The following is a 72,089-nucleotide window of genomic DNA, read 5'->3' on the forward strand; positions in this document are numbered from 1 at the left end:
TTTTATACAAGACATAATGAACGCATTCAATTATTTAATAGCTAGAATGAAATAACTTTTATGGGAATAGTTTATATTTTGGTACAATATGAAATTTTCTTTCATGGTATCATTGATGTAAGTTATATGACAATTCGTGGCTGAGTGAAAATATGTTAATAAGCAAAAATGAAAAATCGATTTCTTTAACTTTATACAAGCAATATTTCTCATTATTAAGTAGGGTCTATAGCAATTTTTATCCAAGCTTTTCTCTCAAACAAAACTTTTAAACGCAAAAAGAAGAACGAGGCTCGATGCATTGCTCTATAATCTAGCAACATACGTTTTCATTTTTCAAAAATATGCTTTTGTTTAAGAGAAAAACGTGGACAAAGTTTCCATTTACTGCGCAAGTGCAACAGAGATAGTACCGTTTGTCGATTTGAGTGTGACAGAGAAAAAAGTTCAGACCCCTCTTAACAGATTATATCATTAAACAGTTATTTCCTATGAATACATGTAAAAGGAGCTCGTAATTATTCCGTAGTCAATATAAACGACTAAATATTCCCTAAGAAAAAAATTTATCAAAAAAATATATATTAAAATATAAAAAAAATATAAGCGGCTGAGGCAACTATTCGGCACGCGCGTGGCTCGGGCGATCACCGAAGTTGAGTAGCATCGAGCAGAATCACTACTTGGCTGGGTGACCGTTTAGCCACGCGTCGGGTTCGAACGAAGGTCTCTGATCGTTAGGCGCGGGATGAAAATCCAGTGATCGGTAAAATAAGAATTTTATCAATCACTGGAGCTTCACCCAAACCGAAACTGTACTGGCTAGGTTTTCTCTGTGGTTCTCCTAGCCACTGCACCTCCATTGCACAAGGGAAATTGCAGGGCATCACCGTTATGATGCAGTACAGTATAAGCATAAGTCGGGCCACAGTACAAAAATTAAAGAGAATAAGAGCGTAGGGCGTATGTAAAGGGGGAAAAAGAGCTTAGGGCGTTAGAAGGTAAACATTGTAAAAAACTGTAGAAGTTGTACAATTAAAGGACTCTATAAAAATATAAAAACAATATATTGAAAATACATAAAAAATATATGAATGCAAATAAAATATGTATAAAAAATATATTTTAAATAACTAACTTTTGGCCGATTTTCGTATATATTTTATATATTTTCAGTATATTAAAAAAATATATTTTTAATCCAACCAGGAACCTAGGTAAAAAAAACAATAAAAAATTATATAAAAAATATATTTTTTATATAAACTTTTTATATTTATTTTTCTATGTTGTTGATTAACTTAAAAATTTATTTTTTATATAATTTTTTTATATCTTTGCAATTCTATTTTTTATAGATTTAAAATATATGGCTAATATATTTTTTTATATTACCATACCTATATTTTTTTTATATTTTTAGACATGTATTTTTTGTATATTCTAAGGTATATTTTTAATATATTTGAAGTATATAAAATATATACAAAAATCGGCCGAAAGTTAGCTATTTAAAATATATATTTTTTTTATATTTTAAAATATATTTTTTTTATAAATTTTCTTTATGGGGGATAAAAGACCTAACTTAACTATGTATTAGTAATTTTTTTTATAATTAATATGTTCTTCAACTCCTCTTCGGAATGAAATTCACTCCGGGGGATTAAAGAAATGGAAAATCATTCACTCCACGGTCACTCTGTATTCATTCCGCGTTTACTCCGCAAATTTTTTTACAATGGAAGCATAGTAGTTTATCATATAGGAAAAACGAGTTACATATGACCATATATAGAGACTATATACTTTTAAAACAATTTTATCCATAACTATACAACCAAAATTATATACATCACAATTATTACTTACATACCAGATTTTATAGCACCCGAAAAAAAAAGAAATTTTTTTGTTATTACTAATAATAGATTTTCAATTATATTTTGCTCTTTTAAAAGAGATGTATTCTTTCAATCTCATATAGCATAAGTAAACTTAGTAGTCACTGTTGGTAGCGTAGCCTAGTATTTCTACTTATAATTAACATGTAATGACTGAATAAAATAAACTTTATTTAAAAAATAAAAGTAGCGTAGCCTAGTTGTTAATGCGTTGGTCTTTCGTTCGTCAGATACCGGGTTCGAATCCCACAAAAGCGTGTGCGGTTAGTTGATAATTCTAGCGTTTTTTTTCGAAATAAAACATTTTTACTAGACTAGAAATTAAATTAACCACATATCTGATGATTGTCGCATAAACAAAATGATTGAACAAAAAAAAAAAAAAAAAAAAAAAAAATAGTATAGAAATCGAATGAGTCTTTTTTCTTTAATCTAGTTGAAATTTCTTTACATAGCTATCTATATATTGGAAACTTATATATATGGCCAAATATAATCCACTTTTCCCGGACAATTAAATACTTATTTGATGACTACAATTATTTCTATTCTATGCAATCAAATTGAATAATAATAATGTTAATAATAGTTTAAATCCTCGTCTATAACGTTAGCCATTATTAAGCTTCATCGTCGGCCTTTTTTCGGCCTAACGAGTTTCGACCTCGTATTAACTACCTAGGCCTTTTTTCGGCCAATTTTCGGCCGAGGAAAAAAATTATTTTTTTTTTCAGTTTGAAAGATTTCCGAAAATTGTTAAACACCTACAAATAGTCATTGATACTGCAGAAAGAGCTGCCAAATTGACAGAAGAATATATTAATACTTTAGCAAAGAACGAAGATCGAAACCTTATGCTACCCGGGTCAAAAATAAAACTTGATTTAGACTTGGTTTACCCAATGAAAATTTGGAGCTGTTTTTCACAAAACAAACTCAATTTTTTTTTGAGAAATTTTGTAATTAACTCAACACGTCACTCACATTATTCTTCAGTTATCTGAATTTTTGACAGTAATTTTTTTAATAACATAGTTAAAATTGAAAATTTTTCGCAATAAACAATTTACTTCCACAGAAATAATGATAATTATGCGGTCAAAGTAAAAAAATCAAAAATTAACTATAAGTTTATCTTTAACTTTGAATACCTTTTAAACCAATAAATTTATTGAAAATCCATAAGAGACCTTTTTTGTAGAGTGTTCAATTTCCTACAAATTATGTATCTCTGATATCCGTAGATTAACTAGCTTAGGAGAAAAAAAATTAAATGTATAACGCGCCGAAACCCCATGTTATTTAAATGGGAAATGTATTGTCTTTGAGGCACGGTTTAATATGAATATTATAGGGCTTATATGGGTCTGATAATTTTTTTTAGGCCATAAACAAAAAATTTAGGAGGCGTCGCTAAAAAAAAAATCAGTTTGGTATATAACGGACACCCTAATTTCCATGTTAGGGTGCTTTGTTTCCGGCGAAAGTTTGTTTTCCGCGGCTCATCAAGCAAAATATTGTTCTTTGTGCTAAAACAAAAATTCCTGCCTAGTTTGAGTTCTTAATTTCAGTCCTAACTACTTTCCATTTAATTTCAAAGATTTCCTATTAAAAATACACGTAAATTAAATTAATTTTTTTTTAACTGTCTAATACTCAGTTGCATTTAATGATATCAAAGCAACATTTGTCGCAATTTGTAGGGAACTTAGTGTTCTTCAAAAGTGCCTACAGTAACTTAACAGTTATTCAAGCTGTTTCACTTGTATCCTTGAATCATTTTTCCTATGAAATAGACCTTTATCGGTTTGCAAACCGTAAACCAATGAAAGTACACTATAAGTGGCTCCGGGAATTTTATAGAAAAGTTTAATCCCTTCAAAAAAAAGTTCTGAGTCAAGTCGCTAAATTCCATAGTTTCTGAGTTATACAGTAATTTCAATTTCGCTATCACTTGGTGAGCTCCCTCAACGAAATTGAAAACATTGAAGTAATTTTTGTCCTGCCAGAGTTGATATAACTTCGATAAGAATACAGTCTGTTATTCAAAGTAGTAATAAGCTTTGATTAGATATTCCGATCATCAAGAACAATAAATATCGATTATTTTCTGATTGAAGTGAACCAAATTGAACTGGGGAATAATCGATTTTTCATTATTCTCAATTGAGTTCAATCAGAATTCTGAAGTGAGAAGAGGAGCATTCGAATCATGACGACTACGGATGCTGAACAATAATATTCCGTTGAGAAAAGTGATCCATTTCTTCAAGTTCGCTTACTGTTTGAAACACTTTTCAATAAGTTTTAAACTATTTTATCTAAACAAACACCTGATGCCAATCCCCAGGGAATCGTGAGCTTTGTTTTAATCGGCCACAATTGCTGCTGCTAATGTTGTTCCAACTGCAATTATTCAATGATTTTGAATGTTAAAAGTTTTCGTTAAAAATAAGTCGAGATCTAAGATTGAAAATTTTTTGAGCGATTCACGCAGAATAACAGAATATATTATAGATTATTATGTGTCAACACAGTTGAAAGGTCATCGTGGAATTCGTCATGTATACAATTAACAAGATTTGTATTATGAAAGTCCGTCATTATAGCAAAAATATCAATTATAGGCCACGGATATCCGTGACTACAAGCCGTTGATATCCATGGATACCAGCCACGGATATCCGTAACCAAAAATATCAATCCCGAGCCACGGATATTCGTAGCTTACTGTTACGAATATTCAAATCGAAAAAACTACTGCACATAACTACAAGCAATGTATTTTTGGTGCTCAAATTCAAATGTAAACTGAAATATGTTATGTAATGTAAAAGTGTAATCATTAATGACCTTTATATAAGCTGAAGACTCACATAAGTACTATAATCAGAAGAAAATCAAAATATTTTAGTCCATGTCAATAGTTTTTCTATGTTATTTATCTGCATTTAATTTTACTTTTCCTTATCGACGATAATTTTGATTTTGTTTTGACTTCCCAGATTGGTCTTTAAATCAAATTGATTTTTATTTTAACTCTGTAACAACATTTCCAACTTCTAATTGATTTTAATAATGTTTTTTTCGATCATTATCACATATAAACAATTGAGAAATGGTACGTTGATAATTTTTTGAAGCTAAATCCATCAGGTAAAACTAAAGCCATTATTTTTGGCAGTGCACAGCATGTGAACAGCTCTGCCTGTATTAATGTTCCAAAGATCACAATTAATGAAGTTAATATAAACTATGTTAAATTATTTAAATATCTTGGAGTTTTAACCCTTAAGGCTACATGGGGTGACTAGTCACCCCAGGTTTAAAAAAAGTAGAATTAGAAGTCTTAAACCTTTCAAATAAATTGGTCAAAAAACTTTCAAAAAAAAGCAGTTACCCCATGTGGCCGTTATGTGGCCTGGGTGAGGTGTGGCCGTTAAGGGTTAATTGACAATACGTTATCTTGGCATGAGCAGATCACTTCGGCAGGTATACAACTCAGCCATAAGCGACCCTACCAAAAATAAAACTCTACCCAATTGAAGTCAGCCGAATCATACCTACCTAGAAAATTCCCACTCCAATAAAAAAATCTACTATCTCAAAATCTCTACCAATGAAAATATCTACCATGATATAATTACTACCAGAAGAAAACACCACCAAGTTGCATTCATGGATAATACTCTACCGTTGGAAATCTCTACCTTTAACTTTAGAATGTATATTTTACAGACAATAAATTTATTTCTAATCGATTGGGAATTATTTGAGAAGATTGAGGAATATGACTCTATTATTTAGGACTAATTAATTAATGAGCAATTAGCATTTGGGATTTTTAAACTAAAAAAATGCATAACTTTCTTCTCATATAGTTTACTATTAGCTAATGAAAAAGCCGTGTTAATTATATTTTCTGAAATGCGCACTAAACGCTCAAACAATATAAAATAATTACCCATTAATTAAGTAGTGCTGAATTATAAAACTATAATCCTAAATCGTCCCAAATGATTCCCAATTAATTGAAAATAAATTTATTGTCTGTAAAATATACATTCTAAAGTTGATGATAGGAATTTCAAGCGGTTAGAGTTTATTCATAAATGCAACTTGGTAGTGTCTTTTTTCTGGTAGTGATTATATCATGATAGATGTTTTCATTGGTAGAGATTTTGAGATAGTAGATTTTTTTATTGGAGTGGGAATTTTCTAGGTAGGTATGATTCGGCTGACTTCAATTGGGTAGAGTTTTATTTTTGGTAGGGTCGCTTATGGCTGAGTCGTATACCTGCCGATCACTTCTGCTAACAATCAAGCTATGAGTAGTAGGGTGGGCCAAAAAAAAGAACTAATTTTTATTTCTTTAGTTACTGTGAAAATATCGTTAAAGATGGTGAAAAAAAATTCTGGTACAGTTTGAGCTCTTAATATTAAGAGGTGACGCTTCGTGGTTTTTGATTTACCATTTAACTAACATAGAAAAAAAAATTTTTTTTAGTTTGAAATTTTTTACCTCGGCAATGGCTCATTGTACGAATAATCCCAGAATAAAATTTTGTAGATGATTACCACTCTATAAAAAAAAAGTTTCTTATCAGTTTTTGATAAATTTATCTGTTCAAAAATGAAGAGATCTCGAAATTTATTCTAACTTGACATCGAGCTCCAATAACTTTTGAACAGATAAATTTATCAAAAAATGATAAGAGACTTTTTTTGTAGAGCGTTAAATCATCTACAAAATTTTATGCTGGGCTTTTTCGTATAATGAGCCATTGTCGAGGTAAAAAATTTTAAACTAAAAAAAATTTTTTTTTTCTATGTTAGTTAAATGGGAAATCTAAAATTACGAAGCACCACCTCTTAATATTAATATTAAGAACTCAAACTTGATCAGATTTTTTTTTTTTTCATCAACTTTAACGATATTTTCACGATAACTAGAGAAAAAAAAATTAGTTTTTTTTTTTTTTGGCCCACCCTAATGAGCAATCTTGCTCGCCTATAAGTTGATAGTAAAACTCTAAATACTATAATACGTAAAAAGAGCGGTATTAAAATTGGACCCAATTGAACATCGCGCGGTGTTAAAATGAAATAGCATCATCGTGAGCAGTATAATTTAGCAATGTTAAAATACCGGTGTTTAATCGATGTAAAAAAAAATCCACGCATAGAAATTAGAAAATAAAATGAATTCCATATAAAATATAAATTTTAATGAATATTATCTGGAGGAAATTTCAATTTTACTGGGTAATTATTTAAATAATTATTTAAATTATACGTAATTTATTTAAAAATTACACAATTTTACGTCCATCATTCAAATCACCGACAATTTTATTATTAATAAAAAAAACTGTCTAAGTGTATAGCGATCGAATATCCTGATTAAAAGAAACGATTTGTATTGTTAAATGCCCATTAGACGGATGATTCAAAAGAATTCAAAGTATAAAAACATTAAAAAGTATTTAAAATTTTTTTTTCAAATCGTTTCTTTTAATAAGGGTAAGTAAAGAGATTCACAAAATAAAATATTTTCAACACTGAAAAAATATCACTAATTAAATAACAAAAAATTAAAAACGATAATTATACGCAAAAAAAATTTTTTTTTTTTCGAACTTTGGAGGCTCGTAACTTTTTTTGTATTGTAGTTACGAGTATGACTATTTTATACATTTTTGTAGCAAATTTGATTTTTGATAAGAATCTAAAAGTCTTGATTGAAAAAAAATATTTATTCTTTGACTTTTTCTCAAAAAAACTAAAAAAAAGTTTTATAACGTGTATATTAAATTGAAAAATAAAGTTGTAAACCACCAGCTCAATTTTTGAGATATCGAGCTGATTTTTTAGGAGGATTTTTTTTACCTCCCAAAGAAACTTGTAAGACTATGAGACTCTTTTTTTTTGACCCACCGTAATGTACACACGTATTCCACTTATATTTTAGATATATTCTAAATGTACGAAAAACGGCCAAAAGTGATTTAATCCAAATGTATTTTTATATCTTTTTAATACATTTTACATACATATTTATGTATTTTTTATATATTTTCTTCTATTTTAAAAATACTTTTAATTTATTCATAAATATATTTTTTTGTATTTGAAATATATATTTTTTCCATAGAGGTACTTCGAGAGAATTTTCGAATACTACTGTCTGTTCGAGATCGAGCTGTAAAACATAATGATGTACGTGTTTTTTCAACCTACATGTAGAAATGCTTAATCATTTTTATTAACGGCTATCAGAATTTGGAATCAATTATACCTTCAGATGTTCTTGCATTAAATACACATATCAAGAATTTAAATCTGCCTGTTACTCATTATTTTTAGAAATTGATTATGTATAGATGTAGATTTACTATCTTTATTACTATTAATATTAACCAAAATCTTTAAAATTTTAATTTGTATAGAGTCAATATAAATTACGTACCCGGGAAAAAATGATCAGACCTGACCATGCCTGTTCATGTCTAAAGCGTTAAATACGCCCAGACCTGATCATATATGTCCATCCCGAGTCAAAAAACAAATTCTAGTTTGGACGTCAAAAAATTCAATTCCTTTGATCTTTTATTTACCGGACAAAAAATGATACGATATTGGCACTCTAAATCCTCAGGAATAATTATGAGGTTTGAATCCAAAGTCTTCATCGGTTTTAAATTCTAACGAAGCTCTCAAAATCCTCCTAAAATAAATTATCGTTTTCTGGACTTAAAAAATTTTCAAGTTGAAAAAAAAATCTGAGTACTTACAAAAATTTATGTCAAATAAAATAAATTCGTTAATTTATTATTATTATTATTCGTTTTTATATATTCACGGAGAGAAGAGAATGATAATAGTTACCATTCTACATGGTAAACAGTCCTATTTTTTAAAGCATAGGAATCATTACTATGTAGCATGGGAATGATTACCATTTTTCTGGTAATATTTACCATACTAAATAGTAATCATGCTACTGGTAAATATTACTTTTTAGCATGGTAATCAAAGCCATGCTAGAATAATACTCAGTCCCATGCTGAATAGCGTGAAAGTAGTTTCAATATTAAGCGCTGCTATATAGTATATACATCCAATATAATCTGTACATATATTAATCTTAATTACTACTTATATCAATGAATATTATTTTAATGAACATTATCAATCATACGAAACTTAAGTATCAGTCACTGCTGCAGACGGAAAAATGTATATTCCAAAGCGTTGGATTTAATATTTTTAATTTAGATAATTGTTAACTTCCTCTACATTAATAATTCATAATTAATCATTTTACTTACAATAAACTGTTAATTAAATGTATTTTCAATAAATAATTGAATTATTATAATATTTTTCTAATAAAAACTCATAAAAATTAGACGAGAATAATAGAAATTTTTTGTAGCAAATTTTTGAAGGGGTAAAATATATCAAATATCTTAAACGATGGACCACCACATTTGAAATTTTTACTGACACAATTAAGTTCACAAAATTTTAAAATATTTACAGTGTATACTTAAGAAAAGCATTTATTTTATAGCATATTATGTGGTTTAATAATGATTAACTGAAAAGAATATTTTTTTTAAACCAAAGAGAAAACCGGAAGAGTGATCACGGAATGTAAGCATACAAGACATTGTAATCGAATATAGCGTCGAAAATGTCATTTTATTTGTTACCGACTGAAAATATTGTGGTATACAGACCTTAAAAGATTAGTTTCTTTTTATGTCATTGGACATAGATGCTTCTATCTACATTGCGTATAATTAAAGTCTAGATAGTTACTTATGTCCGGGATATTCGATACGTTTAATCTGCGAAGAAAGAACAAAGGACACTATCTACTGCGTAATAAAATTATACTTTACTGATATTAAAATATAAAAAAACTGTGTGTCTGTTTTAAAAAAAGGTAAGGTTTTGAACATCATAATTTTAGAATTAATAAAAATTCATGAATCCTTGTAGTAAGTACAATAATTTAAAAATCACGATATACTTTTTTTTTTTAATCAAATGGTGGACTTTATTCACATCGAACATAAATTGGCTTAAAATTTATATGTTAAGTTCATTCAAAATGGCACTTGAATATGTCTATTTGAAAATTTAAAAATATATATGTATTTACATTATTTATAAATAAATTAAGCTTTAAAAATTATAAAAAAAATTTTTTTTTTCTTTTTTTTTTAATTACAGATTTCTAAATATGGCAGATATTTTTAGTGTTGGAGAAGAGTTCCCCAATTGTGAGCAATTTTTGTTAAAAATTGATACGTATATGGAACAAACAAAATTTATATTAAGCAAAAGAGATTCACACAAAATGGGACAATTTTGTGAGAAAAGAGGTATCACGAATAATTTTCCGGATTTTACGTTTTACGATTTACATTTTGTATGTCCGAAGAGTGGGAAATTCGTAACGAAGGGAAAAGGAAAACGGAAAGCCCAGTAAGTATTATTTTCATTGATACATTTTTCCTTACTTTCTCAAACTGCTTCATGTTCTTAAACTTAGCCAATGGTTTTCTTAATTCGTGATTAATTGATGTTATCTTATAACCACTTATTTTTTGGATACTTTTTTCTTTCTACTGAACTAAGTTCTGAGAAAATAATACTTAAAAATAAATTTTGACATGTTTCTATTTAGTGTATACATATATGCATATACTTGTTTTCAGGTCGCAAAAAACTAACTGCCCCGTAGTATTAATTGGGCGTTTCGATTTAAACAAGAAACTTTTTATTGTAAGAACCTGGATACCCCACCACAACCACGGACCAGACAGTGAGAATTTGGATGATGACAAATTGGGTGCTGATGACAAGCTGGTTGCTGTTGACAAATTAGATAGTAGTGATTCATCTGACTCGTCTCATTTTGCAAAACCCATTGATTGTGGGATACAAAAAACCAAAGGACGTCCTAAAGATAAAAAAAGACCACCAATAGGGCCACGTTGTAGTAAATCTATTCAGACATCAAAAAATTCTCGCACAGAAAACACCACATCAGCTTTAATGCTTCAGTCTACAACTGCTGGTCCATCTAATATTGTACCCAATACATATGCTATTCCTGCTTCTGAAATTTTTTTGATTACTGACTCTACACCAGTTGATATTATATTCACTCCAGCTGATGAGACTGAATTTCCTACTGCTTCTGGTCCTCCTATTTTACACAATAACAACAATATTCCGATTCCCCAAAGTCATTCAATTACTAATACCACTCCAGCTAGCGAGACTGAATTTCCTACTGCTTCTGCTCCTTCCATTTCAAACAGTAACAATAATATTCCGATTCCCCAAAGTCATTCAATTACTAATACCTCTCCAGATAGCGAGACTGAATTTCCTACTGCTTCTGGTCCTCCTATTTTACACAATAACAACAATATTCCGATTCCCCAAAGTCATTCAATTACTAATACCACTCCAGCTAGCGAGACTGAATTTCCTACTGCTTCTGCTCCTTCCATTTCAAACAGTAACAATAATATTCCGATTCCCCAAAGTCATTCAATTACTAATACCACTCCAGCTAGCGAGACTGAATTTCCTACTGCTTCTGGTCCTCCTATTTTACACAATAACAACAATATTCCGATTCCCCAAAGTCATTCAATTTCTAATATTACTCCAGCTAGCGAGACTGAATTTTCTACTGCTTCTGGTCCTCCTATTTTACACAGTAACAACGATATTCCTATTCCCCAAAGTCATTCAGTCACTATTACCACTTCAGCTGGTGAGACTGAGTCTCCTACTGCTTCTGCTTATTCCATTTCACACAGTAACAATGATATTTCTACTCCCGCCGCTCCGAACTCACAAATATCTGATGAAAATAAAAAACTTGAACAATTATTAAAGCATTTGATATCACCAGAAATAGTTGAGTCCGTAATAAATGGAAATAGGAAAATAAGAAAAAGTGATCTGATTGATCAAATCAAAAATGTTTCTGATGCGGTGCCTTATCAAATTGAGAAATTCAATGATGTACAAAAGTACTTCCAACGTACGGCTTTCCAGGCTTTGCTTAATGCAATAAAAATCAAAGAAAAGAATAGATCATGGACTTGTCACAAGTGTTTTAGAAGAATTGATGAAGATAATGAGAACAGTATCGAATGTGACAAGTGCTGGTATTGGTACCATTTTAAATGTGTAAAAATACGTCGCAAACCTTCGAAGTCTCGTGAATGGGTTTGTCCATCTTGTACGCAAACGGGATGATGAAATTGCATTTTTAAAATGCAATATTTGATAACTTACAGCATATTAAAGTATATTTTAATAAACAGAATATTTTGATAAACTTTTTAAATTTTTTATCATGTATTTTCTAATACACATTCAATCCATCCCTTTTCCTTTTATCAATTTATGTTAAATATATTTTCTATTGACTAATTAATTTGTGGGATAAAAATTTATTCTAGTATATTAAGTGTTCAAATAATATTTAAGATAAAATTTAGTTACATGAAAATTTTAAAGTTCGAATAAATTTCATAAAATTTAAATGCACTATCGAATATAATAATTTTATAGTTTTGTAAATTTGCGTGATATTTTGTAAAATTTACGTTGCATGTTGATATTAAAACAGAAAATTTATATCACACTTCATTTAAATTTTATCAAAAGTTTTCTTAATATACTTTATATTAATTAAATGATAGTCGTCGGTGTAAATTTATTTAAACTAATTATCAATTACAATGAGTGTAAATAAAGCAGACTTCAGACAAATTTAAAATTATAAATAAATTAAGTAGTTCATTATCAAATTAATATTTATAAAAAAAGTACTTATTAATTTCAAAATTTTTAAAATGCGCATTTTTTTAAAGTTTATTTGTTTTATTAATTATTTATTCTATGAATAATTTTTAATTTATCTTATGTCTGCTTCATTCACTCATTCTATTATGATCCTGAAGTTAACAAATAATTCAAAAGTTTCGGATTTTTTTTTTCAACAACTCAATTACAAAAAAATAAAATATAAAAATATACACATGTAGCAAATTTAAAAAACTACAGGCGCGATTTTTCGAAGTATTTTTTTTGTTATAATTTATAGTTTTAAAAAAATTTTTAAATATTATTAGATGTCGGCTAACTTCATCGTCTAGATTCTCTGTAAATCACTACTCCCATTCCATTGTTTGTCTTCCAGTTTTATGATTGGTTTAAAACTGTAACATAATAATAATAATAATAGCCTCGGCCATCCATTGTCTCCGAGAATTACACATGAAGTTAAGATTGTTGCTGTTATAGTGTTAAAAAGGGAATGACATTTAATTTATTTGATTATTTCATGAGAAGTATAAAATATAAATCTATACATACATGTACATATGTGTATATGTTATATTCTATTGTTTTTGTAAATAGTTCCTGTAGCAAAATTGGATTTTCTTAAATTTAATTATGGCATTTAATCAATCTTTCGAGTTCAAAGTAGGAATGACATTTGACTCTTGGGTAGAATTTGAGGATAAAAAAAAAAAATATGAAGCTAGTAGTGGTGAAACTTTTACCACTTTTAGAAGTGAAAAACTATATTGTTGTGATTTTGAAAAGTGCATCAAAGATGAAGACCAAATTAACGAACTCGTTACAAAATTGAAGTATAAGTTTGTTACTTTAAAGTGTAAATACGGCAAGGCAACAAAAAAGCCTAAACAGAACAAAGAACGAGTCACTAGGTAACCCTGATTAAACAACTGAATTCGATCGAATTAAACAGAATTAAATTTTTAATTCTATTTAATTCAGATAAATTCTGTTAATTCAGTACTTAACTTAAAAATTAATTCTGTCTAATTCGGCAGGAAAATCAGAATTTGTCCAAATTAAAACGAATTTAAATAATTCTATTCGGGTTAATTCTGATTAATTCGAAAATAATTCTCCAATTTCTGGTTCTGAATCCGAATTAAACTGAATGAAATCGAATTTGAAATTTTTAAATCGGTTCTATTCTGTTTAATTCAAATTCAAATTTTCAATTCAGTTGAATTCTGTTTTACAGAATTCGACAGAATTAAAATTTTGAATTCAGTTGTTTAATCAGGGAAAATAATAAATAAAATATATATAAGTGAATGTGACATTATATTTAATGGTTTGTTTTATATAATTTCCAGTACTTTTAACCATGGATGCCGAGCTTCTATGACACTGAAAAGAGTTCTAACTCACGAAGCCAATTATAAATTAATCATTTCAGAAATTAATTTTAACCACGAAAATCACCCATTGCACTATAAGGTAAATTTCGTATAAATGTATAGAAAATAATATTATTAAGCTCTGTGGACTCGAAAGCAGAAAGTTTTGAGACTGGTCCAGAAATCAACCGTTTTCTAGATATTTTTTTTAAACTAAAGTCAACCTAGATCTTATATTGTTTTAAAATACTTATTTGAATTTATAATAATATTTTTAGGAGCTGCGCTACGTATTACCTGAACAACGGCGATTACCACCTGAATTAAAACATCAAGTTGGAGAATACATTAAATTAGGATGTAGCAACAAAAAAATTAGACATGAAATATCACAAAAATATAACATCTACCTTCTATCTAAAGATATTTCAAATATTGCTCAAGCTTTAAAACCACCTAATGGTAATGATTTAAAAACATTGGATGCACTTTTGAAGAAAGAATATGGTAAATATTTCTATGATTAGCTATACGTGATTAAAAGAAACGATTCGAAACGATTTGTAATGTTAAATGCTCATAAGAAGAGTGATTCAAAAGCATTAAAAAAGATTTAAAATTTTGTTTTTTTAATTGTTTCCAATCATTTTTTTTTTTTTTTAATAAGATTACTACATACCGTTTAACTACATTTATTGAGTAAAACTTAATAAATACTAATAATATAATAATCATACTTCTTTCATTATTCTTTTAATATCTATATCATAATTTAAAATAAAATGACAGTAATAGATCGTGTTTGTTTTCTATAATATACTTTCTGACAAGGGATAAAACAAGACGATTTTAAACCAGGGTAAAGTTTGCTCCCCGAATCATAAGCGAGGGCTGACCTTGGCCTCAATCTGAAAACAGATTTCATCCTGTATCACCTATAATATTTTTCATGATTATTAGCACTAGGATTCAAGTTTTGGTATTAGCAGTCAGTCGAAAATAAGTTAATTTAAGACCAATGGTGTGATCGACAATTTTCATACGTTTACGCAAGTGTAAATTGTGATTTACAATTCATTGTTAGGTAGTTGCAGTAAATACTACTCACTGCTTACACTTTTTAACTTCCCGCTTAAATAATCGATGATTTTCAAAAATTTCGGGAAGTTACTGTTTTTACCCCGATTTTCGAAAATCGAGTTTTCATCAGATGTCGACGTTTTGAGGTCATAGGAAGCTATTCTGACTATTTTCAGAATGATGTCCGAGTGTCTGTATGTATGTACGTGTGTGAATGGTCTATAACTTTTTAACTAATCAATCGATTTGGATGTTTAAGGCAGCAATCAAAAGAGCTTGTTGGCCATCAACTTTCCTGAAAATTTCAGATCATTTGATCAAGTAGACACGAAAATATTGGCGAATTACGAGAAAAACAAATTTTTTTTTTAAATTTTTTATTGATTTCTCAGAAACGAATTGAACGATCGATGCCAAAATAAAACGCGTCGAATGCTGCCTTAACCATCTCAATCGGTTAATTTGTTCGAGAGATATCGTTGGAGAAAGAAATGGAAAAAAGCGGTTTTTTTCAAATATCTTCAAGACGGCTGAATCGATCGCTTTCAAATTCTAATCAGCTCTAGAATTCAATAAAACGCGCCTTTTGCCACCTCAAACGTCAAAATCGGTTAATTAGTTCAAATGATATCAGCGTTGAAAAGTTAAAAAAATAACATTTTATGTTATTTTTTCCAGATAAATCAAAATGTACTGTACTAAAATGTGTCTAAAACCTTACAAACTTTTCCTCTTTATGATCTGTTTCGGTCATCATATAATGCCATTAAACTTGTTCTTTAGTTTAAACTATATTATCAACGAAAAAATCGAAAAACACAGTTTTTAATAATTTTCTTGGATATTTTATATATTATTGCTCTGACCTAAGCCAAAACTCATTTAAATCGTGATTTCGTTCATTGACATTGATTTCTGCCTCAATACATTTAGTTTATTGAACATAATCGGAAATTAAAGTTTAAAAACCGCTTGTTCATTAATGATTTTCGATTTTTAAACTTTTTAACTTTAGCATAAAGCGTAACTTGTTAGAGTTTGGAAAGCTCATAAAAAAACAATCGCATGCAATAAGATTTTCAAGCTTGAAGAGCTCGAAAATATAGTCACATTAATATTTTCGAGCTCCTTGAGCTCGAAAACAGCGGGAATTTTTGGGGCTGGCCCACAGGGCCAACCGACGCCCGGATTTTTTTTATAAAACTTAATCACAAAGTCAGAATTGTCACATAAATTAAATGAGTGATTTGAAATTTATTACTAATAAACGAATGACAGGTATCAGAGCTAAAATCATAGCAAAACTAGCTATCGGCAAACAGAAACATTATTTGTTTCTGTCCGCTGACTGAAGGCATTAACAATTTACGCATTTGATAATATTTGTTCGCGGCATCGAACTGAAATTCGCTTGTTTCGATCGGCTATATAGATATAGAAACTCAAAGTTTCGAAGCTGTTATCATGAAAAGTACAATTACAAATATTACAGTATTCATGTACAATTTCTACCAATTGCTTTACAGTTATTTTATTATTTCAGGATGTACTACAAGAATCAATGTAGATGATAAAAAAAATTTCAAAGCACTTTTCTTTACCAACGCAACCATGCAAACATCAATGAGCAATTGGCCAGAAATGCTATTCATTGATGGTACTTATAAATTGTTTAATTTAGGATTTACCCTGTATTTAATAATGGTTCAAACTGGCAGTGGAAGAGGTGAAATTGTCGGAGCAGCAATACTTAAAATTGAAACAGCTGATAATATAAAATGGGTCGCCAAAAATTTCCGTGAATTGAATGAAGAAGCTTGTAAAAAAACAACTTGCATAATGACAGATAAAGATCTGACTGAAAGGAATGCTTTCGCGGAAATTTTTCCTGATGCTCGATTCTTATTATGTCTTTTCCATACTTTGAAGACTTTCGATAGACAACTTAAATTAATGAAACTTAACAAGGAAGAAAGAGTGTTGAGTTTTAGATTACTCAGAAACTTAGCCTACAGTAAATCGAAAAAAAATTACGATAATTTATACCAAGAATTAGTTTCAAAAACACCAAAAAGCGTTGTAAATTATTTTAATACTAACTGGCATAGCATTCGTGATGAATGGACGAAGTTTTCAATGGCAGTATTTAATTATGGAAACGATACAAATAATATTGTTGAAAGTACAAATAAACAAATTAAAACTATTTGTAACTATCATAGTACCCTCTGTGAGTTTGCTACTAACTTCTTTAAATTATTAAATACCAGCAAGCAAGAAACTAATTTATTGACGGCTATAGACGGCTTAAAACGATTGAATATCGAGCATGAGCTCGGTTCTTTCGTTAATGAATATGCTGAATTTTTAACCAAAGTAGCCTTCAGCAAACTTGCAGATGAGTTAAAAAAATATAATAGTATAATCATAACTGAAAGTTGTAATGCAACAAAAATGTGTAGTATGATTATCAATGGCTACCGATTTACGGCTTCTACAACAGATTGTACTTGCCACTTTCGTGTAAGCTTGAAATTACCATGTGTTCATATTTTGAGTGTACGGAAACACTTTCAGTTAAATCTTTTTTGTTCTCAATTATGCGATCCCAAATGGTCGAAGGCTGTAAATTTGAAAAATGTAGGTTCCACTTTTCGTGAAAACTTAGAAGACGATTTAGATATATCCTTAATTACCAATCCGTTTATTGCCATATCAGAAACTAAAGGAGTCTCCGAATCAGATAAGACACATCATGAATTATTGAATAAGGATTCTAGTGTTGCAGAATATAATACTACAAAATCTGAAAATGAAAAACGGAGAATTTTACTTGGTCTCTTTGATAAAATAATGGAAACCGCTCTACAAGTATCAGATCCTGAATTCCATCAATTGTGTCAAAACTTGGAAACGTTAAATTTGACTAGCCAAAAAAAAAAACAAATCGATAATACAAACGATAATGTTGACTTGTCGAATATCGCATTACCACCAGTTGTGAGATTGAGAGGAAGACCCAAAGCTGCGATGAAAACAACAACAGGGTATTTTCCTCGCAAAATGTAAATGTAAATATAGTACATAACGTAGCAAAGTAAGTCAGAAATTAAGAAAAATAAAAATATTAAATAAGATTATAAAAAAATTATTAAGATTAATAAAAATATAAATGCTGGAAACATTACGAAGAATAATTTCTAATTTATTTCTAATTTTTTTGTGTACATATGTGGTCATTAATGTCTCGTACTCTAAACGTAGCACTGCTATACTTTCGTGTACCAGGCATTTCAGACCACACCTGTACTTATATAGTGTATAATAAAGATTATAATTTATGTTGTTGACAGTTCCTTATGTAGACATTTGCAGTTATTTGAATTTAAAATTGTAGTTGTGGAAATAAATCATTATACGTTAGTAGAAACGGATAAAATTTATAATAATAAAAAAATTGCAGTAAAGACATCTATTGATTACTTTCCAAAGCTTTGTTCTCATTCATATATCCACAAGAAGTGAGAATTTTCATACTAAACATACAGTATTATTAAAAAATAAACTCATGAAAATACACCATAAATACTTATTTATATATGTTCACCATATTTACTTATTTATATATTTTTTTAAATAATCCACGGATAATTTGGGGATTTTTTAGAGTCACGGAAATTTTCTCCCTAGAAGGAAAATCTTTCCGTATTACTAATTACAGATACGGACAAGAATAAATAAAGTCCATTTATCTTAAATCTGCCCGTGACTCTAATTACAGTCACGGATTGATCCGTGGATGGTGTCATTAGCAGTACCGAATTTAAAAATCACATAATTATATTGGCAGCAATAGGATGGCAGCAATCAATAAAATTACAATCTTTAAATTTACGAAATCAATATTTATTAGATTTTTTATTTCATATTAAATGATGTGAATAACAATTAAAACCTAAGAAATATCATAAATTAATAATTTTAATAATAAAGATGATGATATGGTAGACATGGGTATTATAAATGTTGATTTATGGAAATTTATGGTACTTATTATTTCTTAGACGTACATATCGTCATTTTTCAATAATTTATTTATCCATCATGAAATAAATAAATTGCCCATTAAAAAAAAAAAACTTTTTTTTTAATTTCTTACGAGAAATTTAAAAAAATTGAAAATTATAAATTAAAAAAAAAAAATTTTTAAGTTTTAAAATTTTTAGTTTGCCTAAATTAACACTATTAAAATTGTAATTAAATTAAACGTATGTACACTCACGTTCATTTCTACCAATGATCATGAACGTTGATTGGTGTAAATCTTGGTTTACAACAGAAGTCAGAAATTATCGTAATGTAAACCTGTTAACAAATTTTAAATCTTGTTATATATATATATATATATATATATATATATATATATATATATATTTATATATATATATATATATTTATATATGAATCTATAAAGTACTGGAATTATAATATTTGAACTGACAGGAGAAAGTGAAATATTTTTCAATCATAGATTGTGAATATCTAATATTTCAATAGAACCATCGCCATATATATGGAGTTGAAATTTTTATATACTTTTTTTAGGCATAAAAATAACACACACACACACACATATATATATATATATATATATATATATATATATATATAAGAAGAAGAATATGAAAATTTCAACTCTAAAATTTTTTATGGCAATGTTTTTTTAGAGATTTTAAATATTCACTATCTTGAATAACTGCAAAATAAATATGTTTCTCCTGTTAGTTGAAAGATAAAATTTCTAAAACCTTTTTTTATTTCTTTTTAAATAAGTGATAAATTAATTTCTCAATTTATTTTTACCTTCCAGAACTCAAACCAGCTTGGAGATTACGAATGCGGATATCATGATTTCGCTAGACGTTGTCATTGAATTTCCATATCCTGGATAATATTTTTAAGTTGCGCTACAAAATAAAAAAAATCAATGTGACATATTCCAAATTACTTAGATACCTATTGACATGATACTGAAGTTAGCCGACGTCTAATTTTTGAATTTTATTTTAGAGAGTAAATTATTAAAAAAAAAAATTTATGAAAATTGCACCTGTAGTCAAAAAAACAATTTTTTTCCTAAATGAGTTAATTTCATTAAAAGGCATTTTCAGACAATGACCCCCCACTTAAAAAAAAATTAAAGCATCAATTAGGAAAAAAACCACGGAGGTTTAATTTCACCGAGATTTAAAAAAACATTACTTACAGTTGTTATCAATTAGGAGATAAACGAAATTTGATAAATGAATTTTAGCCAACGAAATTTCAGCATTCAAATTATAATATTGTCATGAAAGTTTTATTAAAAATTATTTAACAAATTTCGTTTGACTAGTAATTTTTAACTGTAAGTAACATTTTTTTTAATCTACATCTCGACCAAATTCATACTACGTTGTTCTTCTTTCGATTATTACTTAAATATGTCACTCACCCTGATACAATGGAACCAGCATCCTCGAATCCGAGCTAAAGGAAAAGACGTCCGTATCGATGAAATTATTGCAGCCTCAAAATCTGTAATCACGTACTGTAAGCTGTTCTGTATATTATTTGCCCTTTCGATGATAAAATCCCATACTGCAGTGTACATGGAGGTGGTACGGGAGCTGCACAGAACATACAACACTGGTACTCCCTATAAAATAATAATGTCAAATTTACATAACTAAATTTAGTTCATTTTTAATAAACGAAAGATAAATCGATCAATATAAATTTAAATAAGAACACAGAACAATTGGTTTCTTACAACATCCATTTTCTTCATAAAAACAATCAACAATTGAGCAGCATGTGGTGTCCTTGGTACAGTCATAATTGAACGTACTAATTAAAATTCGGATAAAAAATAATTATGTAAATATTAGGGGTGTGTAAATAATTTAAAACTACGAATTATTCGATTCGGATTTCGTATAGAATTATTCAAAATTTCGAGAAGTTTCTTGATTCGAATCAAGTTATTTAAAAAGTTACAAGTGAATCAAAAACTTTCGGTTAGTTCTAAAATTGACGAATAATTTAAAAAATTACAAATAATTCGAAAAGATTCAAATTTTTGTTCGAATAATTCGAAAATTTGAATTATTCGATTCAAAATTCTAATCGAACGTATATTTTCGATTCGATTAGAACCCTATTCGCACACCCCTAGTAAATATATATACATACTTTAAAAGTCTCATCAATGTACAACTCGGTGCAGTTGTTTAATCGATTTATCATATTCATTGCACCAAATATGTGCACCTCGGATCCGTCTGTGGCAACTCTCGTATCGCAAAAAATACCTTCAACAGCAGGATAAGCATTTAGCATGTCACCAAGCGCATGAAAGGTTCTTGGGATTGGTGGTTGATGTAAACGTCTTTCACGGTGAACGTGACGTCTTGCAGCTTCTGGCCGCATTTCCATTGCTCTCACCATTGGTAACCTGTAACATAAAATATATAAAATATATATATAGGTTGTTTCAAAAAAAAAATTTTTTTATGATCTCTAAAGCTGGTTTTAAGTATAAAAAAAATTTACCCAAAAGAGCAGCTGTAAATCTTAATTCTACTCAAAGCTCAACGTATATTGATTTCCCCTTATATTGATGTGAATTTCATATGAAAAAATTGTTTTTTAAAAATGAAAGTATTGAAACCCTTTTTTTTCCAAAATTAAAATACATACTCTTGTATTAAGTTAAATTCTCTACGAATGAGTTCTTGAGTGCTATCTTCGTACTACTAACATAAACAAAGATGGAGCTTTAAACTATAATAGTATAACTTCATTGTTATTAGATGAAAGTTTCATGACAAAAAATTAGGTTTTTTTATTTGAGCTAATGTTATCTTATTAAAAAAATATATAGTTCATACAGCTGTTTAATAATTAATTAAATAAAATATTATTTTTGACTTGGTTACTCGAATTCCATTATTCGTATTTTCAATTAGAGTTCTATGAATTTATTGATACGTTTTTGCAAATTAAAGTAGTTGACTCATTCATCAAGCAATTACCTAATCTAATTTAGTTAACCGGCTAAGCCGTTCACTAATTTTCCAAACAAATTAAAGTAGCCAGCTAAACTGATCGGTTAGCTAGCTAATTAACTAGGCTAACTTTTTAAACCGGCTCAACCAGCTAAATGGTAAGGCTTTATTAAAAACTATATAATGTACTCAAGAATTTTTTTTGTAGTGAAGTCAATATCCTACAAGATTATGAACTTTGATTATTGGGAAAAATTATTTTCAATATTCTTATTTAAAAAAAGAAATTAAAAATTGTTCCACATGTTATTTAAATTAGAAAATAAATATTTATTTAGTTTTTAGCAGGATTAAGATTCTGAGCTGCTATTCTGGAAGGATTTGTTGTTATCCCTGAGACTAATTTGTAAGACGATAAGATTGAATAAAAAAAAAATTATAAAAAACCTTGAAAGATATATATATATATATATTAGGGTGGTTCGTTTTAGAGTAATATTTTTTTTCAAGGTGCTGACTCGAAATATTGTAGAATATATAGAAAAAAAAAATTGGTCAAAATTTGAGCCCTTAACTACTATTTTTCGAGGTCGCTAATTCATTTGCCAGTTTTCCCATTTAAATAACATACAAAAGTCATTTTTTTACACTTTTCTTTACCGCAACCTGTGAAGAAATTTTTTTTCTACTTAGATCATAATTTATTCTCATAGAGCATAAAATTCTCTAAAAAAAAGTCTGTCACGAAAAAATTATCTAACGAAGATTTTTATTAGGTAATTATATTACATTTATTGTATTATACTTGAAATTTATATTGAATAGCTCATAGCTGTTGAGCTATTGATAACAGAATTGAGTATTATACAACAAATTTTTAAAGCTCAATGACCCCTACAAAATTGTCATTTGACTTTTGTTCATAGAGTCAATAATTTAGCCCTTGAATCCAATTAAAGATAAATTTTCATATAAAGCACATCCAGGATTAATTACGTAATAAAAATATTCGTCAGACAATTTTTTCGTGACATACTTTGTTTTAGAGAATTTTATATCCTATGAGAATAAATTATGATCTAAGTAGAAAAAAAATTTCTTCACAGGTTGCGGTGAAGAAAAGTGTAAAAAAAATGATTTTTGTATGTTATTTAAATCGGAAAACTGGCAAATGAATTGGCGACCTCTAAAAATAGTAGTTAAGGGCTCAAATTTTGACCAAATTTTTTTTTCTATATATTCTGTGGGGACTACGTCTTCCACTCCTGCCTTCCGCGAGCAATAGTTAATTATAGCTGAGATATTGTTATAATTATTATTAGTGTTATCATTATAATTATTATTATAGTTATCATTATCATTATTACTATTATTAGTATTAGTATTATTATTATTATGAATTAATAATACTATAATCATTAGTACGAATATTACTAGGATTACGACTAATTTAATATTTCTGCCATTAATTATTGATAAATAATAATTTATGTGTGTCGTTGCAATGTGAGCGTGAGAGACATTTCTGCTCGAGAAACTAGTTGTAAGTTATAAAATGTAAATTCAAATTGTGTAGAACCTTTTCCTTTTTTTTGTCATTTCCCAATTCCAAAGATTCGGGTTTTTCCTAACATCTGTATTTTATTGCTCCTTTCCTGTTTTCTACGACGGCCAATAAAACCCAAAGGGATTACGGACCCGCGAGCGTCTGGCCAGCGCAAGCGGGATCCATGGGCCCTTGGATTTATTGCTGGTTTCCCACGGTTCGGGACTATATGTGCTATTTTTTAATTTCTACGTCATCACTCCTACTACTACTACAACCCGAGACTCCTTCTACAACCCCGACATCCAGACACTTCGTCCTGACTCCCCGTTCCGAGCACACCGTCTCCGGGTGACATAACGACGAATAAAACTCAGATCTTGTGAATCAACTCTTTTATTTAAACTCACCTAACCATATCCAGTCACCAAAATTCTACAAGATTTTGAGTCAGCACCTCGAAAAAAAAAATGTTGCTCTGAAACAAACCACCCTAATGTATATACATATAGATGAATAAATATAAATGTAAACAAAATTATGTTAATAACATATCGCTAAAGAATATTCATAAATTTGTTGCTTACCCTCTGAATACTCCATCTACTACCACATTAGGTAGGGAGTTGTCGAGCATTGCTCTCTGTTGCAATCTGTTTATTACTTCTGAGCGCTCATCAATTGTTGGTCGCGGATGGAAATGTTCACCAACAACTACTGGCTCATCATTGCCAAATCGCCATAATTTTACTCGGCATCGAGCTTCAGTGGTTCGATCAGCACATACGTATCGTTGGATCGCTCCGTTGTACCTCGAATCTCGATGAAAATTGTAGCCTCTGAATTTGATCCTTACGGTGCCAGCTCGTTGACCACGGCGAACTTCAATTTTTTCTATACCAAATTTGTTAAATTGTAGATATATATCCTATCCAAAAATTCCCATAGTATCCACTCAACTGCGACAAAAATCGCATAAAAACCAATACAGTCTATAGGATTCTATGCAGTTTTTATCGCAGTTGAGTGGATTCTATGGGAATTTTTGAATAGGGTAAAGTAACAAATAAAGCTAGTACCCGATCATACCATGTACTTGTATATTTATATTTAGTAAATATAGATATACAAATACATGAGTGATTGGGTATGAAATTATTCTTTTATAGACTACTGGATCACATATTTAACACAATACTCACCGATTAAAAAATATTTTTTCAACCAGAAAAAAAGTTTATTTGATGAGTTAGAAGAGAATCTGAAATATAGTATTATTATAATTAATATACCTATACTTAAATAAATATAGATCGATAGAAATTATTGTAATAATTAATGGCGGTGTACAAATTAATTTCTAACTGAACTATTAAAGCTGAAGAAATAAGTGACAAGTAGTAAATAAAAGAAATTAATTAATTAAAAATTTTATAATTTATAAATAGACTTAAGATAGTGAACATTGTCAATTTTATTGTTTTGTTTGTACCTGTACTTTTATTATGTATTTCAAAAATGGAATCAAAATTATAACGACGAACACACACTGTCACCGGTGGTAGCACTGGTTGCACTGTATTCTTTAGAATTTTCCGGTTATTCGGAGCCAGTGCTGGCAGAACGTGCGATATTTTTACCCCCTCCTGCCATTACACTCAATGCTATTTCACCTCAGGAGGGGGTAAAAATATCGCACGTTCTGCCAGCACTGTTCGGATCCCTCACTTTCTTGTGGTACTAAGGTATGAGGAGACGCGTATACGCACTAACTAATTAAGTTGTAGCTATATATATGAGTGTAAGTGTAGCAAACATCAGACAAATTTAAAATTATAAATAGAAAGAATGATTGATAAAAAAAATATTTATAAAAAATGTACTTATTAATTTAAAAATTAATATGTGCATTTTATTAAATTTTATTTTATTAATTATTTACTTTATTTATTTATAATTTAAAATTTGTTTGATGTCTCCTATATTCACACTCATCTATATATATATATTAATATTAGTGTTGTGTTCGGACCCGCCGCCCCGGGGCACTGTGACGTCCACCAGATACCCGGAAAAATTTTAATTTATAATAAGTTTGTTAGAAAAAAAGTCAAAAACAAAAAAAAAAGTGTGAATTATTAAGTATATTAATGATAATGAAATGCAAGTGAACAAATTTTAGTGTTACGATTATGGACAGTCTTTATAAATAGTATCAGTATAAATAAAAAAAAATCAATAAGAAATATAAATAAAAATCGATTTTATCATACTCTACGCAAAAAAAATCTGCACGCACATTTATTGCAGACAGAAAGCATGATGAAATCGAATTGAATTCATATTTGTTACTAATTCATGATCGATTTTTTTTTTTTATGTTGATACTATTTACAAACATTTTTCATATTCGAAATAGTAAGAGTCAATTTTTCAAACCGAGTTTATTTCAATCCGGTTTTTAATTATTATTACTGCGATATCGATTATTAGATAGACTTGCAATGTTGATTAAAGTGTGGATAAGAATAAGCCCGGTTTAAAAAACTAGCTCGAAGATCTGTTAAATTAAATTTCACATTAATTAGTACACTTGATAATCCATATATATATATATTTTTTTAACTTCCCGCTAAGAAAATCGACGATTTTCAAAAATTTCGGGAAGTTATTGTTTTCACCCCGATTTTCGAAAATCGAGTTTTCATCAGATGTCGACGTTTTGAGGTCCTAGAAAGCTATTCTGACTATTTTCAGAATGATGTCCGAGTGTGTGTATGTGTGTGTGTGTGTGTGTGTGTGTGTGTGTGTGTGTGTGTGTGTGTGTATGTATGTATGTATGTAAACTCTTTGTACCTTTTGAACTAATGAATCGATTTGGATGGTTGAGGTGGCAATCGAAAGAGCTTGTTGGCCTTCAACTTTCCTGAAAATTTCAGATTATTTGATCGAATAGACTCGAAAATATTTGCGAATTACGAAAAAAAAAAAATTTTTTTTTTTTAGTTTTTTATTGATTTCTCAAAAACGACTTATACGATCGACTTCAAAATCTAATCAGCTCTAGTACTCAATAAAACGCGTCGATTCCCACCTCAAACATCAAAATCAGATAATTCGTTCGAGAGTTATCGCGGGAGAAAGAAATGGTGAAAAACGGTTATTTCTAAATATTTTCGAAACGACTGACGCGATCGATTTCAAATTTTAATCAGCTCTAGAATTCAATAAAACGCGCCGATTGCCACGTCAACTATCAAAATCGATTGATTAGTTCAAAAGATATCGGCGTTGAAAAGTTAAAAAAATAACATTTGATGTTATTTTTTCCGGATAAATCATAATATAACGTACTAAAATGTGCGATATCATACCAACTCATCTTTTTTTATGGTTTCTTTTGATCATATAATGTCATCGAACTTGGTTTTTAGTTTAAATCATATTATCAACGAAAAAATCGATAAAACGTAGTTTTTAATATTTTTATCGGATATTTCATATTTTATTGTTTCTTACATGAGTCAAAATTTATTTAAATCTTGATTTTGATCCCAGACATTGATTTCTGCCTCAATACACTTATTTTACTGAACAAAATCAGGAACTAAATTTTAAAAACCACTTCATTGATGATTTTCGATTCTTAAATTTTCAAACTTCAGCATAACAGGTAACTTGTTAGAGCTTGAAAAGATCATAAAAAAACAATTGCATGTGATAGCATTTTCGAGCTCGAAGAGCTCGAAAATATATCTACACTAATGTTTTCGAGCTCTTTGAGGTCGAAAACAGCGGGAAGTTTTGGGGCTGGCCCGCAGAGTCAACCGACAGACCGATTTTTTTGTTTGGTTTTATAATTTTTTTCTACTATTTTCATTATGAATTAAAATTTTCCCGGGTACATAGCAGGCGCTCCAGTGCCCCGGGCCGGCCGGTATATATATATATATATATATATATATATATATATACATATATATATATATATATATATATACATATATATATATATATATATATATATATATATATATATATATATTTATATGTATATTCATATTTATTATATATTTATAAATTGGTTTATTACAATTTATGTTATAATTTACTAATGACGAGAGCAGTTGAAATGTGGCCGGAAACCGGAGGATGTCACGTTCACCCAGAAAGATGTCTACATCAACCACCAATCCCAAGATTGGATTGCTTGCATTGGATCAGGATGAGTGAAACATTGAACTTTTTCTCCAACAATTTGAAATCTTATTTTCATAAACATTTATTTATCCATAAAGTCATACCCCCTATACCCGTTCACTACCATATTAGTCGCTCACTTAAACACGGAAAAAAATGATTGACAATAATTGTAGTTCAACTTGTAATTATTTAAGTTATGTTCAACAACTTATGTCGTTTCAATCAGTAAAATTATGATTTTAATGTTTAAACTGCTATAATTAACAGTTAATCGTTGAAATATACTGCTGGAATATTTAAAATTACTACTTAAACCTTAAAAAAATACAAGACACTTGTCAAAAAAAATGCATCTGTAATAATTAGCAGCTGAAACTAGAATAAATGATGTTCAGCTTACGAAAAATGACTTTTTTAAATAACAAAATTAACAAAGTTGTTCAGTCACGACCTTGATTAATTTAAATCAAGCTTCGTGCATTTCCGCTCGGTTCGGGAGAAGCCGAGCTCGCTACTAACTGAAGGTCAGAATAGTGCCGGGTCACTCGCTATTTGGGCCCGGCACATACTATTTCTTACTCAGGATCGTGTCAAGACGTCCTGAGAACCCGCTACAAGCTGACCAATCACAAAATTCGCTTCCTGTTGGCGCGCCTTTAAGCCAATGGGAAAATTCGTTATATGCAGCAAGGCTGCCACGTCGACACCAAGCGTCTCGACGACTCAACGACGCTACCAATTTTCATTCTACAACTATCTGTCTAACCGCTTCGCTCAGAGTTTCTACAACGTGTCTTTGCTACGTGCAACCTCGTGCTTGAACCGCTTCGCTTATTAACTTGTGTGAAACTAAATCAAATCGCTACGCTAAATTATCCTCAATTCTTAGTCAGTAAATCAAGGCTGCTATTTATTGAGAATAAATAAATTATTCTTGTGATAATAAGTTAATTGTTAATTAATTATTATTGAAGTAACCGCTACTGACCACGTGTCAATTTTTATACGTGAATAAAATATCTGAGTTGCATTCGCTATCGCGTATAAATTTATCTAGTTGCATTCGCTATTGTATATATTTCTCATAATTTTAAGGTGTAAATCAGTGTAAATAAATCTATAATTTAATTTATAATAAAATCTGTGTAATTTTTAATTGTTTAACAAAACTCGCCTAAACCAGATCCATTAGTTTTATTCGCTCATTTTACATTTTGGTCCTTCGAGCCGGATTTGGCGAAATTTAAACAATTAAAAATTATTTAAAAAAAAATCAAAAAAAAAATTGTGAGAAAAAAAGTGTAGTGTCAGTTCTGTGTCGTGAAAATCGCTAAGTGCCGTGGGCATTGCTGAGCACTGCTAGAGTGCTGCCCAGGGTGATCTATTTTACACACCGGTGTAAAAAGACTTTTAAAACAGAAAAGATCGAAAACTTAGCGTCGGTTTCACGTCATCGCGTCCATTTTGTGTGCCACGTATTAACAAGATGGCCGCCGAAGCTCAAATTGCTCTTCAAATGCAACGCATCGACACGATGCGCAATATGTCCAACCGCTTGACTGACGCTGTACTCGCTACCCAAGGTGCTGCCGCCATTGACGCTGAACTCGCTATCCTGACGGAGTTGTGGAACCGCTTCAATTCGACTCACGAGAGGCTATACGAAGACGTACCTGAGATCATTACCAACGAATATCATACAGGTAACGCTTATGAAACCGCTAACGTTGCTTATACCTCTCTTAGAGTGAGACTCAGCGCTGCTAGACCCGCTCCAGAACTTGCTCATGAAGTTCAGCCCGCTAATCACGATCAGACCGCTTACTTTGGTGGAGTGCATAAATCTAACCTGCCACAAATCAAGCTGCCAACTTTCCAAGGGTCGTATGACGAGTGGGACTCGTTCAAGGACTTGTTCACGTCTCTCGTCATTAATGAAGATTCGCTAACTGGGTCTCAGAAGATGCATTACCTGAAGACGCAGGTAAAAGGTGAGGCCGCTGCATCACTCGCTAATCTCCAGATCACAGATGACGCTTTCCAACCCGCTTGGGAGTTGCTGAATACTCGCTACACAAATCCACGTCGATTGCTCGATATGCATATCGATGATTTGCTGGATCGCCAACCGCTAACTTCACACTCTGCTGCTGATTTGGACGCACTGTTACTCGCTAACAAAAAATCGCTGGACGCTATCGCTGCATTGGGAATTCCAATTGGTGAGTTGGACCCCTTTTTAATTCGTTTGACTGTTCGCTGCTTGCCTTCAGATCTGAGGGTGGAATGGATGGCTTCGCTTGGGTTATCCAATGAGTTTCCCACTTACCAACAGCTGCACGATATGCTCAAGGCCAAGGTTCGTGCGTGGGAAAACTCAGAGATTGGCGCTAAAATAACCTCAACGCAAGTTAAGAGTACCAGTGAGAGACCACTATCACCAAAGTCTTACGCTAAGTCAGCCGCTACAACCAAACAAGTTAAGTTTGGGAGCAGTAAATCCGCTACTCCTGCTAGATCAACGCCATCTACATCCACCGGTTCCGCTAGCTACGTCGCTTTCACTCCCAAGGAGCGTACGAGTAAACCGGGCATGTGCCCAATCTGCAGGGAGAAGCACTTCGTTCTATTTTGCCCCAGCTACCAGAAGGCGTCGCCACTGAACCGAAGGACGATTGTTCAGCATTACCGCTTATGCTTTAACTGTTTGGGACGCCATCGCTACGCTGACTGCAGGACTAAGCAGAAGTGCCGCCATTGTGATCAGCCACATCACACGTCGACTCATCTTGACGATGGTGCTGCCGCTAAACCAGCACAGGACGCTCCTGTAGCTGACCCAGGTAACAAATAGTTCCAATTTTGGTAACTTTTGTTTTGAATTCGCTAACTTAGTCTGCTTTCAGCTCATTCGCTCAATGTTTTACTCGCTACCGCTATTGTTAAGTTGAATTCGCTAACAGGAAGTACATGTACAGCCCGTGTACTTATTGATCAAGGATCGGAGTTATCCTTTGTGACGCATTCGCTAATCAAGAAGCTGGATATTCAACTCAGTAAAGCAGCTGTACCATTACGTGGAATTGGTAATGTGTCAGCTGGGCATTCGCTTGGGTCATGCAAGATGACGCTGCATTCGCTACACAACAACGCTTCTATTACCATCCAAGCTCATGTGCTTGCTCTATTGACGGTAAACTTACCGTCATTTACGCTAACTAAGAAGAAGAAATGGCCGCATATAACTGGGCTACAACTCGCTGATCCAGACTTCTTGACATCAAGACCTATTGACATCATTCTGGGTGCAGCACCAGCTGCACATATAATCAACGCTAAAATACGAAAAGGAAGTGAAAATGACCCAATCGCTCAGTCAACATCACTTGGTTGGATCATATATGGATCTGTGGACACCGCTACATCAAAATTGACCGCTCATGGTCATCATGTCGCTGTTGATGATCAACTACAAGACTTGTTAACCAAGTTTTGGTACCAAGAAGAGCCACAGACAGAATTCGCTACACGCTATACTGAAGAAGAAGAAGAGTGTGAACAACACTTTGTCAATACACACTACAGACAGTCTGATGGTCGATATGTCGTTCGCTTGCCGCTTAAATCTTCGCCAAGTCAACTGGGTGATTCGCTCAGAGCTGCACAATACGCTTTACTACGTCTTCGCAAACGACTGGAAGCTGATCCAGTCTACAAGAAGTTGTACTTCGACTTCCTGAAGGAGTATGAAGACTTGGGGCACATGAAACGTCTGAAATTAAAGGAATTACCACCGAACAGCTACCTGTTGCCTCATCATGGGGTTCTGAAAGAGCAGAGCACTACCACCAAGCTCAAAGTGGTATTCAATGGGTCCTGGAAAACTACATCTGGCGTATCTGTCAACGAGATACTTCATGTGGGCCCAAAGATCCAAGTTGACATCAGTGATGTACTTATTCGCATTCGGTGCCATCGCTATTTATTCGCTACTGACGTTACAAAAATGTTTCGTCAGATTGCAGTTGACAAGGAAGATCATCATCTACAGTGCATACTCTGGTTTGACGAAGATGACATCCCAATAGTATTTGCACTCGCTACTGTTACTTATGGAACAACATCGGCTCCATATCTCGCTGGAAGAGCACTCTTACAACTCGCTGAAGACGAAGGGAAAAAATTTCCGAAGGCTGTCGAACCGCTAACTAATACACGCTACGTTGACGACATCTATGGAGGTGCAGATGAACTCGCTGAGGCAATCCAAGTTGCTCTCGACACAAAAAATATGTGCGCCACAGGATGTTTTCCGCTTGCCAAGTGGGCAAGTAATTCAACTGAATTACTTTCTCAAGTCGCTCCAAGTGAAACCCAAGAAGATACACCAAGAGAGCTTGGGGATACTACAGTAAAAGTGCTCGGGCTAACCTGGAATTCAACACAGGATAAATTCCAGTTCGGATATTCGCTTCCAGAAGCATCACCAACAACTAAACGCACAATTTTATCTGAAATTGCTCGCTTGTTTGACCCACTGGGTTTCTTGGCACCGATTATCGTGAGAGCCAAGATGTTCATGCAGAAGCTCTGGCTGCAGAACTTTGACTGGGATGCTACGCTATCACCGTCGCTTCTTCAAGAATGGAATTTGTTTCGAGATGAACTACATCAGATCTCGAAGATTCAGATACCTCGCTGGAATCATGTTAAAAATGGTGTATCAATTGAATTACATGGATTCTCTGACGCTTCACAACTCGCTATGGCTGCTGTAGTTTATCTAAAAGTTACTGACGCTACTGGAAGCTCCAATATCTCGCTAGTGTGTGCCAAAACACAAGTTGCACCACTGAAGCCTATAACTATACCAAGAATGGAGCTCAATGCCGCTGTCTTACTCGCTCAACTGATACTCTACGTCAAGAAGGTTTTGAAACTTGAAAACGTTCCAGTTTTCATGTGGACAGACTCCGCTGTATCCTTAACGTGGATACGAAACAACCCAGCTAGATGGAAAGTCTACATTCGCAACAGAGTTACCAAGATTCAAGAATCGCTACCAAGTGTCAACTGGGATTTTGTTCCTGGAAAACTTAACCCAGCTGACTGCGCTTCAAGAGGTTTAACAGCAGCCAAACTAGAACAGCATTCGCTATGGTGGACGGGACCAAAGTGGCTCAGTCAATCAAAAGATAACTGGCCATCTTTTGATATCCCTACGCAGACGGTATCACATCTTGAAGAACGTCCAGGTCTGGTTTTTACCATCTTCAAGGCAGATTCACACCCGCTATACATGCTACTAGAAAAATTCTCTAAGTTGTCACCTTTACTTCGCACGCTTGGAATCTGTCTTCGTGCCATCGCTAAATTTAAAAAAGTGCCACAGTCCACACTGGACACACCACTCTCTACAGTTGACCTGGAACTCGCTAAGACTTTGCTGATCAAGTATACTCAAAGTCAGTACTATTCGCAAGAGCTGAAACTATTGAAGGATGGTGATTCTCTACACCGAAGTCATCATCTCGCTAAATTGATTCCCTACGTCGACTACAACGGAGTACTCAGAGTTGGCGGTCGCTTGAAGAATTCGCTGCTGGATGATGAACAGAAAAATCCAGCTATTTTACCAAGGTCATCACGCTTAAGTACGCTATTGATAGATCATTCGCATCGAAGAACATACCATGGGGGAACTCAATTGACTCTCGCTGATCTACGGAGATCTGTCTGGATAGAAGGTGGTCGAGTTCCAGTCAGATCACACATTCTTCGCTGCGTCGTGTGCACGAGACATAGAGGTGTTCGCGCACAACAATTAATGGGACAATTGCCATCCGCTCGTGTAAGACCATCTAAAGCATTCTTACACACTGGAATAGACTACGCTGGGCCAGTAACACTGAAGACTTTCCAAGGTCGAGGTGCCAAAACCTATAAAGGATGGATCGCTGTGTTTGTATGTCTCGCTACGTCCGCTATACATATTGAAATTGTCACCGATTACTCTACTGACGCTTTCGTCGCAGCATTTAGAAGATTCACTAGACGAAGAGGCGCCTGCAGTATCCTATACTCGGACTGTGGTACAAATTTTGTAGGAGCAGACGCCACGCTAAAGAAAGAATTCGCAGCAGGATCGAGACAGCTAAAAGAACTTCAGTATTTACTCGCTACAGATGGCACAGACTGGAAGTTCAACCCACCAAGTGCTCCCCACTTTGGTGGCAAGTGGGAAGCAGCCGTAAAGTCAATCAAGTTCCATCTCATACGAACTATTGGTGAATCGCTATTGACTTACGACCAACTCGCTACAGTCTTAACACAAATTGAGGCTGTGTTAAATTCAAGACCGATCGCTCCGCTATCTGAAGATCCTGCAGATTTAACCGCTCTAACTCCTGGACATTTTCTCATCGGTGAACCACTAATCGCCGTACCTGGGCCCTCGCTACTGGAAAATAATTCAGCTACGTTGTCACGCTGGCAACAATTACAACAAATGTTCCAGAGATTTTGGAGTAGATGGTCATCAGAGTACCTGCAACGTCATCAATCTATTTCGAAGTGGCATAATCCGCAAAACAACATCAAAGTGGGTTCATTAGTCTTGTTGACTGATGAAAGATTCCCACCATCAAAATGGCCGCTTGCTCGAGTACTCGCATTACATCCAGGCAGAGATGGCCTGACTCGAGTAGTCACGCTGAAGACCGCTACCACGGAACTTGTACGACCAATCGCTAAGCTGTGTGTACTACCAGTGCACTCTCCAGAAGACAATCCAGTCGACACAGTCGCCAGCGCTGGGGAGAATGTTCAGTCACGACCTTGATTAATTTAAATCAAGCTTCGTGCATTTCCGCTCGGTTCGGGAGAAGCCGAGCTCGCTACTAACTGAAGGTCAGAATAGTGCCGGGTCACTCGCTATTTGGGCCCGGCACATACTATTTCTTACTCAGGATCGTGTCAAGACGTCCTGAGAACCCGCTACAAGCTGACCAATCACAAAATTCGCTTCCTGTTGGCGCGCCTTTAAGCCAATGGGAAAATTCGTTATATGCAGCAAGGCTGCCACGTCGACACCAAGCGTCTCGACGACTCAACGACGCTACCAATTTTCATTCTACAACTATCTGTCTAACCGCTTCGCTCAGAGTTTCTACAACGTGTCTTTGCTACGTGCAACCTCGTGCTTGAACCGCTTCGCTTATTAACTTGTGTGAAACTAAATCAAATCGCTACGCTAAATTATCCTCAATTCTTAGTCAGTAAATCAAGGCTGCTATTTATTGAGAATAAATAAATTATTCTTGTGATAATAAGTTAATTGTTAATTAATTATTATTGAAGTAACCGCTACTGACCACGTGTCAATTTTTATACGTGAATAAAATATCTGAGTTGCATTCGCTATCGCGTATAAATTTATCTAGTTGCATTCGCTATTGTATATATTTCTCATAATTTTAAGGTGTAAATCAGTGTAAATAAATCTATAATTTAATTTATAATAAAATCTGTGTAATTTTTAATTGTTTAACAAAACTCGCCTAAACCAGATCCATTAGTTTTATTCGCTCATTTTACAAAAGTATTAGTTTAATATTTATAATGAAAACTTTAATGTTTAATATTGTTTAAACGGTAATTTTTAAAAATTGAGTTACACATATTTTATTAATTCTCAGCAGATTAAATTAATGAAATAAATTCGAATAAATAACCCTTAGAACGTATTTATTATTAATGTAAATGATAAATATTTTCACTCAAGTTTACTAAAATTTACGAAGCAAAAATATAAACTTTATGTAGTATATGAAAATACACTTTATATTTATTGAATATCTCCGATCAGTAAAAAGTGTAGTTCAATCTCAGCACTTTTTACTATTTGACTTAGTATATTGTCACGTTATTATATGAATCATTGCCGTTTGCCCTTAACAATTGGTTCGAACGTGTTTTTTTTCGTTTCTTTAGTTTACTGCGCAGCTACTTAAATTTCTTTTGTTTGAGTCTTGGCTTGCAACAACGCGGATGAGTTTTACCAGCGAATTTGTGCGATCAGTTATGAGCAGTAGTTAGTAGTGAAACAAAAACATTTTTGTGGTGAAATAAAAAAATAATATATATACCGGAGAATAATTTAAACAGGTGAGCAATTAATTTAAATAGTATAAAAATAAATCATAAAAAATACATATAAAATTAAGTGTAAGTATATATATACTGATTATAATTTAACATTTCCATCCTATATATGCCTACTCTGATTAAAAAAAAGTATTGAGACAAAGGAAAAAGTATTAAAAAGTATTGAATTGACGATGAAACCAATATATTTGAGTACTTTTTTTAACCAGGGTAATTATAACTCAACTGTCTTTGTTTCTGATGTTTATTTAATTCATAATGGTTTCGCATTCTCGAAGACTACGATTATACTCACATACACATACATGATGTTTACATAAATTTTTCTCTATTGTTTTTAACACTTTTTCATTATTTTTTTTCATAATACTTCTTTGTTAAATAGACAATCATAGTTGTATTGTATTTTTTTTTAATTATTTAGCAAGAATTGCAAATAAAATTAGGTAACAAATTTTGAATTTTTATTTGTGTTAAATGATTTAAACTATGCATTATATTTTTCATTTTCTAATTTCGTTCTTATATTATTTACCACTCCTACAGTAAAAAAAAAAAAAATGATGGACCAGTTTGAGATAAATTATAATAACCCTAATGCAAATGTTACGCAGGTATTTGAAGATTCAGCGATTTCAACTGAAGAAAGTAACGTAGGTTCTTTCTTTATCTTTATGTTTGTTTCTTCCATTTTATAATAAAAAATTGATCATCTACTCATATGACTGCGTAAATTAAAAGTTGTGAAATTAATTATCAATTAAAAATTTTTAGATTTCTGCAAGAGCATATTATGAATTAGGTCCAGTTGTTTCTTCCCTTACGACCTTCAACCCACACTGGAAACACTCTGAAATCATAGTCAGAATGTGAACATTCTAAATCCAGTATGTTTCCAGAGTGGTTTTGTGCCCTTTTTTCAGAGTGTAACCAAAGTGGTTTCAGAATTAATCCAGAGTAGATCAAAGTGTTTCCAGAAAGGAACCAACGTGAATGCAGAATAAAATCGAAGTGTTTTCAGAATGGACCCAAAGTAAGTCCAGAATGATATCAAATTTTTTTCAAAATGGGCTCAAAATGGGTGCAGGATGAAATCAGAGTGTTTTCAGAATGAACCCAGAGTCGATAAAATTCAAATATTAAGGAATAATAAAAAGTTGGTACTTTCTAAACACATAAATCAATAATAATCTAGAGAACAAATATTTTTATCCTGATTTTTTAATCAACTATGCTTTTGTTAATTAGTTAATTTTACTTGTTGAAAGTTTACATAAAAACCCTGATTATTTCTAAATTAAAAACTCCGGATTTTTTTTATACTTCTTGGAACTATTCTTGAAAGGCTTTAGAATAGATCGCCGTTAGAAAAATTAAAAAATTTCGATTTTTTACTTCTTTATTAACAATCTAAAAAATTGAAAAATAAAAAACGTAAATAGAGGAATCAGTAAAATTTATTTATTTTTTTTTTTGTTTTTTTTTTTTTTTATTATTAAAAGCTACATAACAATAATTGAAAAAAAAATTTACTTGCATAGTTTAAATAATTTTTTTAAATAAATGCATTGTTAATAAGATTTAATAAAATTTTTTTTTGAAAAAAAAAAAAAAAAAAAAAAAAAAAACGCTTAATGAAAATAACGATTTTTAAGAAAAAAATTGTCTCTTAAAAAAATTTTTTTATTGCTAAACAGTGCATTTGCTAACTAACAATTTCTTTTTTTTACTCAATATTAATATTAAGCAACCATAATTTTTTTTAAAATCATCATTTATCATGTTCTCTTATATTAGAAAAAAAAATTTCTTCATTCATTTACTATTTGTTTCGTACGCAAACAATTTGTTATAAACAAATAAATTTTTACGCAATATGTTTTTGTAAATACTAAAAACAACTATGCGTTTTTTTTTTGTGGAACAATTTTTTTTTTTTATTTTTGATATGAGTTTTTAAATTATTGTACACTTGGACTTGTCGCTATCTTCCTGTTTTTCTTCATTGTTATTAAAATAACTTATTGAAGATACGACTACAACACTTCAAGTCTTTTTTATTCTCCATTAATCATTTAACAAATTGAACTTTTAATTAAAGCTCTGAGTTAATTGCTTAATGAATTATGAATAAAAGTAATTTTTATAAATACTTTGTTATAAATATAAAAAAATTGTAAATTAGCAAATTTGCTTTTTGGCAATAAAAAAAATTTTTTATACTGAGAGAAAAAAGTGCATATTTTCAAGTAAAAATACTTGATCCAAGTATTTTAGATACTTAAATAGTGTCAAGTAAATAATTTCTTAATTCTAGTTAAAATACTTGTGAAATCTATTAATACTAAAAACTTATGCTTAGTTAAAAAAATACTAATGTTAAATAATAGAAAATTGAAATTTAGAATTTAAAATACTTGAAAAAAGTGATTAAAAACATTTAATCTAGTAATTGAAATAGTCCAATTAAATAATAAAAATTCAGATCTAGTAGTTTAAATACTCAAGTTCAATAATTAAAAATTGAAGATTAGTATTTAAAATAATCGTGATTAGTATTTAAAAATTTTAATTTAGCATTTAAAATACTTAAATTTAATAATTATAAGTTTTCATTTATTACTTAGAACAGTGAAGTAAAATAATAAAAAAATTTCATTTAGTATTTGAACAACTCAAGTTCAATAATTCAAAATTCATATTTTGTAATTAAAATACTTAAGTATAATAATTGACTATTCTCATTCAGTATGTAAAATATCCAAATTCAAAAGGTAAACATGTATATTTAGTATTTAAAAATAGTCCGTTTGGATGCTTCTTCGGAATCCTCTGCGCTGTTGGATATGCCTGAGAATCATTCCAAAAATGTACTCACGGGTATTTTCCCCTAGGGTACTTGTACTCTTTAACTAGGATATTATCCTGAGGTGAGTAGTTGACAACGCGACTTTTTACTTCTTTGAGCGGAGCTTATCACTTCTATTCTAACTGTCCAATTAGGAAAATGTTGCAGCGCTCTTCTGCGCCTAGCGGTGATTCTTGGTACTAATTTTTTCTGTTGCACTCTGCGTCTCTGCACTTTATTATTTTCACTCACCTTATTTTTTCTCTCTCTTTATTTATTACAATTTTTTATTTTTTGTTTTTTACACGGATTATATTTTTTGTGTTTATTTGTTTTTTTTTTTTTAATAATTTTTTTTTTTTTTTATAAATGTAAATGTTGTGACTCAAGCTCTTCCGATTGCCACCTCAACCATCCAAATCAATTCATTAGTTAAAAAGTTACAAAGAGTTTACACACACACACACACACACACACACACACACACACACACACACACACACACACACACACACACACACACACACATCATTCTGAAAATAGTCAGAATAGCTTCCTAAGGACCTCAAAAGTCAACATCTGATAAAAACTCGATATTCGAAAATCGGGATGAAAACATAACTTCCCGAATTTTCGAAAATTAATAATTTTCTTAGCGGGAAATTAAAAATACTTGAAAAAAATTTTTTTTTCTCTCAGTGTATGAAACGATTTTTTTTCAAAAATCGTTATTTTCATTAAGAATTTTTTTCTCAAAAAAAATTGTATTAAATCTTATTAACAATGCATTTGTTTATAACAATTATTTAAACAATGCAAGTAAAAATTTTTTAGAAATTATTGTTGTGTAGCTTTTAGCAATAAAAAAAAAAAAATAATCAAAAAAATAAAATTTCTTGATTGCTTTATTTACGTTTATTATTTTTCAATGCTTTAGATTTTTAATAAAGAAGTAAAAAATCGAAATTTTTTAATTTTTCTAATGGCGATCTTTTCTAAACCCTTTCAAGAATAGCTCCGAGCAGTAAAAAAAACCCGGGGTTTTTTGTTTAGAAATAATCAGCGTTTTTATGTGAGCTTTCAACAAGTAAAAATTAATTATTAATTATTCAATTAGTTAATCATTTAATCTGTTTTTGATCTGTTGTTTTAAAAAACAATTGCGTTACGGGTAGACAAAACTAGATTAATTCTTGATCTTCAAAAAATTTTAGTCCTGAAAATTTGCAAGGATTGAACTAGATTATATCATGGACTTGTAATATTTTTATTTATTGTTAATATTTATAAAAAATATATTAAGTTACAAAATCGATTATGTTTTACTTACAATTTATTTAGTGTCTTTTGTTTAAAAATGTCGTCAGTTGATGAAAGTTTTTACAGCTTTATGTTTTAGCTGTCTTATTAACTGAATATTCATAGCATTGAATAAAAGTAATAAAATAACTCTTAAAATATTAAGAAATTTCCCTTATTTACTGAATAAAATCGAAAATATTATGGCATTAGAAATTATCAAAATATTTGTGACATCTTATTTCGGAAGCGCATTACCCTGCTTAAAAAATCCGATAGATTCTTATAGCCAAGGTATAAGGCCCTATACTTAACTATAGCACTTCTCATAGAACTTATTCATTCTTATAAAATGTCTATGGGAATTTATAAGAAACTATTGGATTCTATAAGATTTTCTAAACAGGGTAGCATGTTTTAATTATCAAGAAAATTAAAATAAATTTATGCATCTATATTATTATTATTATTATTATTATTATTATTATTATTATTATTATTATTATTATTATTATTATTATTTATATTTGTAAAAAGTCCTGTTTTTGATCTAAAAGCTATTAAAAATAGACTAAAAATTATAGTCTATAAAGTCTGTTTTTGTTTTTAAAAACAATTGAACACAGACCATGAATTCTGTTAAAAAAGTCTGTTTTTAGTCTAAACCTGATTTAAAACAGACTAAATATTATACGAAAATAAGTCTGATATTGGCCTGAATAAGGAATAGTATGGGCAAAAACAGATTAAATTCTTATATAAAAAAATACGATTTATAAACTTAAATTAAAGAAAAAATATTTGAATTTATCATTTATTTTAAAACAGATCTAACTTTCTGACCCGGGTTTTAATGTGAAAGACTTAAGAGAAAAATTTGCTGGGACAAGATATATGTGGAGGAGGAGAAAGTCACCGGTGCTAAGCAGTAGTGGAAGTAGTTCAGTGTTCGCCACTAGATCACGCCCAACCTATTATTGTCCTGTCCCTGGTTATATAAGTATTTCAGAGTTATTATATTCTATACTTGAAAACAATTCTGGCACGGGTACTTCTCTGTTATTTGACAGAATGACAAGTGCCTGTTTCGATGGTCATATAGTAGATGCTGTATAACATTGTGACAGCAATGTCAAATATTTTTGTTTTCTTGAAAAAATTGTTTTTACAATCCAGAAACATAAAATATATTTTAGATAATGACAAAAATTGATTCTTGTATCCAATAAATTCTGTTCAATATTTTAAAAATAATATATTTCGGCAATTTTTTTTTTTTTTTTTTTTCAGTATTTACTTACTCTGAATATTCTCTGGTTTGAGTATGTATTCACTCTGATCCCACTCTGGAAATATTCTGGAAACACTCTGGTATCAGTTTGTATTCAATGTGGATGCATAACGGTGTCAGTATGTATCCACTCTGGATACTTTCTGGAAACACTTTGGATTCGCTCCATATCCGCTCTGGAAATATTCTGGGTTCACTCTCAGAAAAGGGCACAAAACCGTTCTGGAAATACTCTGGAGTCCGTATGGTTGCATCGTGTTACCAGAATATTTCCAGAGTGTTTTTAGACTGGGTTGAAAGTCGTAAGGGTTTGAACCTGCCACAAAATTTATTAGCAATCACTGATATAACTCAACCTGGTTCATCAAAAAATACGATTTCATTGGTTGAAACCTGTAACGAGGTAAGTAATGTTTCAATTTAAGGACTCGTTAAATTTCATTCGTAATACATATATTTTTTGTATTTTAGATCAATAGTTCAGTTAATCCAGTTCCAATTTCTGACAACTCATTTAATTTATTAAATTATTTACATAATGATAGCTATGATGAGAACCAGGTTTGCTAAAATTTGTTAAAAATTTCTTTGATCTAATTTAATTAAATTTTTTTTTTTTTTTTTATAAAATAACCAAAATTTTTCAGGAACCAGAATTGCTGAAAAAGCTTAAATCTCACCCGCACGGATTAAACATTTTAAACTGTTACAAGCTCAATAAAACGCTAACAAAACCCACTCGAAATTTGCTGGGACGACTAATTATTCAAAAAGAGCATGAAGGTAAAAACTCAATTGAAAATCTCCCATCATTTCGATACCAAGAATTAGCTAAACAAATAAGTGAATTGTTTAGTAGTGAACTACCAAACACCTTTTATACACCACATGTAGCAATTGGTGGTGGGGTAGTCCAACCGGCACGTGGTATATTACTATCATGTAATAATTATTTGCGAAAACAGTACATGAAGCAAAGTACTTTAACAACTGTATTCTTAGAAAAATCTACAGGTCAGAATTCAACTTTATTATAATTATATAGTAATTAAAAATATTATTATTGCTATAATTATTTATATAGATGTTACGAACAACGTCCCTTCTGACAGCATACAATTTTTAAAAACCTATATTGATCCTTGGAAAAGTGTAATTGATCATTGGATTACAAGTTATGATGAAAGACAAAAAGACCTTTTAAATTGTTCAATCAACAGTTACTTCATCAAATTTCCTTGTTTAAAACAAGCCAATGGATATACTTTGGTAAATAATTAATTTTTTTATCTTATAGTAATATATTTTAACCAGATAAATTTATATTTTATTAGCTTGAATTGGATTTTGATTTAAAATATCCTGATAAAAAAAATGCATTTAAAGAAAATTGGCCTTTCGTCCGTAATCAACTGAAGCATTTATTTACTAGATCCAGAAGACCATCAGATCCAGACTTACTAGCTTTGTCTTTACAATTAAATAGTCTTAAAGATGGTTAGTTAATACAAATTTTATTTTACACAATTTTTAGAGTTAAAAAACTTGTTATTCTATAATTAATATATAAAATTATTGTGAAACAGATGCTCTAGATTTAGCAATACTTTTAATTCTTTCGGCTGTTTTTCCAAAACCACGATTTATTGCAAAGCAAACTGATCTGAGTACATCTCACAAGAGGAAAAGATGTAAAACAAATCAATCGACTTCAACAGTTGTTGAGAAAAGGTGGAATCCTACAAAGTCTGAAGCCCGTGAAGGATTTTTTTTTCATGTTCAGGTTTGTGTTATTTCATTTTAATGGTACTGAAGTTAGGCGACGTCTAGTAATTTTTTGATTTTATTTTTTTAACGATAAATTATTAAAATAAAAATCTTTGAAAAAATTGCACCTGTAGTTTTTTAAATTTTCTACAGGTGCATATTTTTATTTTTTATTTTTTCTAATTGATTTATTAAAAAAAAAAATCTGAAAATTGTTAATTGTCTGTTAACTTCAGGATCATTCATTTTACCGTAAATTTTTATTAAAAAAAAATTAATTATTAATGATTCTTCCATACAGACATCTAATGACGTATTGACCAGTTGGAAAAGATTGCAGAATACTTTGGAAACCTACGGCCTGCCACTTCAACCGAGACCTATTGTTGTAGGGTCTATTGAAAATATCATTTCATATCATTTATTTATTGATGAAGTACAATATAATTTTCAATCAAGTATTGAAGTTTTGGAAGTAGCATTCAAATCATATTATTCTTTGAATGCACATTATCCACCAGAAGCTAAGGCTGTATGGCAGTTCATAGAATTAGCGTTATTTAAACTTGAAGAAAAACAAAAACTTTCAGTTCCAGTTGCTGTAACCTCTTTGATTGGTGAGCTCAGTATTAATTTCAACTAGAGCTCTTTATTTTATTTGTCTTAATTTATATTTTATACTTTATAATTTTTATATTTTTAATATTTTAAGTAATTTATTAAGATGTCATATGTATGTTCATGTTCAAAAATATTCACTCTAGATGTTGCGTTTAGTAATCATGTTCTTTATGAACACTCAAACAATAATTCATTAACATCATTTCAATGTATAGGCACTTGCACTCGCAAGTTTGATAATATAAAAAACTTTCGAAAACATTTAAAACAAAAACATTCTAATGACATTAAACAAATAAGTAATGAAGACGATAAGCTAGATACAAATATTGTTACTCAGAGTAAAGACAATTTTATTGATAATGATAATATATTGTGTACTAACGATTCCAGTTCTCAAGATCCTCAAAATTTTAATAAGTCTAATTATAATAATTTTATTAAAGAAAATTTTTCACTTTGTAAAAGCTTAGATAAAGTACATTTTAAACCACCTTTAACTGAGTTTAACATTAAACAGCACGCTTATGAGTTAACTTCAAAATGGTACTCTGAAAAAGACGTCTCGCGAAATAAAGTTCAATTAAGAATATCAGAAGTTAATAAATTTTATGAAAGTGCTCTTGAGTCTATAGTAGATGTAACTAATGATATTTTAAATGATAATAATGTTTCTGATAGTGTTGTTTCTGCTATAAATGACGTTTTTACAAAAATAAAAAATCCGTTTGATGATCTCAAATCAGAGCATTTGATATTTAAAAAATTTAGAAAAAATGGTACTCTGTTCCTTCCAGAAAAAGTTTTACTTGGATCAATCCCTGGATCTAGTACAGTCGCTGGAATCACGAAAATAAATACACAAGATGTATATGCGCAATTTATACCAATGCGTAAAGTCTTAAAAGCTTTCTTTGAGCTTCCAAATATTTTTGAAAGGACTATTCTGTACATGCAATATGTGAAAGAAAATACTGATTGTGTATCTAATTTTATTCAAGGGCATTTATGGTCTGAAACACTTTCTAAGTACAATCATCATGATCTTGTTTTTCCATTGTTCATATATTTTGATGATTTTGAATCGAATAATTGCTTAGGAAGCCACGCTGGCGATGGTGGGAAAATTGGTGCTTTGTATGTTTTTCTTCCTTGTTTACCTCCTGAGTTATACAGTAAATTAGAAAATATATTTTTATTCCAATTCTTCAATACGTTGCACCGTAAAATTTTTGGAAATCAAAGAGTATTTCAACGTGTAATAGATGAACTTAATTTTTTAGCAAATGAAGGTATTGTTGTTGAAACTAGCTCAGGAGATAAGCGTATTTTTTTCGCGTTAAGTTTAATTTTAGGTGATAATTTGGGTTTGAATTCAATACTTGGTTATACAGAATCTTTTAATAGCTCTTATTGGTGTAGATGTTGTGTTATAGATAAAAAAAATTCTTGGACAGCTGTCACAGAATCCGCTGATTTAATTCGAACAAAAGATTCTTATAATTCTTTGATAGAAAAAATCAATGATCCTGAGCATGAAAATTATGGTATAAAAGAAAAATGTATTTGGAATAATGTTACTAATTTTCATGTAGCATCTAATTTCAGTGTTGATGTTATGCACGATTTGCTCGAAGGAGTAGTTAAAATTGAGTTGGTGGAAATATTGCATCATTATATTTTTAATGAAAAAATTATCGATGTTGAGTTTTTAAATAATAGAATTGATTCTTTTCCTTTCAATCGCAATGAGCGTCAAAATAAACCACCTGAGCTTATTCCTAGCAATATAAAGCAGCATCACTTGAAATTATCTGCTTCAAAAACTTTATGCCTGATAAGACATTTTGGTTTAATTCTTGGAGATAAAATTCCTGAAGAAGATGAAATTTGGCTCGTATATACTACCCTCAACGAAATTTTAAATATATTATTAGGAAAAGTTTTTCATGCGGGATGTCCAGATGTATTGCGTATCCTCATTGCTGACCATTTAGATTTGTATCAGAGAATTTTGAAAAAAAAATTAAAACCAAAACACCACATGTTAATCCATTATGCAAGAATTATGGAGTTGGCAGGTCCAGTGATTCATTTTTCGTCAATGAGAGGAGAAAGCTTTCATCGGGGTAATAAACTAATTGCTCGAGCTACTACTTCTCGAAAAAACCTTTGCTATACATTAGCACTGAAAAATCAATTAAAATTCCACCATAAATTATGCACAAAGTCCGTTGATAAATGTCTACCAGAACCAGGTCCTATTCAGCAAGGCTCAATTTATAACTTAAAAAACTTTACAGAAGTCATCAAATTATTACCTTCTGAATTAGATTGTGAAGACTTTGTTTGTTTAAAGTGGGTATGCTGCTTAGGAAAAAATATATATCCTAGTGATATTATTATGATGTTGACAGATACAAATCCATCATTTTCAGAAATTAAATATATATTATTTAATAAAAATGAAATGATTTACTTTATTTCTCGTCAACTAAAATATTTATACTTCGATTCACATTTCCAAGCCTACTGCGTTGATCTAAGTAGCCATGAACTTTGTTGTTTTTCTTTGACTGATATTGATGGAATTTCATACATGATTAAGCAACCAAATGGAAAAAATTATGTAATAAATTATTGGTGATGTTGAAAAAATTTCATAATTATTTTCCATCAATAATAAGTCAACTTATGTAAAAAAAAAATTTTTGTTTAGGTGATAAGACATTGTATGTATACAAAAAAATTTATTCATTTATTTAATTAATAAATATTTAATTAATATAAAATAAATACTCAGAGCATTATTTTCCATCCTAATTAACTTTTAATCTTTATTATTAGCTTCATCAAAATTTAAAGCGGTAAATTTTATTCATTAATAGAACAATTATCAAAAATTACTTTGACTTTATTAAAAAGTATTGAATTTAATATCAATTAATATGATTTTATATCGAAAAATTTGATTTATATGATTATCTTTTTTTATTGTTTGAAACAGTAAAATTTAATGTTTGGTATTTGATTTTTTATCGTTCATTTGAATATAAATTAAACTCTACCTCGTAGAACTATACATGTTATACTTGATAATTTTTACTGAGTGACGCGTTAAAATGTATAGTTTGAATAAGAATTTTTAGTATTGTAACTCTCACAAACAACTGATCCTTATAAGAAACTTTATTATTAAGAATGACAATTTTTACTGAGTTAAACTTGAAAAACTTCCTTTTGTGCTTATACTTTTTCTTGTTCCACAGTTACATATTTTTATTTATGACTTATTAATTTCTTTCGTTCTACTCCATAATATTTACTAATATTCGGTCTAGGCGCGCTGTTACTATTTCAATCAGTAAAAAATAGTGAGAATCTGAGTATTATTTACTAATATTTTTTTTCCGTGAACTCTTTAAGGCAATTCTTTATAATTTTTAAGAAAAAAATTACAACTAAAAATATTATTATTGATAAATAATGATTTTTTAATCTAAATATATTAAAATATGATGTATCGAATTATTTTATAATAGATTATAAATTTAAATTTAATGACTGTTTTCAAAATCGCGCTCAGCCGGGCATTTTTTACTTTAACCTTCATTCGTTAGATAAAATTTAGATTACGTCAATTTTTTTAAGAATTGTTATAACTATATCTTATTAAATGCATTTTTTAAATTCATGAAATTTTATATTATGAAAGAATGAAGTAGTATAATTTATAAATTATTTGTCCAAATCAATAAACTTATCATAGTTTGATTGATATTGTCTTTGAGCGACAATAGGGCCATGTGTTGATCGAGTAATGGTACATTACAACTTTTAGTGGGCGACTATGGGTACACTCAAGGACCTTATTTAAAAAATTAAAAATAATTAATTATCAACATTATTCTTCAAACATAAATTGTATTCTAATACTTTAAACTACACTGATGAAAAAGTTGACTTGATTCAAGAGAAAAAATCTGAAACCAAGGATTCCATTTTGAAGAAAATGATTTTCTTAAGTCAAGAGAAAAAGTTTTTGAGCCAAGAAATTATTCTTGGGTCAAGTAAATTTTTCTTGGTTCAAGATTTTTTCTCTTAAATCAAGTCAACTTTTTTATCAGTGTACAAATAATAACTATAAAAAAAAATATGATTTTTCATTTTATTTATTAATTGATATTGAGTGATTAGGGTATAGGGGCTTTTACCTTATATATATTTTTACTTTTTTGTACGTATTCATTCATAAATCCATATTATATATATATTTACAAATACGGATGATAGGAAACATAAAAATTTGTATTTTATGGTAAACTAGAATTTTTTTAATTATTGGATAGTTTAAACATTTGGTGGAAAAATGACAACAGTATAATCATCTGAGTAGGATATAAATTGAAACAAAAATCAACCTCTTTTTTTCTCTCTTTTCTCTTCCTTCGAATAGCCGCTCTACGAAATTGCTAGTATTAATTTTACCAGTTGTTATTAATTTTCTCGTTTTACGAAAGAAAAATAAAATTAGCCGAAATTTTAGTTCGTAATTAGTTTAGTTAGTAATTAGATCATAACGCTCACTTATTTATGATCCTGAAGTTAGCTGACAATTAGAAATTTTTGGAATTTTTTTAAACAAATCAATTACCAAAAAAAAAAAAAAAGAAAAACAAAAACTAAAAATATGCACATGTAGAAATTAAAAAAAAATGTAGATGTATTTTTTATATTTTAATTTTTTTATATTTTAATATTTTAATAATTACTTTTCTTGTGTAGTATCTTATTTCATGTTACTTAAATATAAAACTATCGATTTTTTTCTTTTATTGTATGCCGTTCCGTGAAATATAAAATTATATATATGATGCTTTTATTTACACACGATTTTTTCTTTTGTTGCGAATATCTATCGGCCAGTGAGAATTAGTACAAGCGTTCACTTATTTCTGTTGAACAGAATTTAGTCACTTTGTATTCACGGCATTTCAAAGAAATAAAGTATTCAGTAATTTTTTTTTTTTTTTTACTTTTTTGGTTTTTTATTTATACATCAATAATTCTACCGCTTAGCTATGTATAAAGTACACAACTACATTAATTCTAAGCAATATACTATATAATATGACTATTTTATTTGAATTGATTATCAATTTATAAAAAAAAAGAAATTCAATATCTTCAAGTTGTTGTTTTATATTGTTATGAAAATAATAATTTAACAAAGAATTGATATAAAAAAACATCTAGACAATGGTTGACCCTGCGGGCCAGCCCCACAATTTTCCGCTGTTTTCGAGCTCTTTGAGTACGAGACCATCGGTATAAATACATTTTCGAGCTCAAAAATACCTTTGCTTCCCTTGTTTTTATGAGCTTTTTAAGCACAAAAGACACGTTTGATGTTAAAGCTTGAAATTTTCAACTCGGTAATAATTAATAAATGAGGGTTTTTTAAATATTACAATTACATACGTTTTATGATATATATAATATAATAATATTATAATTGTTAACATGAATTTTAATTTATATTAATTACTATTACTAATATATATTTATGTATTTTATCATTAATATTTTGAAACGCTAATTGTTAACACAAAAAAATTTTTTTTACCATCAACTTACCAATTAATCTCTCATTCATTTATAATTTAGTTGATAATTCTAAGATGTAAGGAATTTAAAAAAAAGAAGGCAGGGTCATGCCGCAAAAAAAAATAATTATTATTATTTCAACAATTTATCAATTTTAATTGTTGAAAAAAAAATAGAAATTAAACATTAATTTCAATTCACAACACACACACACACACACACACACACACACACACACACACACACACACACACACACACACACACACACACACACACACACACATATATATATATATTTGCTCTCAATTCTGAAATGAACGTTAGGGTGTACCTCGGTAGTACTCTTCTTCTGGTAACCAATCAGATTGTCAGCTGCAAACCCCTACTTTATATCAACGATTAAATTGTCCAATGGTACTCTCGAACGACTTGCGCGAAATATAATGCGCAGTATATTTGCCGAGAAACCTACAATATACGGTTCTACAAGTCAGTCGTACTTTACCATTGATGTGTTTCCGCGTCTCGGTCAAACTTATTAAAAAAAATTATTATAAAGTTAATAATTATAAACTTATTAATTACTGGTGATTAACAGAATGATATATTTATTTTTTTTTTTTAATATAGCCTGAATTTACACTCAGATAAAAAGATTTTTTAGCAGTTAAAACTATTTTTAAATATTTTAGAAATTCTTTATAAGACATAGTGTGTATGATACTAAAAGTAGCCAACGTCTAATAATTGTTAGATTTTTTATAAAACGAGAAATTAAAAAACAAAAAATACATAAAAAAAATTGATGTCTAAGAAATGATTTCTGAAATGTTAAGAAATTTTTTTTAATGCTAAAAAATCCTACTATCAGTGTACTGCAAGTTTAAATTTAAGGGCATCCTTAGCCGTGCTTTCTACTGTTAAAAAATTTTCAATGACTTTAAACTGTCATCAGCGTATCTAAATTTTAACAATCAGTTATATAAAAAAAAATTAAAGCATTAATTAAAAAAAAAAAAAAAACAACGTTGTTGCAATTTCACCAAGACATAAAATTAAACAAAAAAAAAAAAATCACTTACTGTTGTTATCCATTACAAGATAAACGACGTTTGTTGAATAAATTTGAGCCTACAATTTTCAAAATCCGATTTATAAAATTGACATGAAGATTTAACTGAAATTAATTGAACAAATTATGCTTAACTTCTAATTGATATCAACGGCAAGTAATTTTTTTTAAATTTATATCTTAGCGAAATTACAACTACGTTGTCTTTTTTTTCAGTTTATGTTTTGATTTTTTTTTTTATTTATTGATCAAATTTTAATATGTTCATGACAGATGAGTTGTTGAAAATTTTTAAAAAGCGAGGGCACTGTCTGATAACGGTCTTAACGCAAAATATATATTATTTTACTATAGATAATGGATCCCGTTGAAAACGTAGACCCGCAAGAGGACGGTGACAATATTGTCTATGAAGATTAAATCTTCATCTGCTACTATCGAAATGCAATAGTAAAAAAGTACCGGTGCAGATTCCGAGACTCTCATAATTGTCCCGCACGTTTGTGGATCTGGAACGATACGCGCATTACCCCAATGGGGAATCATGTCGGGCATGATGATCCCGTGCTAAACTTACTTGACAATGAATATCAAGAAAGAGAAGGACCAAGTGGCTCACAAGGACCAAGTGGCTCACAAGGACTAAGTGGTTCACAAGGACTAAGTGGTTCACAAGGACCAAGTGGCTCACAAAGACAAAAGTAAATATTTACGTTCAGAAAATTTTTTTTTGGTTATTGGATTTTTTTTTCTTGTTTCATTTTTATTTCCTCAAAACAGCGTCCGAGAGAGAGAACCATTGAGATCTTCGAACTTCATGGCTCAAAATGCTGATCTTTCCCTAATAACAGCTGGAATAAGACGAACACGTGGTGGTAAACCTCAAGTTCCAAGGAACCTCTCAGAAATGGCTCCAATGCTTAACAATTACCGCCCTACTAATGCAATTTATCAAGGAAGCGTTAACGGAATGGATAATTCCTCAGCATATCTTTTTGCAAACAACGAGATGCTACGGGAGTTTAGCAGGGAAAATGTCATTTATCTTGATACATCTGATGAAGTAAGCTTTACTTGTTTTGCTTTCTTCTTTTCTTATTTTTATTCACTACTATCGTGTTACTTTCCATTTCGATCATAATATGCGATTTAGAATAAATTTTTCGAACTAATATATTGGTTGCTTATTTGAATTATTCGTTTCATTGCAGTTAGCTCCAAGAGCTCCGCGGATGCTAAGCCACTTATTGATGATACTGATTCGTCGTGAAAACTCCGTAAGTTAATCATTACGAAAAAAAAAAAAAAAAAAAAAAAATCGTTTCACTTACATTGTACATTTTTATTTTAGACTATTCCGGTAATATTATGCCTGTGCAGCCATCGGTCCACCGAATTATACCGTGCGATTTTTGACTTCATAAAAAATCGTGTGCCTCAGTTATGTGATAATCTTCGGCTTGTTGTGCCCAGTTTGGAATATTTTTTGGTAAGCTTTGTAAGAGAGAGCTTTCCGTTTTGCCACATAAGACCGACGTGGATGCAAGTGATGAGGGTAAGATTTTACATTGATCATAGATATATACAAAAAAAATAGATTTCTTAGTACAATAAATTTTTACTCACGAAGAAATTCTTTTTTTTTTGTATAGAATTCGTGTTAGGATAATAATTCACGAGAAACTTTCCGTATATTATTTTTATGTGCTGTGACACATCACAGATCGTGTGAAAATAATTTTTCCCGGTTAATACTTTTTTTTGTTATTAATTTTCATTTAAATTAAAGATTTTAAATCTATTCGCGCTAGATCGATGGCCGGAGATATAATTTCTGCAACCTCTGACTTTTATACGGTACATTTTATGCTTTAGAGATGCTGTAACACATCCCAGACCGTGTGATAGTTATATTATCTGGCGGCCATTTTAATTTTTTATCCTTACTCTTTAAATCCTTTTTTTCTGTATCCTAACAAACATTATCCTACATAGTTTACTTCGACAGTTCAAGACTGATTTGCGGGCTTAGTATCCGTAAAAATAAATTCTTTCTTATTCGGTCGGACCCTGGCATATCGGATATTTTATCGCTTTATGTTGAATCTCATCTTAAACCACAGAAAAATCTCTTTCACTAACTAATTTTTTAACTGTTTCATTTTTCGTTTCAATTTTGAAAGTCATTCGAGATCGTGAGATTGTGAGTTGATTATATCTATCTTCGACCGCGTAATAATTTGTCGTTAGCAATGAATTTAATTCTGTTGTCCTTATAATTATAATTTATGTTCTAGAACTTTACGCGTTACTGGTGTTTTAACCAGCTACCTTTTCGTTTAAACGACCAAGTCCTGCGGCAATCCTGGGTACTACCCTTGGTACCCATCAGTTTCCGACACGAAGCGGTTGATCTCATCACTGAAACTGCATCACTTATTGAAGAGGATTACCCGAACGTCTCCATCAATCTCCGCCATGTTCTCCGTATGGATTTCTCCGGCAAAGTGGACCGATCCGATTAATCAATGTTACCAAAGAATCTACCTATCGTCTACCGCGGCAATGCGTCAAAGATCGACCATCGTTTTTTATTTTATTATGTAAGCGAATTTATTATATTATATAGTATTTTGGGAATTCAATTATTATTTTTTAAAACCGCAGTTAAAAATTTTTCATACAAATCTGAATATATTTAAATTTATTTCATTTCAATTTTTTTTTGTCCACTCGGTTATTTTATCTGCATTTCTTTTTCCAGCGTGTATTAGTCGTACGCTTAACAGTGGTCTGCAGGAAATTCATCGTTTGCAAGCTACTCAACACCCAGTGACTGACGATTTCACCAACAATCGCATTGAAGCGTTGCAGCGATATCTGCAACGCTCCAGAATTTCAGTTGACGAATTTCTTGGGAGTGCCATCGATCCTTACCAATTGGAGCTGGTTACGTTGGCTGTGGCAAGTGAAACTCGTAAGTGTTTTTACACATATATATATATATATATATATATATATATATATATATATATATATATATATATACATATATAATATTTATATATTAGATTGATTTTAAAAAATTGGCTATTCTGTTTTTCGCGAAACCCCTTATTGAATAGCTGCAGAGAGGTGAAATAAGATGCCTATTAAAAAATTAGCTTTTAATATTGAGAGGTCGCTAATCATAATTTTCAATCAACTTTCTGAATAGCATGGGAAAAAATATTTAAGTTTTCAATTTTATATTTAGGCAATCGCTCATTATACAGATGAGTTCAGGATCTAATCTCGTATAAAACTAAACGCTTTACAAGAAAAGTCTCTTATTTATTTTGTTGATCAATTCATCTGTTCAAAGAAAATGAAGCTTGAATTCAAATTTATAGTAAATTTTGAAATTTTTTTACTTTTCCGGCGCAACTATCTGAATTATCACAAAATGTCATTGAATCATTTTTGTAGACAATTTTATTAATTAAAAATTAATTCGGCCATATAAATTTTCTCTCTGTTTGTTCAGGGTCCAATATAACTGTTTCCTGTGTAAGTGACTTGTTAGATCCAGTCCAAGGTATTGATCGCGCTGGTGACTTAGACCAAAAAATCAAGTTTTTCGGAGACCTATTGGGGCCTTGATGGCTGACAACGAATCGTCAGAACCCGTAGCGGGACCATCGCGAAGCTACTCTAACAAGACATTATTTGTGCTATCGAATGAAGGCGCAGGTAATATTTTTTTTATATTAATTTTTTAATTTCAATTATCGATTACACGGAGAAAAAAATATAGTAATTTTTACTAAAAAATATGGGTAAAAATTACTATATTTAGATTGTAATGTTGAACCGCTATTGAAAATATAGGAAATATTATTAATCACATTAGTATATTTTACTTATCGTGGTTAGTAATTTTTACAATACGGATAAAGGAATATTTACTATACTGCTTAGTAAAATATACATCTCAAATATGAAATAGTATAAAACCTCATTAGTAATAATTGTAAGTCGTTTAGTAATTTTGAAAGTACGAATATTGGAATATTTACTATACTCTTTAGTAAAATATACATCGCAAATATGGAATAGTACAAAACCTGCTTAGGAATAATTGCAATTAATAATTACAATAAGCTTTCGTAATTTGAAAAGTAAGAATTAAAATTAACTGATTGTAAAAAATAATATGTTTATACGAATTATTAATAAATGTATAATACATTTTTTTATCTTAATACATGAATCTTTTCATACTTATAAACAAATATATATATGTGACTATTATAAAGATTTATAAACAATTACATTTTTAAAGTATAATTAATTAATTTGAAATCATTGATTCGAGCATAGTTGACTGTACACTAGTTGACAATTTAGTGTTAACTAGATTTATAACTATTTATCTAATTTAAAAATTATTCATCATAAAAAATTCAGTGAGTCTATAAAGGATAAATAAATGATTCAATTTGCTATTATTGTTATAACAAAACATTTAATTTAAAAAGTTATTGTCATAGTACAATATGTTGTGTATTTGTAGGAAAAGACATTAATTATGATTATATATAATAATATAATAAATATTAACATGCTGTTAGATTCCAAAGGAGCGTCTATAACCGGCAGTTCCATTTTCACTTTTCTTAATCACAAGCACATGCATATATATTTCACCTTCACTCAAATAATCACTATACAATTTTATAGGTTATGTTTCCTGAAGACAGGTTAACAGTACACACTATTCCAAAGCCGTTTGGGCAGAACTGAGTGGAGCGCACGCCGGGTTACAACGATATGGTTTCAACATAGTATAAAATTACTAAACGTTTAGTAATTTTTGTATACTATGTACTTAGTAGTATTTCTTATGCGCATAATAAAATTCATAATACACGTAGTAAATTTTATTTCATGAATAGCAAAATTTATATTCCGTTCAATAATTTATCAAATCTCAGAAATGTAATATTTACTATATTGCTTTGTAAAATATACTTTCCGTTGTATTGTATTTATTAAAAATTAATGTAATAAAATTTACAACTCTGTTTAAAAAAAATTCAATCATGATAGTAAAAAATCTATTATGTATAGGAATTTTTAAAATCTGCATATTGTAATAATTACTGAACTGTAAATTTTACTAAACGTTTTGGAATAATTACAAAATGAAATGTATTTATTCATTTCTGTTAGTAAATTTTACTAAAATATTGTAATTATTACTATATTTTCGAGACTCGTTTTCTCCGTGTATGAATTGATATTGTGGTGGCCACATTTCTGAAAAACCTGAATATTTCAGGGAATTTAAGTATACTGAAAAAATCAGGTAATTTCGACACAAAGCTGGAAAAATTTTTACTTTGTGTTTTTGGAATAAAAAAATTCCAAAACTATTTTTTCTGCCAAAACTGTTCGAAAGTTAAAAAGTTTATTAATATTTTATTATAAAATAAGTTATATAAAAACAAAAGATTTAAAATAAAAAATACCAAATTATTTATTTAATAATAAAAAAACCTATATAATCATTGATAAATAATAATATAAATTTTCATTTGACAACAATGATTGATTATTTATTTAACTAATTTATACCATTTCATTTTGAATTAAATAAATATTTTCTATGATTTAATATAACTACATATTTCATTTGAGGAAGTGAATTACCTGGTGTCAACGCGTCTGCAGAGCCAGGTACCGGTGGCCGTTGTTGCTATTGCTACTGTAACCCAGCTATTGCTGCTTTCAACAACTGTGGGCACCGTTGCTTATGTTAACATTGCTTAGACACCATTTTCTCGTCCGAATCAAGTAAATCTCTTCAGTGTCCAGTGTGCCGAGAGTACTCGAGCCGTGTAATAAAAATTTCCGACGTTTAAAGTATCTGCTTTACAAGTAAAAAGGACAACAGAGTTATAATTTCGCCGAGACATTATTTAAAAAAAAAAAAAAAAAAAAAAACAAAAATACTGGCAGCTGTTATCATTTAGGAGTTAAACGAAATTTGGTAAATGAATATTAGCCTAAACAATTTAACATTACCAAATTATAATGATGCCAGAAAGATTTTACTCAAATTTATTCTCCAAATTTTGTTTTACTGCTAAATGGTATCAACTGTTAATCATTTTTTTAAAAATCTATGCCTTGGCGAATTCGTAACTAGCTGAGTTGCCCTTTTTCAATTCATGCTTGAACTTCTTAATAATAAATCATGAAAATATTAATACGGTCATAACGATTGAGTCTTTTAATATTTTAAAGCAGTGAAGGAAGGGGGGGGGGGATCTGTTTGAAAATTGCCTTAAGAAAAAAAAATTTTTTATTTATTTATGATTCAAAAACATTTTTTGAATCACACGGTTATATTCTTATTTTAAATTGTTGGGGTGGTTATAAAAATTTGTTTACTTAAAAGTACAATGAAAAACAAGATGATACTAAATAACAAAGAAACTATTGTTATTTTTTAATTAAAAAAAAAAATTACTCTAATTTCTGTAATGTCTTAAATTTATAAGTTTAAAACAACGTATTTTTTTGGAATTTTGTAGTTTCTAGTATTTTAATATCTAATGTAAAATTTTTTTTAATTTTACGTAAAAAATAAAAAAAAACAAATTTTCTTACACGAAAAATTCATTAACTTAATGATGAATAAATAAGTAATTGATAAATGACGATATGTACGTCTAAGAAATAATAAGTACCATAAATTTCCATAAATCAACATTTATAATACCCATGTCTACCATATCATCATCTTTATTATTAAAATTATTAATTTATGATATTTCTTAGGTTTTAATTGTTATTCACATCACTTAATATGAAATAAAAAATCTAATTTAAAGATTGTAATTTTATTGATTGCTGCCATCCTATTGCTGCCAATATAATTATGTGATTTTTCAATTTGGTACAGCTTGAAATTTATTAATATTATCATTATTATTAATATTATTATTATGTTATAAAATAATATATCTGATTTGTCAAGTTTTGATGCAATGGTTTATATTCAGAACAGTGTACGCAATCAACGCATTGTAATTAATAAATATAAATATATGTAGTTATTTTGAAGTGCTTATTATTTATATTTAATTAATAAATACAATATTTTAATTATTAATAAATACAGTCGTATATAAGAGTTGATTATGTATAATAAATTAATTATTAAGTATTTCAATAACACAATGATTTCAAATTTAATTAATAAATTTTTAATAATTTCTTCATTTAAAATTAGTCTGTTAATTATATATTAAACACAAGTTTATAATTAAATTACAAGTTTTATTATTTGCGTAAATTGACACATAAATATATTCAAACTTTATCTCTATCTAACATTAAGATAATCTCAGAATATCAACATAGCGCCGTATGGTAATTTGTAGATTACAAAAATTCCTTTATAACCGACGCTTGCTCTTTTATCTACTGAGTCATTGAGTAAAGTTGTAATTGAATACAGTTGTTCCAGAGTGGAGAAAGAACAGCAGAATAAAGTTGCAGTCTAAAATGGTGACGACAGATCGAATTTTTGAATAAAGATGGCACTGAGTAAAGAAGTTTGGAGTAAAGTCGTCACACTGCCTAAAAAACTACTTTGCGATTTTCCAAGGTATATTAACAAAAAATTAATATAATGATTTGCCTGAAAATTGTCGACAACTTTTTTCTCGTCAACTTTTGAAGTGAATTTGCATTCTAATTCGGGTAGTAAATTTACGTCAAATTGTATAGCAAGTTGTATATATATTGTTGTCAAGAAACTAAGAAACTCATGTGAAGTAAATTTTTGCGATAGCAAACTGTGCTATCAGGGTATGTACTGACAGTTATGGCCGGAACTTAACTTCAAGTTAACTGCAAAGTGTTGTCATTCAATTAGTTGATGGCAGCTTTCCTAGAACTTATCTCCAAAAAGCAGATGTAAATTCACGTTAAGCTATAGATATTAATTATCTCCACATTGTAATTAGAAATTGGAATATATCATAGTTCCTGTCAAATTGTCTTCAAATAGATCACAGCTAACTGTCAGAAACTTTCTATTGAGTAACTTTCGTTATCAGAGTAGGTTCCCTGATAGCCAGACATTGCTCTACAAGTGTTGTAGAGCAACACTTTCGGCTAACTTAACGAGAAAGTTTCTGACAAACCTTGGCTGGTTAATACTTTCCTTTAAGTTGATTTCAGAATTCGGCAGTAGCTTGAATGTAACTTGCCAGAAAAACTTGCCGTCAATTTGAAGTGAAACTTTCAATCAACTTAACGTCATTGTCTGATGTTAATACTTGTAGTCAAATTAAATATAAAGCTGCAAACAATTTACTGTCGACTTAAAGGTAGCTGCTTGCTCTCCAACACTTACCTTCAAGTTACCTTTAAAATACAGCAGTAGCTTGTACTTAATTTATGGTAAGGGTGGCTATCAGGGTTTGTATGACCTAAATTTTAGCTAGTTGTGTAAGGCCAAAGAAATACTTGCCAAGTAACGTCAATTGATAAACTTGAAATTAACGTCCGGTCATTTTTTTAATTTACCCTTACACACTGTTATGTCCTGGGAGGTTACTAGGGTCGGAGCTGACGCCACCTCCTGGGCAGTGGGCAGTTCGTTGTCACGCGGAACCAATTTTGAATTTGAAAACAGTGATAAATTTATTGTTGAGTACGATAATGATGGTTATAATTATTATCTAATGAAATAATAAAATTATGGATAAGGATAGATGTAATTGATAAAATAACTTTTATCTGAAGACTAAGCTTTATTATAAAGTATAGATAAGATTTGATCAATAATAACAGTTGTGCTCGTCAATAGTTTTCGGAGAGGTTAAGTCACATCAGACGGCAGAGAGATCTCTGACCTCCGCTCTCCAACTTCTCCCCACTACTCTCATGTCCACACTCATGCTCATACAATATATATATATATATATATATATATATATATATATATATATATATATATATATATATATATTAGTTATTGACCAAATAGACTTATACATTTATACTTTCTACTAATACAAATTTGAGATACAAGCTTACACATTTACGTTCTTTACTTTATCCATTCCACGACTTCTTGTTACTTATATCATTTATATTCTATTTTCTTGTTTTTGGATACAATTTTCCAGTTAAATTTTCTAGACTATCAGAGGTGTATTCTTCTATAATTATTCTATATTTCGATTAATTTATTTATTATATGAATCACTCTTTATCTAATATAGAACTATATATTAACAATAATAGATAAGTTCTTGTGATATGGTTTTCATTTATAAATAACATTGATTTATTATATATTTTCTCTTCTTATTTGTTTATAGAGTATGCATTTGTTTATAACCATATTTACTGTTAACTATAGAACAAAGGCCTATTCATGATTTTTATGCGTGTGTTTTGTTTAGGTTTTGAGTATCGGGTGACAGGAAACGTTTCAAGATCACTCAAACTGTATTTATATTTCTCTGAATATAAAATCAAGATTTGCTTATCTATTCGTTCAATTTTTATAATCTAAATATATAATTTAATAAGTATGTGCCACGACGATTTATTATCTAAATTATTGATCAAATATTGATAAGACGCAATATAAGTACTGATATATAAATTTCAAATGGAGTTTAAATGCGCACCTATTTATGTATCTTAAGTTCACTAATTAATTAACAGGTGGAGGCACCTGATCCACCTGAGGATACTCATTGTCATTAATGCCTGGCTCCCTGCATGGTAATGAATTTATAGTCTGGGGGACTAGGCATTAATAACAACGAGTGGACATAACACAGCAACTAGACGCCAAGTTGGCCGCAAAAGTTGGTACTTCCAAAGTTAATAGACACTTTCTGAGAAAGTTGGTGGCAAAAGTTGAAAATCCAAAAGGATGACGGTCACTTTGTGAGAAAGTTGGTGGATAATTTGGTTGCAAAAGTTGGCAATTCATAGTTGACGGAAAGTTGCCTTCAATTTTCTCAGAAACCCGTCTCGAATTGCGGCTTTTCCCTGGCATTGACTTTCTCAGAAAGTTGGCGGTAACTTGTAGCCAAAAGCTAGAAAAACTAGAGTTGTTGACAACTTGTCGTCAAGTTGGTTGCAAACTAATAAATACCAACTTTTTGACAAGCAACTCATGCTATCCGGGATAATTAAGGGTGGGCAGTACTAACCGAATTTTCGAATTTTACTTTTTTAATTACATTTTGAATAATTACGTCACTCGAATGATGAAAACTTTCCGCAAAAGTTTGTCTTATACATGTTTTCGGAAACTATAAAAATTTCTATAATAATAATTGATTAAGAAATTAAAAGAAAAGTAAAATTCAAAAATTCGCTTAGTACGGTCCAGCCTTAAGCAAAAATTAACCGAAAATTTTTCTTTCCAAATTTAGCTGTCAAATTGTCAGCATATTCGGGCAGTGAATTTCAAGTAATTTCACTGTCAAACTACAGTCAATTTCAAGCTAAAGAGGCTATTAGAGTAATATGACGATGAGTCACTTTCCTAAGTATATTTGTGTACTGATACCGGCCTGCACATTATTGGTTGAAAATATCACAAATAAATATTAAAATCAGTCATAATTTATAAAAAAAAAATCAATTATTACTATTTTTAATGAAAGTAAAGACACCATTAAATTGAAAATGAGTAATACTAAAAGGACAGTCTATGTTGGTAATGTAAAAGTTAAAACTTAACCTTAAATATGCTTAAGAATTAAAATACAATGAATAAAAAATATATCAAAATTATAACAAATTTAACTGATTTCTCTTAATTTCAATAGGAAGATCCTCCGCATAACAATTTTTGGTTTTTTTTAGTGCACTAGAAGAAAATTCATATCTCACTTATTAATCGATCATACATTAAAAGCTCATATACTATTTTATAGGAAATTGAACGCTCTACTAATAAGGTTTCTTACATTTTTATCGTAAATCTCACCATTCAAGAAATATTGAAGTTTGAATTTTGATTATTTTAAGACATTCATTTTTGCTTATGAATTTTATTACTCGTGAACAAATACAGATTTTGAAATGGGCAATGCATAATTTTCTAGGAAATTAAATGATCTACAAAAATGATCTTATGCTTGGTCTATTGAAGTAAGCGTTTGGAAGATATCCATCATCTAACTTTAATGCATACCGATTTTAACAGTGTTTGATAACTAATTTGGAAAGTTTCAATTCAATTCATGAAGTTTGAGACAATATATACAAATTCAAGACTTTATCAATAACGAAATGTTTTAAGCTATATTCAAGTTTGTTTTTAAGGCGTAAGAATGTTTGGCTATATTGAAAAAAAAGACATAATGTGTCATTTACCGCTCCGAGTTAATTATTAATCAATTCTCGAAAAAATTTGGAATAGAAATAAAAAATAGCTCTTTATTTTTTAAGACAAATTGTAAGAGAACATCCAAAAAATTACCCTGCTTGCAAATCGGAATATTTTCTATGGTTATAGCGTATAAAAGTAAAATAATTGTTTCAAAATTTATAATTCAGTTGATAATTGAAATAAAAAACTTTCTTATGACTAATTAAAGATTTCTTTTTCTTTTATACTGATATTTATCATAATAAATTTATAAAAATAACCTTATTTTTGAGGGTATTAATGAATAATTGACTCTAAGCGGTAAATAATGTCAATTTTTTTTTTTTCAATATTAGCAAATTGACGCCTGAAAAAAAAAACTTGAAATATAGCTTGAGGCATTTCTCTGTTGATAAAAACTTAAATTCGTACAAATTTTCTCAAAACTCGTAAATTAAATTGACCCTGATTAAAAAAAGGTATTTGATAGGATTAAAAATTATTAAAATGTTAATACTTTCAAATCCTGCTGAATACTGTAAATCCTGTTTGAAAATTCACCATTAATCATATTAAATACTTGTTAATACTAAAATGATCAAAAGGAGTAATAGGATATGACAGAATTGACGTAGCATTTATATTCCTGATACTATTGAATATTTTTTGGTCCTGAAATAATGTTTTCATTTCATCATCTTTTTAGGATATAAAAGGATTCAATCAATATTTAAAATTTTTGTTTCTGTTAAAAACTTTTTAATCCTGAAATAATGTTTCCATTACATTATCATTTTAGGATATAAAAGGATTCAACCAATATTTAAAATTTTTGTTTCTGTTGAATAATTTTTAATCCTGAAATAATGTTTTCATTTCATCATCTTTTCAGGATATAAAAGGATTCAACTAGTATTTTAAATTTCTGTTTCTACCGAATGCTTTTTAATCCTGAAATAATGTCTTAATTTGATTATCTTTTTCGGACATAGTATGATTTGAATCGTATTCAAATTTTTTAATTCTGCAGAATACTTTTTAATTTTAAAATAATTTCTACATTCTATAATGTTTTGGGGACATTGAAGAATTAAACTAGAAATCAAATTTTTTATTCTGTAGAATACTATTAAATTCTAAAATATCGTTTCAATTTAATTATTTTCATAGGCTATTAAGTCGGTTAAATGATTAGATTATGCTTGAAATTTTTTAATTCTGTTGAATTCTTACAAATATTGAAATAATGTCTAAATTTGATTGTTTTTCGGTAATTGTATAATGATTTGAATAGATATGAAAATTGCTAATTTTGTTGGTTACTTTTACAGCCTAAAATAATTTTTAAATTCAATTATTTTTTCCAATCATAAAAGAATCCAACTGCACAGAAAGAAATAAAACTTTGACTCAAAAGTAAATTTTTTCCAGCCAAAATATCCAAAGGAAGACTGAAAATTTTTTGAACAAAGTCAATAAATAACAGATGATCATTAAGAATAAATTACAAAAAGAAATAATAGTATTTGAATATTCTACTTATTCTTAATTTTTGGCTTCAGCTTTCACTTTTGTTTCCATTTTAACTTGAATTAACTTTTTGAATGAATTAAGAGATCTACCAAAGAAATTTACAGCTTTTGAGTATTCTTTGACTACCTTAATTCAGAAATCTAATTTAGAATGATTCAATCCATGCTAGAGTGTATACCTATATATAGTCAATTTTTCCAACTTTGAATTGTTTTAGATCGTATTTGAATTATTCCAAATTAGATTTCTGAATCAGGGTAGTCCAAATATTCTGTTCCTGGGTCCGTTTTGTATAAATGACTAATTGGAATATGATACTTTTAAGAGTCCATTTTCCCTCAGATTCTTATTCGGAATGTTGAACTTGATATCTTACTATATTTCTGGAATCAATCATATAATCATCAAACTGGCTTTCACATCTTCAGCATTCATCACTACACCTTTTGCTTTCCAATACTTGACTATATACACTTGAAAAGATTCTGGGCAGCCTCCAGTCTTTCAACGTGTACCGCATAATACGATAACCAGATCACCGTGCACTGAAAAAAAAGTTTAAGTCCTATTGGTATACACTTTTTTAATGAATTGGTATTGCGGATATGATATAAAAAAGTTTAAGTATTATCGCAATACTCTGTTTAAGTGAGTGACTTATATTTTCCGTACGATACTATTGAAAGTCCAGAGAGTATAGTAAAAAAAGTTCCAGCGTGTATTTATATTATGCCTTTAACCTATACATCGCTCTTAAGAGAATCAAAAAGATTATTTACATAATTGACATTAAAAATTATCATTTATGGATTCCTGGTTGAAAAATAAATTAACCGAATGAAATTTATCATGCTATCATCAAGTCTTTGAATATATGTAATTTTAAAATATGATAAAATTTAAACTCATTAATGTCAACCGAGGTTAATCTTTATTAAAATAATTGTAAATTCCTATTATTAGTGTTTTAATCATTATTTTTTAATAAATAAAATGAAAACAAAATTTAAAAAAAAAAATCAAATAAATTAATAAAAAATAAAAAATAAAATTAATATATTTAAGTCGCCAGGAACATATTATAGTTATTATTAATTATTTATCAATAATAATAATAAATTTAATTTTTGAATGAATTTAATTTTATGAATAAATGGGTTTATTGTCATTTCTTTAATCTATAGAAATATTTCTTTCCATAACCTTTCTTTTCTAATTCTGTAAATTTATAAGTGTAATGATTTTTCGAGTGTAGAGCTGATATGAGTTTTGCGGTGGCGCTAAAACTCGGTTTAAGTGTATGACTTAAACGAGTGTCAGTGTAGTGCTTAAAAATATTGCGTTGAGACTCAAACATTGTTTAAGTATATTCGCAATACCAAGTTTTGTAATATTACTGAAATTTTTAAGCGTCGGATTTATACTTTTTTTTCAGTGTGTCATATTCCAGTAAGGGTCTAACTAACGTTCATATTCATATACAGCTGTCTTAAGGTTGACAACTGCTTGAAATCTTTTCCCAGCCTTATTATACAACCGAATACACTTTTTGCTCTAGTTCTCACATTATCCACTTGACTTATGAAGTTTAATTTATTCAATTTCGAATTTAGTTCTATGAAAATTAGGAAAACGGTTGACCCTAAAAACCATTCCTGCAACTTCCCGCTAATTTCATACTTAAGCTCTCAAAATTGCACATTACGTTTTTGAGCGTTTCGAGCTCAAAAATATAATTTTCGTGTCATTTTGAGTTCTCCCAGCTCAGTGGTCTGATAGAAGTTTAAGAAAAAGACTATTTCTTGAATTTTTAAGCCGCCATAACTTTTAATGGAATGAACTGATTTTCACGCGGTTAGCGGGATTCGACGCAGTTCTTTGAGTCTCACAAAAAATTTTCAAGTTTGAATTGATCGAACTAGGTATTTCGGAATCACTTCGAAAAAAACACGTTTTTCGGTTTTCTTTCGATAACGATACTTACAAACGCACGCACCCACGCGCGCACATACACACGCGCTCATGCACATGCACACATACACACACACCATCGTGAGAATAGTCAGGGAAGTTTCCTAGGACCTCAAAACATCGAGATCTGATGAAAACTCGATTTTCGAAAAACGGAGTAAAAGCAATAACTTCCTGATTTTCGAAAATTTTTAATTTTCTTAGCGGGAAGTAAAAAATTTTTCATCCCAAATAAATATATTTTTAATCGTGATTTTAAAAAATAAAAAAGTATTTGAGCCCAGGAAAAAAAATCTGGGCGTCGGTTGACCCTGCGGGCCAGCCCCAAAACTTCCCGCTGTTTTCGACCTCAAAGAGCTCGAAAACATTAGTATAGATATATTTTCGAGCTCTTCGAGCTCAAAAATGCTATCACATGCAATTGTTTTTTTACGATATTTTCAAGCTCTAACAAGTTACCTGTTATGCTGAAGTTTGAAAATTTAAGAATCGAAAATCATCAATGAAGCGGTTTTTAAAATTTAGTTCCTGATTATGTTCAGTAAAATAAGTGTATTGAGGCAGAAATCAATGTCGGGGATCAAAATCAAGATTGAAATAAGTTTTGACTCATGTAAGAAACAATAAAATATGAAATATCCGATAAAAATATTAAAAACTACGTTTTATCGACTTTTTTGTTGATAATATGATTTAAACTAAAAACCAAATTCGATGACATTATGTGATCAAAAGAAACCATAAAAAAAGATGAGTTGGTATGATATCGCACATTTTAGTACGTTATATTATGATTTATCCGGAAAAAATAACATCAAATGTTATTTTTTTAACTTTTCAACGTCGATATCTTTTGAACTAATCAATCGATTTTGATAGTTGACGTGGCAATCGGCGCGTTTTATTGAATTCTAGAGCTGATTAAAATTTGAAATCGATCGCGTCAGTCGTTTCGAAAATATTTAGAAATAACCGTTTTTCACCATTTCTTTCTCCCGCGATAACTCTCGAACGAATTATCTGATTTTGATGTTTGACGTGGCAATCGACGCGTTTTATTGAGTACTAGAGCTGATTAGATTTTGAAGTCGATCGTATGAGTCGTTTTTGAGAAATCAATAAAAAACTAAAAAAAAAAATTTTTTTTTTTCGTAATTCGCAAATATTTTCGAGTCTATTCGATCAAATAATCTGAAATTTTTAGGAAAGTTGACGGCCAACAAGCTCTTTCGATTGCCACCTCAACCATCCAAATCGATTCATTAGTTCAAAAGTTACAAAGAGTTTACACACACACACACACACACACACACACACACACACACACACACACACACACACACACACACACACACACACACACACACACACACACACACACACACACACACACACACACGCGCACACACACACACACACACACACACACACACACACACACACACACACACACACACACACACACACGCACACACACACACACACACACACACACACACGCACACACACACACACACACACACACACACACACACACACACACACACACACACACACACACACACACACACACACACACACACACACACACACACACACACACCACACACACACACACACACACACACACACACACACACACCACACACACACACACACACACACACACACACACACACTCGGACATCATTCTGAAAATAGTCAGAATAGCTTCCAAGGACCTCAAAACGTCGGCATCTGATGAAAACTCGATTTTCGAAAATCGGGGTGAAAACAATAACTTCCTGAAATTTTTAAAAATCGTCGATTTTCTTAGCGGGAAGTTAAAAAATTATATTCAATTAGATATAATTATATAGTATAAAGCTATATAAGTAGATTACTGCCTATTTGGCTTCTTTTTGAAAAATGTACGAAAATTACTAAAAATTATTATTCCATTCAAATTAATTTGATGATTCCATTGTCTGAATGAAAAAAATTTTTTTTTCTGTTTACCGAAACTTCAATTCACTTCAATAATTTTTTTTGTCCTAAATGAGTATTTTTAGAGTACAAACTCAAAAATCATTTTTGATAGAGATTTTTCAAAATAATAATTATGGGGCATTCCATGCCAACTCGTTCTACTAATGGATTTTGCATCTCCGATTTCGCTGAAATTGGGGTACTTTTTTGTACCCCTAGAAAAAGGTTTTTATGAGTTTTTTCAAATTTTTTCGTCCAGCTGGGAGATATGGATTTTTCAAGATTTTGAGATTTTTTTTTTTTTTAAATAGCCATAACTTAGTGAAAAATTGTTCGATTTGGGTCTTTTTTTTTTTTTTTTTTTTTGAAAATTCGTGTTTTTTGATGAATTTTCTAAAAAATTCATGCAAAAAATTATTCATTGTGAATTTGATTTTTTTTATTTTAAACTTAAAACGGTGATTTTAAGATTGTTTCTATCCTTCAATTTTTTTGAAAAAATCTTCAAAAACATTAATCCCCAAAACACGAATTCCGAGCCTAGTCTCGCAATGGGATAATTTCGTAATGATGGGTTATAATTTTTTTTAACTTCCCGCTAAAAAAATTGAAAATTTTCGAAAAGTCGGGAAGTTATTGGTTTTAGTCTGATTTTCGAAAACCGAATTTCTATCAGATCTTGACGTTTTGAGGTTCTAGGAAGCTATTTTGACTAATTTCACGATGATGTCCGAGTGTATGTATGTGTGTATGTAAGTCCGTATGTAAATATCTGTAACTTTTAAACGGATGAACCGATTTTGATCGTTAAGGTGTTATTCGACGCGTCTTTTTGATATCTAGAAGCTATAGAAATTTAAGCTTAATCAGTAAGGTGCATTCGGAGATATTTCAAAAATAAAGTTCTTTCAAAAAAATTTTTTTGGAGAACTTTTGATTTGCGCAATGGTTTGATTTCAAAATCTAATCAACTCTAAAATTTTATAAACTGCGTCGAATGCCACCTCAACCATCAAAATTTGTTCATCCGTTCAAGAGAAACCGTTGACGAAAGAATTAAAAAAAAATTTGTTTTTCGATTTTTTTGAAATTTCTCAAAAACGACTAGATAAATCAATTTCAAAATCTGATCAGCTTTGGGACTCAATTAAACGCATTGATTACCACCTTATCTGTCTCAATCAATTAATTTGTTTGGAGAAAAATGGTAAAAAAACGTTTTTTTTTTTCCGAAAATAAAGGCTTGCAAAAGTATTTTTGACCGTGAAGAGCTCGAAAATGTATTCACAACAGTATTTTCAAGCTCAAGGAGCTCGAAAACAGTGATAAGTTTTGGGGCTGGCCAGCTGATAGACCGATTTTTTTTATTGTTTTGCTTCTCAATGTAACAACTGAAAATTTAGCTGTTAATTAAATAAATTCAAGGGGCTTTACTCATCTTTATATTTATGCTGTACATTCAAGTGATGCTTGCACATTATTTTTTCGTAAGTAGAGTGGAGAATAGAAAATTTATTCACAATAATTTGAGAGAAAGGGTATTTTTATCGAAAAACATCTTGCAGAGAAAAATCTATTTGTTCTATGGACTATTCTATGAAATCATAATACGTTTTTTTTATTGTAAACCTCTAAATATATATCAAATAATATGTTTGTTGATATAATTGAACTTTTTACTTACCCATGAAAAATGAATTATATATGGCCATATATAAGGCATTTATACATGGCCATATATAAATGCCTTATATATGGCCATGCATGAAAATTGGCCAGACATGGCCATATATGATCATACATGACCAGATATGTCCATATATGATCATACATGACCAGATATGTCCATATATGATCATACATGACCAGATATGTCCATATATGATCATACATGACCGCGTATGGCCACATATGACCATACATGGCCAGGTATGGCCATGTAGGACCCTATATAGTTTGATAAGGCCAGATATGACTTGATATGACTATGTATAGAAATTTTAATTAAATTAAAAAAAATTTTTTTGTCAATTATTTTGGCGACGCAGAGATTATCAGATATGCGAATAAATGAATTCCTAATCGAATTAGAAATTTTCAATTCAGAAAAAAAACACTAGACTTATTAATGACCGCACCCGCTTTAGTAGGATTCGAACCCGGGACCTTCCCCGTACGAGAGACCGACACTTTGACGACTTGGCTATGCAACCGACAGTTACAACGAAGTTTAGTTGTGCAACATAAGATTGAAAGAATGTAATCGCTTTTGAAAAAGCAAAATATCATCAATGTGTTATTCATAGATAGAAATCATTCGAAACTTTTAAATGTTATGTGTACTCTAAATTTTTTTTTAAAATATTATTATTATCAGTAATCGTCAACTTTTACTAAAAAGTAGCTTAGTTAATACCTTCGTCGTAAAATTTCAAAGATATCGAGCGACATTTAACAATTTATATTTTGACTTTAAATTTCAGCAATTCGATATCCCATTTATATAACATCGGAAATTTTTTTTTTCCGGTTTCAACTTGATTTTTTGGTGTTAAAAAATTTTTTTTGAGAAAAAGAAGTTTAAATTATTTATAGGGCATGAAATTTGCCACAGAAAAGTTTATGAGAGTCAAGATGGTACGACCAATGATACTCGAGTTACAGAGCTTGAAAGTTTGGTCTTAATATAATTGGCATAAAATCGCCTAAAATTCAGAATTCATTAATTTTACGCAAAAAATTTAAACGAAATTTTTGTATATAGTTCATACATGCTCATGCATGAACTGTATATGGGTATATATTATAACCGGTGGGCCTGGCTGGCTAGCTCTTGTCCAGGCCATGGTTACTTTTAATTAACTTAATTAATTTAATCTTATGATCTGGAGGGGTTCGCTTCGTTCCTTGAAATTTGGACTTATTAATTATTAAAGGAAAGGAATGCCTGGTGGCTTATTCAGTGAAAAATTTGGTTTTGCATTATCAAAAGAGAAAATACTATATTTATTTCACCAAATACCCATTTACAATATGAAAATTTCCTCAATAGAATTAATTAAAATAAAATTTAGTATATAAGTTTTGATATTTTAATTTACGCGGAAGGAGACCAAGTATACATTTAATTTGAGGAAGACGAAATCCCACTTACGTTGTACCTTACTGCATGCTCCATCCTTGTAAATGTAGATGAAAATGACTCTCAGCAGGAGTGGCAACAAACGTTGTAGGCCCAATCTTCGGTGATAGAAAATCGCAGGAAACGACCAGCAATAATGCGGCAACACTCAAAAATTTTATCAGCACGATTTAATTTTAACTTTACTAAATGACCGCGTGTAGAAATTTGACTCGAAATGTGGTTAATTAGAACGTTCTTTGGATAAATAATTTATAAAATAATTACTGTGGTTATTAATATCGAACGACCAAACTCAAAGATATAAAATAAATTAAATAAAACTGAACACTGGACTCAATGACTAAATACGACTAGACTTATCGTTAGGCCGGCTCAAGTAAATTATCATGAGCTATGGTTGTAGGTGAGTAGGAACTTCGCTAAGCGTCATCAGTCCACTACCCTTCTGGTCCACTCTGGGTGGTAGCCAGGGCTTGTCTTCGAGTAACTGCTTGCTGGCTCTTTTAAAGGGAAATTCTGAGGGCGTGGAACTACCCCACTATTGTCTCAATAGAATTCGATCTAAGAGGCCTCTGACATGGCCCCGGATGACTGACGAGTGTTAACTAACGTAAAATTGTTCTAGGAGATGGCCGTGAGGTCAACTAGACTTTGGCGCTCGATTTTCAAGTCGAAACGCACTGTTACAATATAATTCATTAATTATGGGCATAAATGATCATATATAGTCATACATAACTATGAATGGTTATATATGTCCATATATGATCTATATATAATCCATGTATGAACTATATACGGCCATGCATAGCCATATATGTTTCATTTTCACACGACAATTAGTATATGCATATACATATACACAAATTCTTAATCAGTAAGAAATATACACATATCGAACTACTATCTTCTCATATTTTGCATATTGAACATAAAACTTAATAAACATCTATTAATAATTAAAAATATAAATAATGTAAGCATGGGATGAATATAATAAAATGACTTATTCATTTGAATTTACGTTGTTGATAAAAAATATAGTTTAATTTAATAAATATGCAAGCGCGAAAACCTATACGAAACACATATATTTCAAGAACTAACGTAATTTTACTTAAAGACAGCTTACACCTCAAATACACACACACACATATATATATATATATATATATATATATATATATATATATATATATATATATATATATATATATATACAAGAAATTCTTGTTTGGACAATATTATTTTATTTTCTCAGTGTAAAAATGTATGAAAAAATGATTTTCGATTAATTAAAACCAAAGCTTATAAAAATATTGATGTTTTCTTGATGGTGTTATGTCCGACTTTTATTTATTTAATATT

At 30.0% G+C, this 72,089-nt stretch overlaps 4 protein-coding genes and 1 long non-coding RNA gene across 9 annotated transcripts in view; 4 read left to right on the forward strand and 1 right to left on the reverse strand.

Annotated features, from left to right (window-relative positions):
* Positions 1 to 19,216: 19,216 nt before the first annotated feature.
* On the reverse strand, positions 19,217 to 25,382 carry LOC103578485 (uncharacterized). Its single transcript, XM_053742174.1, has 8 exons — positions 25,317 to 25,382; positions 25,027 to 25,085; positions 24,412 to 24,718; positions 24,235 to 24,302; positions 21,464 to 21,725; positions 20,724 to 20,927; positions 20,093 to 20,196; positions 19,217 to 19,594 (listed from the first exon to the last, which is right to left on the reverse strand). The coding sequence occupies exons 4-7, from the start codon at positions 24,240 to 24,242 to the stop codon at positions 20,146 to 20,148; spliced, it is 525 nt and encodes a 174-aa protein (XP_053598149.1). The 5' UTR covers positions 24,243 to 24,302; positions 24,412 to 24,718; positions 25,027 to 25,085; positions 25,317 to 25,382; the 3' UTR covers positions 19,217 to 19,594; positions 20,093 to 20,145.
* A 3,132-nt stretch (positions 25,383 to 28,514) lies between these two features.
* LOC106693252 (uncharacterized) lies at positions 28,515 to 36,193 on the forward strand. 3 transcript variants are annotated; one of them, XR_008404357.1, is made up of 3 exons: positions 28,515 to 30,870; positions 30,934 to 35,680; positions 36,020 to 36,193. XR_008404357.1 is itself a non-coding variant. In XM_053742172.1 (2 exons), exons 1-2 carry the CDS (start codon positions 29,514 to 29,516, stop codon positions 34,866 to 34,868), a joined length of 5,292 nt encoding a protein of 1,763 aa, XP_053598147.1. In that variant the 5' UTR covers positions 28,515 to 29,513; the 3' UTR covers positions 34,869 to 36,193. The 3 variants fall into 3 exon arrangements, 1 of the variants encoding a protein (XP_053598147.1); XR_008404358.1 differs by having other exon boundaries at positions 30,934 to 35,507; XM_053742172.1 differs by having other exon boundaries at positions 30,934 to 36,193.
* An 814-nt stretch (positions 36,194 to 37,007) lies between these two features.
* On the forward strand, positions 37,008 to 44,129 carry LOC103574270 (uncharacterized). 2 transcript variants are annotated; one of them, XM_053742173.1, is made up of 8 exons: positions 37,008 to 37,226; positions 41,169 to 42,034; positions 42,103 to 42,192; positions 42,279 to 42,645; positions 42,716 to 42,900; positions 42,966 to 43,128; positions 43,218 to 43,414; positions 43,700 to 44,129. In XM_053742173.1, exons 2-8 carry the CDS (start codon positions 41,729 to 41,731, stop codon positions 44,039 to 44,041), a joined length of 1,650 nt encoding a protein of 549 aa, XP_053598148.1. In that variant the 5' UTR covers positions 37,008 to 37,226; positions 41,169 to 41,728; the 3' UTR covers positions 44,042 to 44,129. The 2 variants fall into 2 exon arrangements, with proteins under 2 accessions (XP_053598148.1, XP_008551904.1); XM_008553682.3 differs by lacking the exon at positions 37,008 to 37,226 and having other exon boundaries at positions 40,876 to 42,034.
* Positions 44,130 to 53,213: 9,084 nt separating this feature from the next.
* LOC106693913 (uncharacterized) lies at positions 53,214 to 54,386 on the forward strand. The gene is made up of 3 exons (XR_001345301.2): positions 53,214 to 53,303; positions 53,465 to 53,677; positions 54,227 to 54,386. It is a non-coding gene; the product is annotated as an uncharacterized LOC106693913 (long non-coding RNA).
* A 6,797-nt stretch (positions 54,387 to 61,183) lies between these two features.
* The window catches only part of LOC103575985 (peptidyl-prolyl cis-trans isomerase E), a 79,702-nt gene continuing 68,796 nt past the window's right edge, over positions 61,184 to 72,089 (forward strand). Inside the window, exon 1 of one of the 2 annotated variants that reach the window (XM_014443481.2) lies at positions 61,184 to 61,447. In XM_014443481.2, coding sequence (XP_014298967.1) covers positions 61,442 to 61,447 — 6 coding nt within the window. In that variant the 5' untranslated portion in view covers positions 61,184 to 61,441. The remainder of the gene's footprint in view (positions 61,448 to 72,089) is intronic. The other variant, XM_014443480.2, reaches the window with a different exon arrangement.

The sequence above is a fragment of the Microplitis demolitor genome, chromosome 10 (genome assembly GCF_026212275.2).
Source record: "Microplitis demolitor isolate Queensland-Clemson2020A chromosome 10, iyMicDemo2.1a, whole genome shotgun sequence".
Taxonomy (NCBI): Eukaryota; Metazoa; Arthropoda; class Insecta; order Hymenoptera; family Braconidae; genus Microplitis; species Microplitis demolitor.

What these genes read in the sequence shown, in the direction of transcription:
- LOC103578485 (XM_053742174.1), bottom strand. An exon ending in ACATTGATGAGACTTTTAAA is followed by an intron (nt 20,928 to 21,463) that starts GTATGTATATAT and finishes ATTATTTTATAG; the next exon opens with GGAGTACCAGTGTTGTATGT. An exon ending in GCTGGTTCCATTGTATCAGG is followed by an intron (nt 20,197 to 20,723) that starts GTGAGTGACATA and finishes TTTATTTTGTAG; the next exon opens with CGCAACTTAAAAATATTATC.
- LOC106693252 (XM_053742172.1), top strand. Translation starts at nt 29,514, where the DNA reads ATGGCCGCCGAAGCTCAAATTGCTCTTCAAATGCAACGCATCGACACG. An exon ending in CGCTCCTGTAGCTGACCCAG is followed by an intron (nt 30,871 to 30,933) that starts GTAACAAATAGT and finishes GTCTGCTTTCAG; the next exon opens with CTCATTCGCTCAATGTTTTA.
- LOC103574270 (XM_053742173.1), top strand. Translation starts at nt 41,729, where the DNA reads ATGTGGATGCATAACGGTGTCAGTATGTATCCACTCTGGATACTTTCT. An exon ending in ATAGCTATGATGAGAACCAG is followed by an intron (nt 42,193 to 42,278) that starts GTTTGCTAAAAT and finishes AAAATTTTTCAG; the next exon opens with GAACCAGAATTGCTGAAAAA. An exon ending in AAGCCAATGGATATACTTTG is followed by an intron (nt 42,901 to 42,965) that starts GTAAATAATTAA and finishes ATATTTTATTAG; the next exon opens with CTTGAATTGGATTTTGATTT.